The following is a 72,089-nucleotide window of genomic DNA, read 5'->3' as shown; positions in this document are numbered from 1 at the left end:
CCGCTTTGATTCAACAGGAGGCATATTCATACAGCCGCGATCGGATTCATTCAACACCTCGTCCAAGCCGAAGTTATAGTAGGTGCCTGGATGAACCGGCCATATCAAGCAATGCGCGGGGCCGTGAAGTGGCCCGTGGCAATAACCCGGCCGGTGGTGTTCACGATGCTCAGGATGTAGTAGACCGGGCCCGGGCACGAAGGGAGGCCGAGTTAGCAGCACAAAACAAGGCGGATCAGCTTACACCGGTTCGTCCAACCACCTCTGTCGCGCCAGGGGTCGCATCTAGCTTGGGAGTACCCTGTTTAGTCCCCTCTTTACGCAATGTACGCCTGCCCAAGGACTTCAAGGGCCCGCGCAAGGTGCCGAATTACACCGCTGATTTATCTCCAGAAGCATGGGTAGAGAGTTACGAGATGGCAATGGAGATGCTGGATGTGGATGAGACCGCATGTGCAAAGTACTTCACCATGATGCTTGAAGGCACAGCCCGTACTTGGTTGAGGGGCCTGCCGCCTAATTCTATCAGTTCATGGGCCCAGTTGCGGACCCGGTTTATCCAGAATTTTAAGGATACGTGTAAGCAGCCTAAATCCATAGTAGACTTGGCGGCTTGTGTTCAGGAGGATGGAGAGTCAACAACTCATTGGGTACGTCGCATTTCTGAAGTCTTGCACTCGTCGGACAGGATCAATGCTAACTCTGCGATCTTAACCCTGGAGGGCAATTGCCAGTTTAAGCCTCTAAAACAAAAGTTAGGGCGTATGAAGCGGTTCTGTAATGATATGGGAACTCTCATGGCCACTTTAGTGAAGTATGCTGATTCTGATAGTACCAAGGATCCTGAGACTGACGATGACGAAGCAGGGAAGGGAAAGAAGAATGGCAACTCTAAGGGGCATCAATACAAACCGGCGGGCCATGGAAACGGAGGCAAACATAAGGCGGATGGCAGCCTGGACTTTGTGGCTAACACTAATGCGCAGAACAAGGGTCAGCGGCGCAGAGGTGGTGGCTCAGGATCTGGTTTCCATGGGCCGGGTCATGATGGAGCTTCCGGTTCAGGTTTCAATCAGGGCGGTAATAATGACCAGGATAATCAGAACGGTCAAGGGGTTACAACCAGCAGCAGCAGCAGCAGCAGCGGTCGGGTTATCAGAGCCAGCCAAAACAGTTGAACAATGGGCAGTATCACGTTTTCACAACTAGCTCGGATAAGCGCGACCGGAAACTTCATAAGCGAGCAGTGAACTCTGTTGAACCGGCCGTACCGCGTTATTTGCGCTGGTCCGAGCAGCCTATCATGTGGAGCAGGGAGGATCACCCCCCCCCCCCCGGGTTGACAATCCGGGCCAGTTGGCATTAGTGGTAGACCCTCAGGTGGGAGGTTATAAATTCACCAAGGTACTCATGGATGGAGGGAGCAGTATTAACATCCTGTACTATGAGACATTCCGCCGCATGGGGCTAACCGACAAGGATCTCAGACCGTCTAATATGGTGTTCCATGGTGTGGTGCCTGGCAAGTCAGCATATCCGGATGGTAAGATAGCCCTGGAGGTGGCTTTTGGGGACGAGCATGATTCCCGATCCGAGACACTAACCTTTGAGGTGGTGAAGATCCGGAGCCCGTATCACGCCTTGTTTGGGCGGCTGGCTTATGCCAAGTTCATGGCACGGCCTTGTTATATCTATTTGCAGCTCAAGATGCCGGGTCACAAAGGGACAATAATGGTTCATGGGAGCCGCAAGGTTGCTTTGGAATGTGAGGAAGGTGATGCGGCCTATGCGGAGTCGGTTTGTGCCACGGAGGAGTTAAAATATTATAAGGACAATATTGATCCGACGGACATGACCCCTTTCAAGAAGCCAACGACGGAGCATGATTAAGATCTGAAGTTCAAATCAGCGGCTGAGACTAAGCTTGTTGATTTCGTGCCTGGCGATTCGTCCAAGCAGTTCACTGTTAGTGCCAACTTGGACCCTAAATAGGAAAGCGCGCTCATCGAGTTCATCCGTGAGAATCGGGACATTTTTGCATGGAAGCCTTCTGACATGCTAGGTGTACCAAGGGAACTCGCTGAGCACACTCTTAATGTGGATCCTAAGTATAAACCGGTAAAGCAATTTCTCCGCCGGTTTAACGAAGAGAGGCGCAAAGCTATTGGGGAGGAGGTAGCCAGGCTCTTAGCAGCTGGTTTTATCATTGAAGTGTTCCATCCAGAGTGGCTTGCTAATCCGGTGCTGGTTCTTAAGAAAAATGGCACTTGGCGTATGTGTGTGGATTATACGGATCTCAACAAGGCTTGTCCAGCGGATCCTTTTGCCCTCCCCCGCATTGACCAGATTATTGATGCCACGGCGGGTTGTGAGCGTTTGAGTTTTTTGGATGCGTATTCTGGGTATCATCAGTTAAGGACCAGGAGAAGACGGTATTTATTACTCCCTTTGGAGCCTTCTGCTATGTATCTATGCCTTTTGGGCTCAAGAGCGCCCAAGCCACTTATCAACGGTGTGTACAGAATTGCCTGCATAAACAGATCGGCCGCAATGTGCACGCCTATGTGGATGATATGTAGTCAAGTCAAGGCAGAAGGAGACGCTGGTTGATGATTTAAAGGAAACCTTTGACAACCTGCGGGTTTATAAGATGATGCTTAACCCTGCCAAATGTGTCTTTGGTGTTCCGGCAGGCAAGTTGCTGGGCTTTCTTGTGTCCAACAGAGGAATTGAGGCTAATCCGGAGAAGATTACGGCTATCACCTCCCTGGCTAAACCGAAGTGTATCAACGATGTTCAGCGTTTGGCGGGTCGGATCGCCGCACTGAGCCGGTTTATCAGCCGCCTCGGAGAGAAGGCCATCCCTTTATACCAGATGTTGAGAAAGACAGATCAATTCGTCTGGAGTCCAGCTGCTGATGAAGCATTGGAGGACTTGAAGCGGCAATTAGCCAATCCGCCCGTTCTTGCAGCTCCGGTCGATAAGGAGCCGTTATTGTTATATGTAGCGGCCAATGCTCGTGCAGTTAGCGTGGCTATTGTGGTAGAACGCAAGGAGGCAGGCAAGGAATATCCGGTTCAGCGGCCGGTTTATTAATATCAGCGAGGTGCTTATTGAATCCAAGCAAAGGTATCCGCATTGGCAGAAGCTGGTATATGGAGTTTTCATGGCAAGCCGGAAGCTGAAGCAATATTTCCAAGGGCACCCTATCACAGTGGTCAGTTCAGCTCCCTTGGGCGATATCATACAGAACCGGGAGGCGACCGGCCGGATTGCCAAGTGGGCTATAGAACTTGGGCCGCATGGATTGAAGTACGTACCCCGGACGGCGGTGAAGTCTCAGGCACTTGTTGATTTCATCAATGATTGGACCGAGTTGCAAGCACCAGAGGAGAAACCGGATCACACATATTGGACTATCCATTTTGATGGATCCAGGCAATTGGAAGGCTCGGGGGCTGGAGTCGTGTTAACTTCCCCACGAGGTGATAAGTTTTGTTATGTTCTCCGCTTAATGTTCCCTTGTACTAATAATGCAGCTGAGTATGAATCCTTGCTCCATGGTCTCCGGATGGCTAAGGAGATGAATCTAAGTCGGGTTAAGTGCTTCGGTGACTCGGACCTCGTAGCTCAACAGGTGTCTGGCACTTGGGATTCTAAAGACCCACTCATGGCTGCATATCGTCGTGAGGTGGATATTGTTGCAGGTCACTTCAAGGGTTATCAGGTGGATCACGTGGATCGTCGAAAAAATGAAGCGGCGGACGCTTTAAGCCGGTTGGGCTATCAGCGTAAACCGGTCCCGCCTAATGTATTTCTTGATGTGTTGCACAATCCGTCAGTCAAGCTCCTAGGTGAAGCGGATTTGGCTATTCCTGATCCGGAGGCTCAATTGGTGGCAGCCCTGCATGTTATACCGGATTCGACAGTTCCCTATCTGGCGTACATGAACCGGGGAGAGTTGCCAGAGGATGAGACTCTAGCCAGGCAGATAGTCCGACGATCCAAATCTATGACAATTATCAATGGCGAATTGCATCATTGCAGTGTATCAGGGGCGTTTCAACGCTGCGTCTCTCCTGAGTAAGGTTGTGAAATTTTACGCGAAATCCATGAAGGGGATTGTGGTCACCACACTGGTTCAAAGTCTCTGGTGGCTAAGGCATTTCGTCACGGGTTTTACTGGTTGACGGCTCATGCTGATGCGGAGGACTTGGTTAAACGGTGTGATGGCTGTCAGAAATTTTCAAGGCGTGCTCATGTGCCGGCTCAAGAATTGAGGATGATTCCAATTACTTGGCCGTTTGCGACTTGGGGGCTGGATATGGTTGGACCTTTTAAAAGGTCCAAGGATAAGAAAACCCACCTTTTGGTGGCAGTTGACAAGTTTACCAAGTGGGTTGAAGCGGAGCCTGTCAGCAAGTGTGATGCAGCTACAACGGTGCAGTTCATTAAAAAGGTGATTTTCCGGTTTGGCTTTCCACACAGTATTATTACTGACAATGGTACCAATTTATCCAAGGGTGCTATGAAGGAATTCTGTGAACGTGAGCACATCAGACTTGTTGTATCTTCAGTGGCTCACCCCCAGTCCAATGGGCAGGCAGAACGAGGTAATCAAGAGATCTTGCGAGGCATCAAACCCCGGCTTATGGTTCCATTGCAAAGAACACCGGGATGTTGGGTTGAAGAGCTACCATCTGTTCTATGGAGTATTAACACTACGCCCAACCGATCTACATGATACACACCGTTTTTTATGGTCTACGGAGCAGAGGCGGTTCTCCCTAGTGATATCCGGCATGATTCGCCTCGTGTGGCGGCTTATGTTGAAGCGGACAATGAGACAGCACGGCAAGATGCTTTGGACCTACTAGATGAGGAGCATGACATAGCGGTTGCCCGCTCGGCGATTTATCAACAAGATCTTCGTCGCTATCACAGTCGCCGGGTCAGAACCAGAACTTTTCAAGAAGGAGATTTGGTGCTTCGGCTCATCCAAGATCAGACGGATATGCACAAGTTATCCCCACCTTGGGAGGGACCTTTCGTGGTCAGCAAGAATCTGCACAACGGGTCGTACTATCTGATTGATATTCGAGAGCATAAAGACTCACGTACATCAGAGGAGGAGACCAACAGCCCGTGGAATATAGCTCATCTTCGGCCTTACTACACTTGAGCCATCGGCTCTATCTATGTACATATTATGGCAGTGTATATATTATCATTGAAATAATAAAACCGGAGCCTCAGCTAAAGCGGGGTCTTTGTCCTTTCATATCATGCGTGGTTACATGGAGTGGTTCTGTTTTAAAACGGCCTCCGGTTTACCCCTTGAAATTTGCTTTTCAAAATAGTTTTGTGATATCACTTGGGGCCTTGGTCGTGTCCGAACCAACGCAACACCTTTTGATAGGCGAAAGCCACCAGATCACTTGGGGACATGGTCAAGTCTGAACCAGTCATGCCTCTTGATCGGCCTAAGGCACAAAATCACTTGGGGGCTTGGTCGAACCCGAACCATTGCCACGCCTCTTGATCGGCATAATTGCCACGGTTTCATTTGGGGACCTGGCTGACTTGAACCATTGTCACTCCTATTGGGGGCTTGGTCCTGTCCGACCGTGGTAACACCATCTGATCGGCTCAGTAAAGCATGTTTTTGCAAACGGTTTTTATCATTGCCTTTGCTGCCATATTTCTTTTATGACTATTCTTCAATTTGTTGTTGTGTTTCCTTTGAACCAACAACACCTTTTTACCGGTTCAGCTGACGGAAATCGGTTCATTTGTATTCCGGAGAAATATGCCCGGTTTAACTTTCCTGTTAACATCATGAAGTAGCAGGGGGGCTCATAATGACCCAGCACGGTTTACAAGGGAGTTGTTTTCTCCCCTTTGATGGTAACGGTTTATAAATACTCCGTTTCAAGCCTAGCTAAGCCAACTTCATGCCCAGCGATGGCAGGTATTTGGTATCACATATTTGATTATATGTTTTAAATACATTGATATATATATATATATATCAAGGTTATAAACCGGTTGGCGGTATAACCGCCACCGCAGTTCAAGATTTTTCTGATTGCAGGAAATATAATTAAGGATTTCAAGCAAAAGTATCAGTACTTATGCACGAAGGCATATTTCGAGACAGAAGTATTGACTATCCTATTACAAGGCAACGCGGTGCCCAAATAAGATCATTGTTGTTCCGGCGGATCATAATGAAGCAATTATGTAAACCGGTTTCCGATTCAAGCTTGCTCATCAAACCGGTCTGATGGTTGTGGGTCGTCCTGCGCTGCTTCAGCTTCCTCATCTCTATCCATTGGCTGGAAATCAACAGTGGACCAGTCGATTCCCATTAAAGCTTGAAAGACAGCCTCTTCATGGATCAGAGAAGACGGTTTAATATCAGGAGCATAAGTATGCTTACGGATTGGAGGAATCAGATTTTCCGCTTCAGGAGTTGGTGCAGGCACTCGTTTGTTCTGGTCATTGTACTGAGCTTGATAATGCGACAAGTCTGCCTCTTCAGCCAATTGACAAGCCAGAGGGCGTACTACACGGTTTATCACCCTCAAATCATCTTCATTGAACTCTGAGCCATCTTCCTTCAAGCTGGGATAGCCTTGAGCTGCTTCAACAGGATCGAAATCCGGCACCCAAGCTTTTGCCCGGATCAAGGCATTAATGGCTCCGGTTCGAGCAGCAGATTTCTTTAGTTCTTCAATCCGAGCAGGAAGCATTGACAACCTATTAAGAGTGTCTTGGATTAAGGAAGGTGCCGGATTGTTATGCCATGCACTGGTGATGATCCGTTGCGCTCCGGTATACAGCTGTTCAATTAAAGTGTAGGCAGCCTTCAATTTCTTTCGAACATCTGACCCTAAGTGACCAATGCGTGTACTTGTAACAATACAAGAAAGATCACAAACCGGATTTATTATAAGCAGGCCAGAGTTGTTCAAGAAATCAAAAGGGACTTACCAAAGATAGCAGCGGTCATGGAATGTACTTGCCGCTTTACGGCGGTCAGCTCATCTACCACCGGTTTAAGAGCAGCTTCAGCGTTTTCAGCTCTTTTTATTAAATCAGCCTTCTCAGTGGCCCAATTAGTCCGCTCCTTCTCAAAGCCCTCCTTCAGCTATTCTGTGATGCTCAAAGCGCTGGTTAATTCTTCCCTTGCCTTGTCGGTTTCAGCTTGCTGGGTTTTCAAAATTTCCTGCAGATCGGTAATTCGGTCTTCTTTGATCTGCACTTCAGCCTGCATAAAGACAGTGCTTGGCTTTCAACAAACGGTACAAGAATTTGAAGTACCAACCACATAACAAGTTATATGCTTGATACTTGGGGGCTAATGCACCTTCAATTTTCATCTGTTACTAAATCGCAAAGTCCCAAGCTCAATACAGGTATTCAACTTGGCACTTGGGGGCTAATGGCTATTTGCTCAATTATGTTCTGATGTTAGAATCTTTATTGGAGTCCCGGTTTAACTATACTAAGTTGAACTGGCCCTTGGGGGCTACATTGATGGAGTTCAAAGTATTGAGGACTATATTCAAGTCCCGGTTTGAAGAAGATTACAAACCGGCCCTTGGGGGCTAGGAGGATTAATACAGTAGCAGTAATTAAGGAAAGAAGAAGCGCAAGGAAGTTACCTCAAATTTATCTCTCATTATCTTTACCAGGCCAGCTTCACAGTCACGACTATTATATAGCCGGTTCAGATAACCAGAGTGAACATCTTGGGCACTTAGAGCAGCATATGTTTCCAGATTAACATCCCATTTGCCTTTGTTCATGCCAGAAGAATCTTCTTTCACAGTATGCTTGGCCAAAGCGACGGGATTCCCTGGTTCAAAGCGACCTACGCCGGTAATTACAACGTCATCATTCTTGGGCTCGCCGGTTTGCGTTGGCGCGGTTGGTTTATCAGGAGGCTTTGAAGGACTGCGGGATCCATCGATCCGGACGGAGCTGGCAGGCTGATCAACAGGGACTGAGGTATCGATAGGCCTTTTATCAATAATAGCATCATCTTGCAAAGGAGAATCATTGGGAATATCTTCAGGAACGAACGCTTCAAGATCTGGTGTTTTTTCCTGTTCAAGGGCAGCATCTTCCTCGGCCGCTTTATTCAGGCGGGCTTTCTTGCTTGGTTTAGGTTTAGCCCTGAAAGAGAAACAAAAAGTCAAGGAACAGCATAAGTTGTAACGTGGTATACCAGAAGCATATGTTCAGTCTAGCTTACCCAAGAACCGTTTTAAGGGGTGGCAGCTGAGTGGCGATGATTCACCAGAGGAAGAATGGGAAGTAATCTGATAATCAGAGTCGGACGGATTAAGAGGTTGACGGATGAAACCCGCTTTAGGACGTAAATTAATAAAAAGGTCGGAGACCTCGGAGTGGCGTTTTCGAACCGGACTGTTCGGTAAACCGGCGGAGGTAACTACCTGGCCACTGTGCTGGGTTGTGCGGCGAGATTCATGTTGCTGAGTCTTCATAAGAAATTTGGGATCCAAATAAGCAAGGGGATGAGAAAATTTAACTTTCCGGTTTGCCTGGCGAAATTTTGGCAAAGGCAAAGGATCCGAATCGGAAGAAAGAGTAATTACCTCAGCGACATTAGCATTGCTGGCTTCAGCGTCGTCCTGACAAGTATCATCATCAATAAGGCGGGTAAAAAGTAGGCCTAATGAATCGAGTTCTACCTCAGGGTCCGAGTTACCCACATCATCATCAACAGCCGGATCAGATGAAGCAGTGGTTTTCCTCTTTTTGGCAGGCTTCTTGACGACCTTGGTCTTTGGCCGGATTGGCCGATCTGCTTTCTCCGGTTTGTCTTGTGGAAGCTTCTTACTCCAAAACAGATTATCACCCTGGGTAAGCAGCAGTTGATGTCAGACAGAGATAGCAATAACAGGTTCAGTAAAAAGTACAATCAAAATCTTACAGCTGGCGGTTTGTTAGTAGCACAGAAAGGGGGCAGGCCGGTTTGAGCGCATAGATGCTCCGGTTCATTCAGCATTTTCTTCACAGCCTCTGTGACTTCACCATCGGAGAGCTGGATGTTGGTGTGTTGGAGTGGGTCATCAATGCTGCCAGTATATTTGCACATCAAACCGGAGCGCCGGCTGAGAGGCAGTATGCTCCATGATATCCAACAGCGTGCGAGATCAACTCCTGTTAAACCGTTGGCCATGAAGGCTCGGAGCTTGGATAATTGCGGAGCGTATTTACTCCTCTCCTTGGCACTTAACCTTTGTGGGAAGGGGTGCGTATTGCTGAGCCGTTCCGGACGAAAGCCAGGCAAAGGATTTTCATCACCAGGGGAAGTATCTTTGCAGTAAAACCATGTTGCATTCCATTCCTTGGGGTGACTGTGTAGTTTGGCATGGGGATAAGTGATTTCTTTCCTCTTCTGAATTGCCATACCACCCAATTCGGTATTGGGACCGTCAGTGAATTCTGTGCGGCGATTTAAGTGGAAGCAGTCTCTGAACAATTCAACTGTGGGTTTCTCTTGAAGGTACACCTCACAGAGCACTTGGAAGTGACATAGGTTGGTAACAGAATTGGGGCCAATATCTTGCGGGCGAAGTTGAAAATTGGCTAGTACGTCCCGGTAAAATTTGGAGCCGGGCGGTTTGAAGCCCCGAGCTAAGTGATCCGCAAAGATCACAACCTCTCCCTCTTGAGGTGTGGGAGGACATTCATTACTAGGAACCCTCCAGTGGATAGTCTCTTTGCTGTCTAAAGCGCCGATCGAGACTAAATCATCCAACTGGGTTTCTGTGACACGAGAAGGAACCCAGTTGCACTCATATACTTGTTTGGCCATGGTGAGATCTACAAGAAATAGGTGATTCCGGTTCAAGAACATGTTGGATAAAAGAAGGCACTGGTATGAACAAGGCTAAACCGGGGGCAGTATACTTAAACCGGATTTTTATGAAGTGGCATCATATGGCCAAAGAGTTCTGGCGGTTCAACAAGGGGAGTAATGGTATATACCGGTTTATTAACTTTTTCTATACTAAGTTAAACCGCCTGATCTAAGCATTGAAAGCAATTGAGGCTGCGGATGGCTAAGTGTGCAGAAACAGGTTTCACAAGGTCCTATCGTAGTAATGGATCTGAAGCAAGTTCAGAAAAACAGAAAATATTCAAAAGATTAAAGCAGAGCGGAAGTGAATCAATGGGCAGGTATGTAGATGAGATCTATGGACTTGAGCGTGAAACTACAGGTGGATGCTAAAAGGCTACTGCTAATCAGAGCCGGGTTTCACAGATCTATCCAGGAATCTAGGTACGAGCATGAACAAGTGAGGAGCACAGCAAGAATATGAAACCCTAGAATAGATCTATGTTAAGAAGAGCAGAAGGCTTACCGAAATCGAGGAGGATGCGGAAAGATACCGCAGTACTCTGGAATGTTCAGGTTGATGCAGCGGCCCAAGACGAGGCAGAGGTTAATGGCGACGGCGGAGCTCCGAGGCGGGCGACGCAAGGAAGACGAAGAGAAAGAGACGAAGGGGAGAAAAGGAAATGACCCTTCGGTGCTATTTATAAGGCAAAGGACGTGTGTCAGGCGCGCGAATCCAGGAGCCACAAGATTCGGACATGGAGTTGCTGCCCTGGGTATCGCAGAAGGCGTTATAAATATTAACTTCATGATGACGTCATGCCGGTTTACAGCAACCAGAGATGATGACGACATGGCGGTTTACCAATTACCAGAAGATGTTGAAGACAAAGATTTTTGTGAAGGATTGACATGAACCAGTTCAAATCAATATGGGGCCTAATGTTGGGGATATTACCACTGGGCGTGAACCGGCCTACCTGGGTCGGGTTAGCTTCATTAGTAATGTAAAGGTGATTAAGCAGATGAAGGCCCAAGGCCTGTAGTCGGTTTAGAACCTGTAGTCGTAAACCGGCTTGATATGTAAACTTGTATTGTAAGTTAGGAATAGAGAGAGACCAACCGGGACACGAGTATGAACCGGTGTGGGACTCTGTGGACCGACGGACGTCACCCGTGTATATAAGGGGACGACCCAGCGGCGGTTCAAGGACATACAACAACAACTCGAGTCTAGGTGAAGCTTGTTTGCTCCCTAGCCATCGAAACCACATCAATTCCATCACAACTAGACGTAGGCTTTTACCTTCATTGAAGGGGCCGAACTAGTATAAACCCTTGTGTCTTTGTGTCCGCTTTAACCCCTTCAAGTTAACCCGTTGCGATGGCTCCACGACTAAGTCCTTTCATGAGGAAATCTGCCGTGACAAATCCACGACAAATATGACTCAAATGGCAGTGCTACAAGTATGTGGTACTATCATTACTATCTTATATCTTTTGGCATGAACATGTGTATCACTACGATCGAGATTCAATAAACCATTCATTTTAGGTGCAAGACCATTGAAGGTATTATTCAAATAAACAGAATAACCATTATTCTCCTTAAATGAATAACCGTATTGCGATAAACATAATCCAATCATGTATATGCTCAATGCAAACACCAAATAACAATTATTTAGGTTTAACACCGATCTCGATGGTAGAGGGAGCGTGCGATGTTTGATCACATCAACCCTGGAAACACTTCCAACAATTTATCGTCTCCTTGCCTTTAGCTAGTCTCTGTTTATTACGTAGATTTTATTTCGAGTTACTAACACTTAGTAACCGAACCGGTATCTAATACCCTGGTGCTACTAGGAGTACTAGTAAAGTACACATTAATACAATGTATATCCAATATACTTTTGTCGACCTTGCCAGCCTTCTCATCTACCAAGTATCTAGGGTAGTTCTGCTTCAGTGACCATTCCCCTCATTTCAGAAGCACTTAGTCTCGGGTTTGGGTTCAACCTTGGGTTTCTTCACTAGAGCAGCAACTGATTTGCCATTTCATGAAGTATCCCTTCTTACCCTTGCCCTTCTTGAAACTAGTGGTTTCACTAACCATCAACAATTGATGCTCCTTCTTGATTTCTACTTTAGCAGTGTCAAACATCACGAATAGCTCAAGGATCATCATATCTATCCCTGATATGTTATAGTTCATCATGAAGCTCTAGTAGCTTGGTGGCAGTGACTTTGGAGAACCATCACTATCTCATCTGGAAGATAACTCCACTCGATTCAAGCAATTGTCGTACTCAGGCAATCTGAGCACATGCTCAAAGATTGAGCTTTTCTCCCTTAGCTTGCAGGTTTAAGAAACTTGTCAGAGGTCTCACACTTCTTGACGTGGGCACGAGCCTGAAATCCCAATGTCAGCTCTTGGAACATCTCATATGTTCTGCGACGTTTCAAAAAAAACGCCTTTGGTGCCTCAATTCTAAACCGTTAGCATTACGCACTGAACTATCACGTAGTCATCAAAATGTGTATGTCAGATGTTCGCAACATCCACAGACGATGCTTGAGGTTCAGCACACCGAGCGGTGCATTAAGGACATAAGCCTTCTGCATAGTAATGAGGACGGACCCAGTCCGCATAATTGCTACTATCAACCTTCAACTAAAATTTCTCTAGGAACATATCTTAAACAGTAGAACTAAAGCGTAAGCTACGACATAATTCGCAAAGACCTTTTGACTATGTTCATGATAATTAAGTTCATCTGATTATTTAATGAACTCCCACTCAGATAGACATCCCTCTAGTCATCTAAGTGATACATGATCCGAGTCAACCAGTCCGTGTTTGATCATCACGTGAGACGGACTAGTCATCATCGGTGAACATCTTCATGTTGATCGCATCTACTATACGACTCATGTTCGACCTTTCAGTCTCTTGTGTTCCGAGGCCATGTCTGTACATGCTAGGCTCGTCAAGTCAACCTAAGTGTTTCGCGTGTGTAAATCTGGCTTACACCCCTTGTATGTGAACGTTAGAATCTATCACACCCGATCATCACGTGGTGCTTCGAAACAACGAACTTTCGCAATGGTGCACAGTTAGGGGGGGACACTTTCTTGATTTTTTATGAGGGATCATCTTATTTATGCTACCGTCGTTCTAAGCAAATAAGATGTAAACATGACAAACATCACATGCAAATCATAAAGTGACATGATATGGCCAATATCATCTTGCGCCTTTGATCTCCATCTTGAGGCACGGCATGATCACCTTTGTCACCGGCATGACACCATGATCTCCATCATCGTGTCTTCATGAAGTTGTCTCACCAACTATTACTTATACCACTATGGCTAACGATTTAGCAATAAAGTAAAGTAATTACATGGCGTTATTCAATGACACGCAGGTCATACAATAAATTAAGACAACTCCTATGGCTCCTGCTGGTTGTCATACTCATCGACATGCAAGTCGTGATTCCTATTACAAGAACATGATCAATCTCATACATCACATATCATTCATCACATTCTTTTTGGCCATATCACATCACATAGCATACCCTGCAAAAACAAGTTAGATGTCCTCTAATTGTTGTTGCATGTTTTATGTGGCTGCTATGGGTTTCTAGCAAGAACGTTGCTTACCTACGCAAAAGCCACAACAGTGATATGCCAATTGCTATTTACCCTTTATAAGGACCCTTTTCATCGAATCCGATCCGACTAAAGTGGGAGAGACTGGCACCCGCTAGCCACCTTTATGCAACAAGTGCATGTCAGTCGGTGGAACCTGTCTCAAGTAAGTGTACGTGTAAGGTCGGTCCGGGCCGCTTCATCCCACAATACCGTCGAAACAAGATAGGACTAGTAACGGTAAGCATATTGAACAAAACCAACGCCCACAACTACTTGTGTTCTACTCGTGCATAGAATCTACGCAATAGACCTAGCTCATGATGCCACTGTTGGGGAACGTAGCAGAAATTCAAAATTTTCTACGCATCACCAAGATCAATCTATGGAGATTCTAACAACAAGAGAGAGGTGAGTGTATCTTCATACCCTTGAAGATCGCGATACGGAAGCGTTACAAGAACACGGTTGGAGGAGTCGTACACGCAGCGATTCAGATCGTGGTCGATTCCGATCTAAGCGCCGAACAATGGCGCCTCCGTGTTCAACACACGTGCAGCCCGGTGACGTCTCCCGTGCCTTGATCCAGCAAGGAGGAGGGAGAGGTTGGGGAAGAGAACTCCAGCAGCAGCACAACGGCATGGTGGTGGTGGACCAGCGTGGTTTCCAGCAGGGCTTCGCCAAGCACTACGGAGGACGGGGATGTGGAGAGGTAGGGCTGCGCTGAGAGAGAGAGAGAGAGAGAGAGAGAGAGAGAGAGAGACTCGTGTGTTTGGCAGCCCCAAAAACCCCACTATGTATAGGAGGAGGGGAGGTGGCTGCGCCCCCATCTAGGGTTCCCACCCTAGGGGTGCGGTAGCCCTAGATGGGACTTGGAGGGGGCGGCCAAGAGGGGGAGAGAAGGGGGCGCGCCCTAGGGTGAGCCTTCAGACCCATCTGCGCCTAGGGTTTCCCCTCTCTCCTCCTAGCTGCGCCTTGGGCCTTGGTGGGAGGTGCACCAGCCCACTCTGGGGCTGGTCCCTTCCCACTCTTGGCCCATGCAAGCCTCCGGGGCTGGTGGCCCCTCCCGGTGGACCCCCGGAACCCTTCCGGTGGTCCCGGTACATTACCGGTGACGCCCGAAATACTTCCGGTGGCCAAAACCTCACTCCCTATATATAATGCTTTACCTCCGAACCATTCCGGAACTCCTCGTGACGTCCGGGATCTCATTCGGGACTCCGAACAACATTCATTAACCACATACAAACTTTCCCTATAACCCTAGCGTCATCGGACCTTAAGTGTGTAGACCCTACGGGTTCGGGAGGCATGTAGACATGACCGAGACATCTCTCCGGTCAATAACCAACAGCGGGATCTGGATACCCATGTTGGCTCCCACATGTTCCATGATGATCTCATCAGATGAACCACGATGTCGGGGATTCAAGCAATCCCGTATACAATTCCCTTTGTCAATCGGTATGTTACTTGCCCGAGATTCGATTGTCGATATCCCGATACCTCGTTCAATCTTGTTACCGGCAAGTCACTTTACTCGTTCCGTAATGCATGATCCTGTGACCAACTACTTAGTCACATTGAGCTCATTATGATGATGCATTACCGAGTGGGCCCAGAGATACCTCTCTGTCATACGGAGTGACAAATCCCAGTCTCGATTCGTGCCAACCCAACAGATACTTTCGGAGATATTGTAGTGCACCTTTATAGCCACCAAGTTACGTTGTGGCGTTTGGTACAACCAAAGCATTCCTACAGTATCCTGGAGTTACACAATCTCATGGTCTAAGGAAATGATACTTGACATTAGAAAAGCTCTTAGCAAACGAACTACATGATCTTGTGCTATGCTTAGGATTGGGTCTTGTCCATCACATCATTCTCCTAATGATGTGATCCCGTTATCAATGACATCCAATGTCCATGGTCAGGAAACCATAACCATCTATTGATCAACGAGCTAGTCAACTAGAGGCTCACTAGGGACATGTTGTGGTCTGTGAATTCACACATGTATTACGGTTTCCAGTTAATACAATTATAGCATGAACAATAGAAAATTATCATGAATAATGAAATACAATAATAACCATTTTATTATTGCCTCTAGGGCATATTTCCAACACCTACCTCCGATCTTTGAGTCGTTGAAGTAGATATTTGGCCTCCGCAAAAACATCCCTACGAAGCTGGCTTCCACGAGCGGATCTCCCACAAGGCGTTTTGAATCTTGATGAAGGGGACATTGGCCCGAGATCACATCGAACCTGGTAGTTGGTTGAGCTAGACTACTTTATATTGACTGCCAATCAATGCAGAGAACATGAGGGGTCCTAATCCCCACCTAGGTCACGTCCCATCGGTTAGCACACGGTGATGCCCCATGTACTAGTGTAACTAATGCGATGCCTAGATTCTCATGCATAGTGGGGATGTGGCATGATTTCACGGCCGTTGTCATGACAATAGTGGCGCCATTTCATTTCATCCAGGGGCTTATAAGGAACCCATGCTAAGGCAAATGAAACTTCCTTCATTTCCATCGCCCATGTCTTCTTCCTCCTGGTGCAATTGTTGTTCCTCGAACTCCAAGCTCTCTTCTTTACTCCACTACACCATGCTAGGTCCTGCAACCAATGGCCCCGAAATTGATGGAGGTGACGCACAGGTGGCTCCTCGGGCAAGGCCACTGCCGCTAGCAAGGGCAACATCAGGGGTAAGGGCAAGATCATTGTCCCCTCAACACAAAGGGGGAGTGGAAGGCATCGTCGATGTCCACTGCTCAGCTAAACAGCCTCACCGGGCTAGTCTACTTTTTGTCATGGGAGCATGATGACCCACAAGTATAGGGGACCAATCATAGTCCTTTCGATAAGTAAGAGTGTCGAACCCAACGAGGAGCAGAAGGAAATGACAAGCGGTTTTCAGCAAGGTATTCTGTGCAAGCATTGAAATTATCGATAACAGAGTTTGATGGCAAGGTAATTTGTAACAAGTAACAAGTAGCAATAGTAACAAAGGTGCAGCAAGGTATCACAATCCTTTTTATAGAAAAGGACAAGCAGGAACTTCCTCTTATAATAAGCAAAGCATTCTTGAGGACACATGGGAATTATCATCTACTTACTTTCATCAAGTTTATTTGATTCACGTTCGCTACTTTGATAATTTGATATGTGGGTGGATTGGTGCTTGGGTGTTGTTCTTACTTGAACAAGCCTCCCACTTATGATTACCCCCTCTTGTAAGCATCCGCAACTACGAAAGAAGAATTAAGATAAATCTAACCATAGCATGAAATAGATGGATCCAAATTTGCCCCTTATGGAATAATGCATAAACTAGGGTTTAAGCTTCTGTCACTTTAGCAACCCATCATCTACTTACTACTCCACAATGTCTTCCCTTAGGCCCAAGTATGGTGAAGTGTCATGTAGTCGACGTTCACATGACACTACTAAAGGAAGCAACAACATACATATCATCAAAATATCGAACGAATACCAAATTCACATGATTACTTATAACAAAACTTCTCCCATGTCCTCAAGAACAAAAGTAACTACTCACAAATCATATTCATGTTCAAGATCAGAGGGGTATTGAATATCATTAAGGATCTTAATATACAATCTTCCACCAAATAAACCAAGTAGCATCAACTACAAGATGTAATCAACACTACTAACAACCCACAGGTACCAATCTGAGGTTTTGAGACAAACATTGAATACAAGAGATGAACTAGGGTTTGAGGTGAGATGGTGCTGGTGAAGATGTTGATGAAGATTGGTCCTCCCATGATGAGAGAATCATTGGTGATGTCGATGGCTCCGATTTCCCCCTCCTAGAGGGAGGTCTCCCTCCTGGAATCGCTCCGCCGAATAGCAAAAGTGATCCTGCCCAGGTTCCGCCTTGAGACGGCGGCGCTTCGTCCTGAAAGTCTTCTTATGATTTACTTTTCCTTAGGAAAATGGCTTCATATAGCAGAAGATGGGCATTGGAGGCCTGCTAGGGGGCCCACAAGCTCATAGGGCATGCCCCCGAAGCTTGTCACTCTCTGGTGGCCCCCCTCCTGGTATTTCTTCCGCCAGTATTTTTATATATTACAAAATAATTCTCTATAAATTTTCAGGTCATTTAGAGTCATGCAGAATAGCTATCTCTGTTGTAGCCCTTTCCAGTCCAAAATTCCAGCTACCGGCAATCTCACTCTTCATGTGAAACTTGCAAAATAAAAGAGAAAAGGCATAAGAATTGTATCATAAAGTGAAATAACGACCCAAAACATAATAAATAATAGTAGGAAAACATGATGCAAAGTGGACGTATCGGAGCACGTTGGCTACCAGGCCTGATATATCATTTGCAGTGACTTTATTGGCTAGATATCGTGCATCACCAAGAGGCATTGAGTTGGTGTGAAGAATCTTATTAGATATCTTCAAGGAACCAAAGATCTTAGAGCATCTACAGCTGGACTTGGCAAATCCAGCCCCCTATACGCCCGCGGGCGCGTTCGCGGACAGCGCCCGCCGGCCCCTCACATCTTATGCCCGGCATCCACATATCTCAAACCCGGACTCTCAAATCCATGCAAATCCATGCATGTCAATCATACACGCCAATGTCGCACGTAAATAACAAATGTTGGTACCAAAAATACATAGGTCTTGTTACATAAAGTTTATTGAAGTGCACAATTAAAACAATAGCTCTTTTGTTTCCATTGTGGGTCCACATATGCTCCACGGGATCATTGAGTAGCCGCGCGTGCACCTGATGATCTCGAAGATTTTGATGCATCTGTAGAAAGTTCATAAGCTGAGTTGCATCTTGATCTTCCGGGATTTGAACTTGTTCTTAATGTGCTTCAAAATCATTGGTTTGGGCTACACCATCATCCTCATCCTCGACAATCATATTGTGCAAAACAACACAACATGTCATGAGCTGCCAAAAAGTTTATGATTCCCACGTCATTGCAACTCCATGAACAATTTCCCAACGAGCTTGAAGCACTCTGAATGCCCTCTCCACATCCTTCCTAGCTACTTCCTTCTTCCTTGCAAGTTGGCTTTGTTTGTTGCCCTGTGGTTTGGATATGGTCTACACAAACGCCGCCCACTGAGGATAGATGTCGTCCGCAATATAGTATCCCATGTTGTACTCACGGTTGTTGACAGTGTAGTTGCACGGCGGTGATTCCCCATTGCAAAGACTGCTGAACATCGGAGATCGTTGAAGCATGTTGATGTCATTGTGAGATCCCGTCATTCCAAAGAATGCATGCCAAATCCATAAGTCATGTGATGCCACCGCTTCAAGTATGATGGTGGCCTCTTTGGAGTGACCTTGATACATTCCCCGCAAACCTTTGGGGCAGTTCTTCTGGTTTCAATGCATGCAATCAATTGATCTGAGAATTCCTAGCAACCCTCTGGCCTCTCCAATAGCCAACAACTTTTTTGTTTCCTATGCATTTGGTTCTCGCAGATACTCTGCGCCAAACACCTGCACCAAGGCGCGGGCAAACCTGACAGTAGTCTTCAGGCATGTGCTCTCCCCCTTCCTGACCATCTCACCAACGGCATCTGCGGCATTACCAAGTGCAAGTCGTGCACTTATGCTTAGCATATAAAGAAAGTTGGATGCATCAATCCCTCTTGAGCTTGAAGTAGTCATCATGTGCCTCCACTCCCTCCACAATGCGCAAGAACAATGGTTTCCACATGGGGAAACGGCAACGAAACCATGGATCATCTGGGAAAGTTAGGTTCGGAGCAAAGTAGTCCTTCTATAATAGCCATGCTCTAGACACCCTATCCCGATTGATCACTCTTCTCCCTTTGATTGAGCCCTTGAAGTTGAGAATATGCTCCACCTGCCGATCCATTTCCTCTTGCATGCTCATAAGCATGATCATGTCCACTTCTTTGTCCGAATCCAAGGAATCGAAGTAGTCATCTTGAATCATTTAATCAAGCTCCATCGGTCGATACTCCTCGTCCGGCGAAGCATCGTAATTCATCATTTTCCCTACAAAATCAAGAAAATCGGTCAGACAATGTATCAAACACATAGAACGCAAGCCAGAGCTAGAGAGTTGATGGACATATTGCGGTGGGGTCTGGGCCGGCGACGACGTCCCCGGCGGCGAGGACGAGAGAGAGGACTGCTTTGCCGGAGGTGGCAGCGCAGAGGCTATGGACGGCTACAAGGCGCGCACGGCGGCGGGGCGGCGAGATGGAAGGGGAGGAGTAGGAAGAAGAGAGGAGAGAGCAAATCGATGCGATAGGTCGATTTGGTGGATTCGGTGCAATTTGCGATGAGGTTGGGCTGTCGGGTCTGACGTGGCGGACGCGCTCGAGTGCCCCGATATCCACCCCATATTTGGGCTGGATCTGAAGGGTGTCGGTTAGCCCGGGCGTTTGAGGCACCCGTCTGGGTCAAAATTTCGTGACCGGGCAGCCCGCCCCGGCATATGAGGCAGGTTTGGGGCGCCCGGCTGTAGATGCTCATAGTTTGTTCTATCAGAGGAATCAAGACATGACTATGGTGGGATATTGTGATGCTGGATATCCACCCGGTCCCCATAATGCTAGATCACATACTTGTTTTGTCTTTTCGCATGGGGGTACAACCTTCTCTTGGAAATCAACAAAACAAACTTTGGTGGCTACATCCACAAATCATTCTGAAATCATTATTCTGTATGAAGCATCACGTGAGTATGTATGGCTTCGCGGAATGATGAATTTTATTGGAAGTTCAAGTGGGATTGGTTCATTTGAATCACCCACCATTATCTATGAAGATAATGTTGCATGCATTACGCAGATGCAAACATGTTATATAAAGAATAATATTGCAAAGCATGTTGCTCCTAAATTATTTTATCCCTATGAGTTGCAGAAAAATGGGAGATAAATACTTTGCAAACGAAGTCATGTGATAATGTTGTTGATTTATGTACAAAGTCCTTACCATGTTTTTATTTGAGAACTGTATTAATGGAATTGATATGAGACGACTTCGAGACTTGCAAAGTTCGGTGGGTGTATCCATGTATGATAATATATTTGTGGTCCTCGGATCTTTGATATTGCATTCTTTTTATTTATGAGTTTTTTTCCGAATGGTTTCTCTTGGAAGGTTTTTAATGAGGTAATAGTAATACGGGTATTATGATATGTCAGTTTCTCCTTTTGCTCCCACGTTTTCTTCGAGAGTTTTTGATGTCATATTGCACATATCTTCTCATATTTTTCCTAGAGGGTTTAGGAGACTTAACAAGATGATGATGATGTTATAACGATAGTTTCGCTCATGCACCTTATCCAACCAACATGCAAGGCATCCCTTCGGCGACATAGCATTCGTTCAGAAACTACTGCCTTCGTTCCAAAATATTAAGTGAATTAGTTTTCTTAAAGTCAAACATGTATATGTTTGACCAAGTTTTTAGAAGAAAAAATACCAATATCTACAGTACCAAATCTGTATCATTAGATCTATCACAAAAATTATTTTCATATTTTTATTTTGTATTGTATATGTCAATATTTCATTCAATAATCATGGTCAAACATACACAAATTTGACTTGCATGAAAATCGATACATCTTATATTCCGAAACAGAAGTGTGATCCCAACCAACGATAAATAATGGGAAATTTTACGATGCATTGTGATACACCAAAGTATGTGTATTATACGGGCGATCCAACAGATAAGACTAACTGGGCCTTATTAAAGCCGAAGGTATTTTTGACTAAAAAATAGTTAAGTTTAATTGGCCCAATTAAGCCCTTTCATTTGTCTTTACACTGTTCCTTTACAAATGTAAACATCATCGAGGAACGAACTCGGCTACTGTTCATTTGTCATTTGTCTCTCTTACATTAACACTCTCTAAACCGGGAATCAAGTGAATGATCGAGCTGCATGTTATTGTTAGCAAGTCGATCGTCATGCTCTCAACATCACATATATAGAGCTATAGAACTCCATCGCCGCACCTGCTCACGTCTACTACATGTACGTAAATACATGCCCGCATGCTTAAATACGCACACTAAACCATGCACGACATGTACGGCGCTCAGCTAGCTACTGATGACCTCTTCCAAGAGCTTGTACCTCCGAACCCTCGGTCTTCCCCGGGCGACGCCGGGAGAGGGCGGCCCGGCGCCGCGGTTGGCACGGACGCCACTGCTCAGGTCAGACGCCGACCGCTGCAGCAGGAGCCGCCGCCGGTGTTGCTGCTTCTTGATAGGCTTGTTCAACTCCGCGGCGAAGTCGCCGCGAGCCGCGACCTTCCCCGGCATCGATCTGCTGCCACCGCTGCAAGCCGGGACATCCATGCGGTCAGCGGCCGGCACAGGCCGGCCGGGCACTTTGAAGGTGGATATCACCGGGCTAGGATCGGCGCCGCCGCCGTCGCCGCTTCCTTGCCCTGCCCTCAGGCACCAGTTGCATGTGCCATACGCCTCCGCCTTGGGGTACCGATCCGTGCAGTACCTAAAGTGACACATGACCATGTGTACACATTTAGTTGCTAGGTAGTACGTACATACGGAGTACATGCAGATACATGGAGTGCATGTACTGCGTTATTGCATGCACTGTCGCACACATTTGCAGATGGTAGACACGTGAAATATCAAAGAACTGAACAATGGCGACCGATCGATTCAGCTGTGGCTGAACTAGCTGGATGTCTATACAGGGTACAGCGACCGTACAGCTTTATATCAACATCGATCGGATGTGTGTATATATCTCTTGGGTCTTTGGCCGGCCCCATTTTGTTGACGAATTCTCGTGGAATCGTGCAAAAAGTCGGAACAAATTAATTGGCTGGATGTAGGGGCGGGCCGGGCACAGGGTGGCGCGCGAAAATGATATATCGGAGATAGATATGTGTATGCCAAACGTGTCACCAAATATACCAATGCAAACTCAAAAGGGGATTGCCATTGAACAGTTCTTGTTCAGATGAATCCAAGCACGAAACTAATCCATTATATAACTGCTGGCATTGTATGGTACTTCGTACGCCAAGCTAGATGATGATGCAGAATTAATGATGAATAGCCATATGCGAATCAATGCTTGCGTATGTTGGTGTGTTAGCTAATTCCATGTGCGCATGTTTGTGATATGCTGTGTCGTCGTTCGGTTAGAACCATTTCACACACACACAAAAATCCTCCTATTTCACGAACCTGCCGTCGTTGCTAATTAACCTAGCTATCCCCGTATCCAAGAATATCCATGCAAATAAATCCAAAATTAGCTCTTCTAATCACACATATGCGCCAACGGAAAAGAGGTAGGATACATACGTGTGCTGGGAGCGGAAGGAGCAGGCGGCGCAGCGGAACAGCTCCGGCAGGAGGCCATGGTCGCCGCACATGCAGCAGACGGCGGCCTCGGCGGCACCCAACTTGCCGTCGCCTCCCATGGAAATTAACGGGTATACACACCTGGCGATCGATCAATCGATCTCAGATGGATGGGCAGAGCTGCCACATGAGATCGATTCCGATCGATCGATCGATCGATCGATAGGCTTTGCTTGCCTTGTTCTTGGCAAGGCAAACTACCTGCAGCAGGGTTAGGGAGAAGAATGAACTGGAGGATGGTGGGGGCGCTGCTGGCTGTGGTAGTGCTAATAAGCTGATGCGCTGTCTGCGGTAGTCTTCACACATCTCAAGATCTTGCGGGAGCTGCCCTCTTTTGTCCTCCTCCACCTCGTCCCCCATGGCGGACATGTAACGCTGTCCTGATTTATTTTTTCAGTTAGCTTTTGCCTTTTGGACCTTCAAGTTTATACTTTTTTGTGTGAAGCTCTTCACTGAACTGAAGAAAAAATGGCTTCAACTACTTTCTTTGTTTTGATATCTCAATCGATTCTCGTTAAAATAAGTTACCTCTATTATCTCCAAAGTTTTCTTCCATGGACATAACATTTTGAAATGGATTCCTCCGAAACCGGTGATGGTTATAGCGAAGTGGAGAGAGAAAGCGTATTACCACACGACGTGCAACTTTTCTCCTAAATAGGGCATGGCATTATTGATAAAGTTTATAAACTATAAATGAGTATCAGAACGACATTACTAATACATTCTTATTTCTTAGGCTGGTTGTAATGGGAGTATCATAACTAGTATCATGCATGCCAACTAGGCAACTTTGATGAGGTGGCATAGAATTAAATGAAGTAAAAGAGGGTTGAGTATCATATCATGATACCGTATCATAATAAATGCTACACTAGTATGTGTCATGCATGACAATAAATAAAGTCATCTATGATACTACCATATGATACTATGCATTAGGGAGGTAGTATCATACACTAGTATCATATGCATGATACTAACTTATGATACTGCCCATTACAACCAACCTTAGTTGGGCTATCATGTGCGCAACTGGCACACATTAAGTTGTTTACAAATTTATTTATTTTAGCACATTCCACGTCTTTCACAATGGATTATTCTATTTCTATAGCATGCAAGATGTTATGACTTACGCAATTAGACCATTGGGCGAAGTAGATGGAGAAACGATATTTATTAACAAGGTTTTGTGATTCAACACCTACATTCCTTGGGCATGAGTGCGGACGCTCCTTCACATGTACTAAATCGATCGACACAATAAAATCAAAGACAAAGCTTGTTGAGGCCATCGGATGCATCTCAACGATCGCAACGTGCCATGGTCCAGTCACACCGCCACCCTTGTCATGGCATGCAAGTATCTGGTGTCACATTTTATTTGCTTGTGCATGTAATGTACTTCCCCCATCCTATAATATAAGATGCTTTTGCAAGCTAAAACAGCTTGCAAAAACGTCTTATATTGTGGGACGGAGGGGTAATTTTCTTGTTTCGGAAATAGGGTGAAGTCTGGGCTTACATGAATACGTACACGATGTAGGAAAGTCACACTTGCGTTGGCATTCCTTGATCAAAGGGGAAAAAACTAGAGTACTTGCGTTGTAAAAAAAAACAAGAACAATACACGCACAGCACGATAGAATGTCTCCGCTGGTCCAGTAAATATCAGATCTTACAAGGGCGAGTACACAAAACAACCTGAGTAATAATAATGATAACAAAGACAAAAACAAATAGCGTGTCGTTTTCCAGTGGCAAAGCCGTGAAAAGGAGGGCATCGAGGGGGCAAGCCAGACCCCGGCCCGTGGAAGGAATAATTGCGTTTGGGTGGACGGTCCTCGTTGGGCGGCGGGGCAAGCCTGGGCCTACCGAAACGCGACGCGCATCCGTACTTGGCTTCACTGACAGGAGCGGCCCACGGGGCCAGCGGGCGACCTGTCAGTCACACGCGACGGTCTCTTGCCCAGTAGACCTAGAGAGTCAAGCGATGGCAGCCTTTGTAAAATAGCTGAAAAACAGGGGGCCGATGGGCGACGGCGGGGGGTCGGTGTGTTTTGTTTGACTAGGCATGCATGCGGCGACAGCCAATCGGATACCAGGTGATGCGTGGGCCCCACTGCGACCTAGTGGCAGGTACTACTAGTTGTACTTTGTGGCGTGCGCGCGTGTGGTGTGCGTAGGAAGGAATACCACCGGCCAGCCACCAGAGGGGAAGGGAGAGGCCGGACCTGACCGGACCGACGGGCAAGTGCTTCACGGCGAGGCGAGACAAGGATTTTTTTTTTCTCGTTTTGGCGTGATCCGTTGCGTGCGCGCCTGGTCTATACGTGAAGCTATGGCCTTTGACTTTCTTTTTCCCTCGGTGTATGTACTGTAAACCACGACGAGCCTTGGTGAAGACTGCAGCATGCTGAGACGTGGACTCGAGGGCTCCTTCTTAGCTAGTGCGTGCGGACGTGGGATTAGCAATTTGGGTCTTTGCTTTTCTTCTTCGTGTATAATAAACATAATAAAAGTTGTTGGTAGAAAGAAAGATGTACGTCTGCTGTACAGCGTAGGACATCATGATCTGGACAGGGGCAAATTCAACAGAGTCGACGCGATTACCACGAGGGTATTTTCATTTCTCACGATGGGTCTCTTTGTCTTGGATGAGATCGGAGAACACGAGCTGGATGGGGATGGCGCGATTGAGACGTCAGCAAAGCAACACCTCTGGATTCCAGGCTTCCAGGCACTAGTGATAGGGCGCTGATTTGGTTTGTTTTGCTTTGCTTGGCCCTGCTCTAGATAAAAGTACTACTACTAGTACTAGTGATTTGTTCAAAAAAAAATACTACTAGTACTAGTGACGTACTGTTGGCTACCAAGTGATAGGTTCGGACATTCTACATACTTCCAGCTGGAACATATACTCGCAACGCCAGCCGACAGATGAAACCGGAGCGGAAAAACATACCAGAGGGCCCCCGCACCCGGAGAAACTGGCATTATCAAAACGCCCGCAGCCTTGCCGCGGACAACAGAAACGTTTATAAAACAAGCCGAGACAGCCTTAGCGTCGCTAGGGTTCCGTCACTTCCTTGCAAGGGTGAGCGAAACGCTCTTGCATCTAAAGAGAAACACGTCCACTTCGCCCTTTGCGTGTTCGATAGTGTTGCCTGCCCACTTCGCCCGTCAACCTACGACGTAGGCTGAACTATCGATGGTGATGTCTCTACTGCATCACGGCACTTACACTGAACTAAAAACGATCATGTAAGCATTCATTTGGACCAAATGGGGACCCAAAACCATAAGTCGGCACCAAGCAACATACAGTATGTCTCTACTGCAGCTTCTCTACCCGAGGTCTCACCTGCATTTACCAGTAGACTTGCCCGACGACGTAGCATCCAAGTCGCCGACCTTTCGCCCCAGAAAAACGTCACAGCAGACGGCTCTATTATGGAAGCATGTACAGATGATTTACTTATTACAAGACTTCGCTTTTCTACAATCTGTACAAGTGAATGCACCAACAAACAGCCTTTACTGTCTATTCTCATCTCAAGCAACAACTTAATACCAGCGCCCCTGCAATATTATCTAAGCAAGGTGTGCAAAACACTGGCTACGATTGCAACACAACCTTGCAATCTCATGTTTACCTAGACACTGGCTGCTTGTATCTTGGATTAAATGTCCTCCCTTTTCCTGAAAAGTGAAAGAAAGAACAAATCAAAAGGCCGAAATCAGAGAGCAAAAGTGAGGTTTCACATTATTCCCGAGTAACATGTTGGGAATGCCCTAAAATCTCCAGCAAACAGCAGTACCTCAGCAACCCAAGCAATAGTATATCAAGTCTGCGCACACTCTAAAGGATGCAAGCTTCCTTCAGCAAATTCATGCGCCCCAAATCGTTCCAAAAACTCAAAAGGCCTGCACATAGATACGTAACATAGGAAAATCATTACTAGCTAGTTTCTATATATAACTTGGTACACAGATCAAAAGAAACAGCATGGTACCACATGATAGATGTGGTAATTTCATTGCAAGCCAAAATAGCATATGGCTAAACTCCTAAGGAAGTTTTGACAGCTTACAACAAAGTTTCACGGTTGCGGCATAACTTCTTCTGGTTGTTCTCTATGGCACTTAACACATCAATTTCTGGTCCATCAACCATAGAAGTACCTTCTGCATCCGGTGTCCATAACTAGCAATAAACAAAGACAAAGTGAATAGTGAGGGCAAATTATTCAAGTACTTCAAGAAAAGAAAAGGATCAGATCAAATACCTTTATTGTATTGTCAATTCCACTCGTTGCAACAGCACAATCATAGGGATGAGACTGTATACAGTTCACAACTAAACAAGATATAGGGGCACATGAGAAGCAGTACTCAAGGATAGCCACAGTAAGAAATGAAATTGCAATTACCAGCTCCATCCCCTGCAAGCATTTTAACAAGCCTTCCTGTTCTTTTCTCCCATATGAACCATCTACCATCATCACTTCCGCTGGCAATAAATTCCCCTATCGTAAGAGCAATACAGCATTAGGCACATTTAGTACATATGAATTACATTAAATTTAACTGTCTACACATACTTTGAGTAAACTATCATCAAATTAAGCTTTAAGAATTACTTTCCACAAAACTACACTCTTATGCGGGTTTGTTCCATAAAACTACAGGTCCGCTCTGACATATCTGTCGCAAAAATACACCCTAATGAGTTCCCGTCCAACTTTGACCAACGAGCCTACCTTTAACTGACACATGGTAATTTTAGCGCTGCTGGGACTCTACATCAGTCTGTACCTCTTGGTTGATGTTAGCAGGGTGAGAATCACGGAGGAGTATCAGAGCAATAAGGCAGACCTGGCCAGCTGGCCAACGTATCAGCTCTGCCTCAATCGTCGTATAACACGCAGAAATTAACGTGGCCTTCACAAGTGGGTCTGGTTCGTAATAGCAGTGGCTAGAACAGGAACTCATTAAACATGTTATTTGAGATATGCATGCCAAATAATGCCTGCTCGAGTGATAACTTTTCTTTGGAGTGTACTTTTGTGATAATTTGGTAAATTTGCATAAATTCAAATCAAAGCAAGTGATTCTGTAGAACCTAATTATATGCCACACCACAATCTAGGATAATTTAACCTCTAATTGGTTCATGAGTTGTTTTCTGAACATCTAAGGGTATTTGATAACATAGTTTTTAGAGAATGTGCAAGAGCTCTGCACTTCTTATTTTAATCCGAAAGCATTACCGACGATAAGAAACCGACCAAGAAGGGATCTTTCACTTAGAAAGGTAAGGAAAAGCCCACGCCAAACCTAGCAACAGGTGCATGAAAGGTGCACAGCTGTACGCCTTCTATAAAAGGTCGATGTCTTCTGTTATCCGTCATGCAAACGGCTGGTAGCTGGACTATCGACTTAAATAAAAATTAAACATGCATGCAAGAAGAAACAGCTTAATAGCCTAACCTTGTTCACCAAGAAAGCTAGCTTGCTTTATATCTGTCCCCACATTGCAGTGCCCAACATATCTTTGTTTCATATCAATGGCAACATCCGGCTACATTGCACAACAGGATGGTATTAAAGCCATGCAATGTCAGCATACAAATATAGGACACCGAAAAAGAGAATCCCGTACTAGGGACTTTAACATTCAGATAAAAGAGTAGGATGAAAAAGTAAGAACCTCGTAGGCAGAATCGCCATTACAAGTGGACTCAGCTGATCCATTCCGAACAGACTGTTCATTAGTTTGATCCTCTCTTCGGTTCAATTTTAAACGTAAGCTACCTCGAACAGCACCTGGATCACTATCATGGCTTTCGTCACCTGATACTGATGTATCAAAGTCTAACTCCATCTCATCATTGTAATCTGAATCTTCTCGGCCCTCCTGTGATGATGACCCACTAACATCTGATCTGAACAATAGATCACTCAATGACCGTAACCGTCCATGCCGTGCATCAGTGTTAGTATTTCCTTGTTGATCTTTTTTATTTTTCTCAAGTTCAGCTGTTTGAACAACATAAATCCATCAGATCTTTCAAAAAAAATAACAGAAACATATCACATATTGTGGATACAAGCAACAATAAAATTTTGAATCCATTGGCATCATAGAATTCTCAATCCGAATATATCCTCGAGTTCAATACCAGAAGCTATAAAATAAATACAATGGATCTACGAACAGCTGTGGCAGCAGAAATTACATGGAAAATGAATATGGAATATTATATATAGAGAAGTACTGGTACATTTGCATGTACATGTTTCTTGTGATCACTAACATTTTCAGATTAACAGGTTACTGAGCTATGTGCACTGGAGAGGCCATCTTTTAGCATGTGAAGCTGTGACTACATAACAATCTCCAAATATTAAATTCACATGGTGTAGCTATGCGGGACAAAACAATTGTTTCTATGTACTCACCAGCAGCAAGTCGCTTCTTTATATTTTCCACCTGTTCCGCAGACACCGAATTTGGTAGAACAAGACTATGTGCAGCTTCTGCATATTCACATGCCTCCTTCAGTCTTCCTAACTACAGAAGGCAAAGCACATATTTGTAAGAGATGGAGAATGTACCGAGTTTCCATCTCTTCATTTATCACTCCAGACTAAAGGAGGAGGATTTAGGAGATAAAGAATTTTAGTGAGATAACAAGACGCATCAATTGGTAGGCATGTGGTTGTGGATAAGTCTACACATCAATTATAGAACTACAAGGAGCCGATCATAGCAGACACGATTAAACAAAGGGGTGATCGAGTCGGTATGATCTAAGCATCCACCTAATTAGAATTGCTTTAGAATATGCTCATTTTCATCTGACAAAGAATAGGTAGCACAAATTTAGAATTTCCTAACAAAGGCAAAACAACTCGAGATACCATGCACAAAGCAACTCAAAGTACCAGGTTTAGACCGATTTTGTATGATGGTACAGCATTATTTGCTGTATAAGCATATATAACCTTAGACACAATTACACATTTTTACCTGTAGCAGTGCATCAGCCATGAACAAGTGTGCCTGGAATGATGCGAAGTCAATACTCCTTGCTTCATTGCAATCCCGAATAGCCATGTAAACATCATTTTTCCACCTCCGCTGTAAATCATAAGTTCAATATTTTTTATGGAACAGAGATTTGATAACCGATAAACAAATGATAGCAAACCTTTAGGTACAATCCTGCGCGGGTACACAAACAATCATGCCTCGTGCTATCATCAATATCAGATTCCATGGCCTCGAGTATTTCACAGCATGCTTCAATGCCATGCATTAGGTTTGTGCCAGTCTCCAGAGATTTTATCACGACTTGCATAAGTTTCTTCAACATATCTACCTGAAACAGGTGCCATGAAAGGCAGAGAAGTTCAACATGTCTCGCAGACCAGGCAACATATGTGATCTAAAAAGCACGGATACGGGGACACGGACACGGCGACACGCATACGGGGGCACGGGATACGGCATTTTCCAGAAACAGCCCATCAGGGACACGGCAAGTATATATAAAAATAAATAAAAATATGCCATGTAATATAGAGTTAAAGACGAAAAAATAACGAGAAAGAGATTGCCCCATTCAGCAGTAACTGGGCCACAAAGAAGATGATCCATTAGTAGTTGGGCCGGCCCAGCTAGTGCCATTTCAAGAGCAACTGAATGCTACAGATTAATCTGCACCGTCAAAACTCAAACCCTATCTCTCTCTGCTCTAACGCTTTGACCAAGCCGCCACTCTCCTCCCAGCGATGGATCTCTCATCTACCCTGCAGCAGGCCAGCAGCTCTCGCCACCGCCCTCCTCCCAGCGTGCTCCTCTTGCCGCAACAGCGGCGGCGGCCAGCGCTGCAGCGGGGGATGCAGCAGCAGCAACGGCGGCGGCGCGGGCACAGCAGCAACAGCACCGCAGTGGCGTGGGCGCAGCATCAGCACGGCGGCGAGGGTGCTCCAGATCCAGCGTTGCCTCGTGTCCCTTCCGTATCCCAGCCGTGTCCCTCCCTTTTCTTTCTTTCTTTTAATTCTTAATTCAGGAAATACGGCGGGATACGCGTATCCCCGCATGTCCGAGCGTGTCCCCGTGTCCCGCCGTGTCAGCACGGGGATTCGGCAACTTTTGTCGTGTCCATGCTTTGTAGTATGTGATAGTGTGATACGAAGAGGCCATGTTTATGAAAGCGAGAAGCGCAAGCGCACCCAAGCAAGTGCAGAGAGAGAAGATTGCTCACCCTACACAAATTTCTCTTAGCTGGAAACTTGTCTCGTTTTGACTTTTGTTTTCTTGGTTCCTTGTGAAAAGGCAGTAAACATAACTGATCGCGTACGTCATCTGCTGTGTATCTCACTGGACTCGTATTGTCTGAAAATATAGAGATAAATTGACCAGTAAAGTATTAAAGATATCAACACTGGCAGTGGGCAGAAAACAAGCAGAAGTGTGATAACAAAAATGAGGATACATACACAAAGGGAGCTGAACAACCATACCTGGGTCGACATCAAATAGATATACATGTTCACCACTGTAACTCAAAAGAACCTCATTCCCATTCGGGCTGAACGCAACATGGGTAAGGTGCAAATTTGACTTCCTCTGATTACAATGCAGAGGCCAAATGTCAACGAATGTAACAGAAAAGTCACTTTGAAAGCAACAGGTAACAGAATTCTGAACTCAAACTAAACAAAGTTGCCAATTCTACGCCAAATACTGTAGCATGATTTCTGGGAGAAAACTGAACTCCTCAGAAAAGTATTTTCTCAAATAATCAAGTTAAAGCAACCCCATAGCTCTAAAATATAAGAGCAGTCCATGTGATACCAGCAAGCAGTAACTACTGCCACCTTTACCATGCACAATCTGGAACACCACAACAAGGAGAAAAACTCACATTCTCAGCAAGGTGCAATGGACAGAACATTTTTATACAAGGCGGTGGCTTCCTTCTTGTTTGACATGAGCTCAATGGTGGAAGCATTCTCCTATCATACAGCCGGGCAAACGCATCACTGCATAAACATCAAGTTGTGAGGTGATGTTTTTTAAGTTGAAGGGCAAGGCCCGTCATGCACTGACTAATTTATGACAACAAATTACCTCCCACCAACAAGGAGCTGATGGGGACGAACTGAGCTAATATCACAAGACTTAAACGACAGCGGTTGTCTGGGGGGATCAGCTAAAGACTTCTTTCCTCCAGATCGTAGATCTAGCTGTCAAAAACACATGTAATGTAGAAACTGGAATCAAAACCAAATCCACACCCAGCTAAGCTAACTTTACAACCAGCATTTATCCTATGGATATATTTATCATGGCATTTCCAAAAGGACTCATAATAACATCAGAGATCATACCAATCCTGAGAGGAAGTGACTGAAAGCAACAACATGCTGGTTGCAAAGTTAAACTAATTATATTACCATAGTGAAGCATTACAGGTCCATTCATCTGGTAAATAGCAAAGCAATGCAAAAGCATAAAACAACATAGGCTCATTTAGTTATGTCTGTTCTTGTTCAAGGGTTCGTGGAACAAAAAAGAGAGCCACCTCAAAATTCAAACAGAGAAACATTTAAAAGTAACACAAGATGTGCTACCATAGTAAAACTGGCCACTTGTATTTGGCTCTCAAGGACAAAAGCTAAATTCAGGTGGAATCAGATGCTCAACGAGAACCACAATAGAAGCGGAACCCAACAGATAGAATACTCACAAGCACGTTACGGCATTCCTGATTAACCAATCCTGCACGAGGACAGGAACTGCATTCCCTAAAATCATGCTGTCTTACAGTACCATCCTCACTTGCACTCCACACTACATTAGGGTTGCCACCTTCGACCTACATATTGCAGATAAACATAATTATGAATGTTGAACCAGGCAGTGTGAAATCTTAATGCATCAGTAAGTAGAACACATCTCAAGTGGTGCAAAGATGTGAAAATAAGGCATCGTTCTTTCTTCTCGAATAGATACTACTCCCTCCGTCCCATAATATAAGAGCGGTTTTGACACTAGTGTAAAATCTAGAAGGGCGTACATTTAGGAACAACCTCAAAGCTTTGTCAAACTTAGATGCAATTCAAAGACAAATTTTCTTCATGCTATACGGTTCCACATTCCAATCATATGGCGTTCAGCATAAGACTAGGATCTTACAGCTAGTTTCTTGACCCTCCTTGAGTGACATTGGTAAACTGCAGCTGGCTCCATGGAAACCTCCCTAGGCCTTATGCCACTTAAACGAGACAAATTGAAAACACGAACCTGGAAAAGAATCAATAAACTTCTCCTGAAAAGGATGCCTCAGAATAATAGGGAAAGATAAAAGTGAAAACATAAAAAGGTTGTACCTCAGCATCTCCTGCTCCTGAAACTACTACTTCATCACATGTTTCCGGTACAAATTTTGTGCAAAATACATTTGCTGAATGTCCAGTATCAATTTCATGCAACAGCTCTTGATTAGCATAATTCCAGATGTTGACCTGCAGAACAAGTATTGATACAGAAGTACACTGAATCAACCATCAAACTCTCCGGCCTTTTCCAGTCCAAGGATATACACCATTGGAAACAAAATCATATACATAGAAAATGTTCAACTTCAAGATTGTGTCATCTCTAACTCTGAGCAACATCTATTTTGCAAGAAAATGGTGTTATATCATTCAGATTGCTTTCACTTAAGGTTGTAACAAAAAGTTAAATCTCAGTCAACAAAGAAGTACAGGAAAAAAATTACTGTGTTGCAAGACAAGTAAAGAGTTCATGCAACTCTACCAGCTACAGATAGCATGAGAATAATGGATGAGAAATTGGCATCCAGAAACTTACTCTAGTGTCATCTGATCCTGATATCAGAAGTGAGCCACTTGAGTTCCATGCAATAGCATTCACGCAACCTACGTGACCCTGTTAGATATCACAGGAAACCAAAAGGCAATCCAGTAAAAATCAAGGATACAGCAAGGAACTTCGCTATTTCAGCTTCCTTCTAAGCAAATAAAAATTCCAACGCAGGAAACAAACAAACCTCCCTGTTCTTGTGAGGAAGCTAGCATATATGATAAGATAAACAACAAAAGAAGTCAAATACCTCAATCTCCTTTTCTAAAGCAAGCCTTTGTACTAGAGAAGAATGGAACTGCATTCTCTTTCCAATGTCCTGGAAAAGAAAATTTTGTTAATTGTGCCTAGTTTATCAGTGTTTACTCTATGACAATGTCCAAGAATCCAACACAAGGTTTTGAACAAAAATCCTAGTTCCCATAAATTCACCTCACGCTTAGTTTCCATTCTTCCCGCAAAAATAATAATAGTATTATTAGTTAGTTCCCATTTAAGGAGACCATATACGAACACAAGGTCAAAGTGATAAGAAGTTGGCTCAAGAGCATAGCACAAAGATCATGACTTCCCAAACTCATATCACAGTCCCACTTCTAATACAGTAGACATTAGTATCCAATAGCATAGCCCAAGTAATGGAACAACCCATTGGCTACAGCCCATACCGTTCTCCTACAACCTAAAAAGCACCCCCGCCATAAAAATGCATTAGGAGGGTTGTTAATTCGTTCGCCTGCATTCTAAATAACTCACCTGCACATAACAGTAGTATAAAACAGGCGATACTGGAGTCAATTCCAATTTCTCGAGAAGCATCTACCCACGGAACCAAAAAAATCACCTCACGAGCTGTGAACCAACATTACTTCTGATATCTGCGAGGTTACGCAACCGATACATACATCAACAAGGAACTGCGTCACTGTCAGACTCCACGCAGTCGAGCTATTGGCAGCATTAACCAACATTCACCGGACGTTCATAAACCCTTCCAAATGTCAGCTCGATCGAGAAACCCCGCCCGAGAAATGCAACACGAGCCCCCAACCCCCGCGGGTCACGAGCCAACCAGCGATTGGCCCACCGCCCACGCGAACCCCTCCCGCCGAATCGGGCAATTCGGGCCAGAAACTTCGCCCCAAAGCTAAGAACGCACAGATGCACCACGCCTGGAACGCGGAAAGGACAGAAGGGGTCGGCCATTCCGAGGGCGCTTACGGGGGAACCGTGGAGGCTGCGGGCGTCGAGCAGATCGGTGAGGCCGCCGTCCGAGAAGCGCCACCGCAGCCTCTCCGTCGCGTCCATCTCCATCTCCGGCGCCGGCGAGCGCGACCCCAGCAGCGGCGACACTCCCCGATCGCGCGCCGCCGATTCGGTGGGTGCTTCCGGAAGCTCTCGCGCCTTCCAGCCGAGGGGGTCGGAACGGAACCGGGGAATGGATGGGTGCGGTGCGGTGCGGGGGTTTGCTTCGGGTTCCAGGGAGCCGGGTTGGAGTGGGGGAAGAAAAGCGGCTGGTGGGACCAGGGACGCGTGGGGTCTGCCGCCGATGAAGCGGGATCTGACTGACAGGTGGGTCCAGCTTTTAGTCTCTTTTCGTCGATGGGAGGCGCGCTCGTGGCCGTCTGATCCGGGGGCAGCTAGTGTAGGATCTGCTTTTATGTGAGAATCAATGAGATTTATTTTTTTTATGGCCCGAGAATCAATGAGATTAATTTTTCTAGAAATATTAAACATGTTTAAAAATTCTGAAAAAAATTGTAGACACACATCAATGTTTGATGTACAAACTTAAGAAGTTTCAGCTACTAATTCAATCTACTTGTAAAAAAATCGGATGTGAATGTTGTCAAACACTATTCGCCCAAAGCTGACACTACTCACAATTGAATTTGCTATTTTTTATCTCTAATTGTAGATCTCACTGAGCAAACATCGCAGAAAGTCAGTGCTAGTGCCAAGTATAGAATTTGAACCCTGGTGGGTTAGAAATAACACTCACTAGTAGAAAACAGGGCCTTTGGTTCAGGCCAGATAAGTCCATTAGTCCTGGTTCAGTCACGAACCGGGACCCATGGGGGCATTGGTCCCGGTTCGTGAGCCCAGGGGGGCGGGCGGGCCTCGTGAGGGCATTGGTCCCGGTTCGTCTGGCCCCTTTGGTCCCGGTTGGTGGGACAAACCGAGACCAATGTGCCTGCTCCTGGCCCATCATCATTGGTCCCGGGTGGTGGCATGAACCGGGACCAAAGGGTGTCCTTTAGTCCCGGTTCCAGCCACGAATCGGGACCAATGAGTTGCCTATATATACCCCCTCGCCGGCGAGCAGAGCACTCCATACTGCTCTGTTTTTTCTGGCCGGCAAGGGGAGGGCTTTGTGGTGCTCTAGCTCACCTCCTGTGCACATAAGGTGTTCGATGGAATGTCCGAGCCACACTACTTAAGCTTTCTCCTCTCCAAACTCGATCTCGAAACTCCATTTTCCTTAATATTTGTCTAGGTTTAGCGGTCTGTCACGTCCCGTCCCCGTCTTCAACGCCGTCAATCGCCCGCGCCGATCTCGTCGCCGGCACCACCGTGGTGAGCCTTTTGTTCTTATCTTCTTTTTGAAAGGAAAAAATTTCTTACTTGTATGTTTAGATAGATACTTGTATAATTTTCTTACTTTTATTATTGCTTCTTATTATGTAGTGTGATGGTTTTGGTATCCGGCCCCGTCGGTCCTCGTCCTGTCTATGATTCGGATGTGGTATATATTATCTTTTATAACTAGTTGGTTCATTTATTGTTTATGACAACTATGTCGACCAACGTGACATAGATTTTATTTATCTAGGAGGTATGTGAACCGGAAATTCCAACCGACCCTATTGTCGAGAGGTTAAATTTAGTTGAAGAAGAAAACAATTTCTTGAAGTAAAAAATAAAAAAATTGAGGTGGAGAAGATAATATTGAAGTTGCGTGTTGCGGATGTCGTCGATGATCACAAGATCAAAATGGATGCAATTCGCTTGAAGATTGGTAGAAAATGTGCCATTCATACCGAGGCTTGATATCATTATATCGTTGGATCAATTATTACCTTGGTTGCGATTATGATCGGATTTGTTTTCGCATTGAAATGTTTTACATAGTTTCAGTGAGAACTATGTATGTACTTTGGTTTTAATGTGATGATGAACTTCTATTAATTTGGTCACTTAATTATCTATTCATGATGTTCTATAATGGTTTTTGACACACTAAATTATATATAATGGACGCAGATGAACCGGCAATGTATGTACGGTGACAGACACACCTCCGGGTACATTAAGGGTGTGCATAGTTTTCTCGAAGTGGTTGAGGCAAACAAGCAGAATTGTTTTATGTATTGTCCATGCCCTATATGTGGGAATACGAAGTCTTACTCTGACTCAAAAACCCTTTACACCAAACTGCTTTATAAGGGTTTCATGCCACACTATAATGTTTGGACCAAGCACGAAGAAATAGGGGTTATGATGGAAGACAACGAAGAAGAAGAGGACGATGACAACTATGTGCCCCCTGAATACGGTGATGCTGCAACGGGGGAAGCTGTTCAAGATCAAGAGGAACCAGACGATGTGCCCGGTGATGATCTTCGCCAGGTCATTGTTGATGTAAGGATACGGTGCGAAAGTGAAAAGGAGAAGCTGAAGTTCGATTGCAGAGGATCACAAAAGAGGTTTGTACCCCAATTGCGAAGATGGCAACACAAAGCTTGGTACCATACTGGAATTGTTGCAGTGGAAGGCAGAGAATGGTATGCCTGACGAAGGATTTGAGAAGCTACTGAAAATATTAAAGAAGAAGCTTCAAAAGGATAACGAATTGCCCGACAGTACGTATGCAACAAAGAAGGTTGTATGCCCTCTAGGATTGGAGGTGCAGAAGATACATGCATGCCCTAATTACTACATCCTGTACTGCAGTGTGTACGAGGATTTGAACGCGTGCCCAGTATGCGGTGCATTGCGGTATAAGATCCGACGAGATGACCCTGGTGATGTTGATGGCGAGCGCCCCAAGAAGAGGGTTCCTACCAAGATGATGCGGTATGCTCCTATAATACCATGGTTGAAACGCCTGTTCAGAAACAAAGAGCATGCCAAGTTGATGCGATGGCACAAAGAGGATCGTAAGAAAGACGGGAAGTTGAGAGCACCCGCTGATGGGTCGTAGTGGAGAAAAATCGAGAGAAAGTACTGGAAGGAGTTTGCAGGTGACGCAAGGAACGTATGGTTTGGTTTAAGTGCGGATGGCATTAATCCTTTTGGGGAGCAGAGAAGCAATCACAACACCTGACCCGTGACTCTATGTATCTATAACCTTCCTCCTTGGTTGTGCATGAAGCGGAAGTTCATTATGATGTCAGTTCTCTTCCATGGCCCTAAGCAACCCGGCAACGACATTGATGTGTACCTAAGGCCATTAGTTTCAGAACTTTTACAATTGTGGATTGGAAACGGTGTACGTGTGTGGGATGAGCACAAACAAGAGGAATTTGACCTGCATGCGTTGCTGTTTGTAACCATCAATGATTGGCCTGCTCTCAGTAACCTTTCAGGGCAAACAAACAAGGGATACCACGCATGCACGCATTGTTTAGATGACACCGAAAGTATATACCTGGACAAATGCAGGAAGAATGTGTACGTGGCGCATCGTCAATTCCTTCCGACCAACCATCAATATCAAAAGAAAAGCAAGCATTTCAAAGGCGAGGCAGATCACCGGAAGAAGCCCGCCATGCATACCGGTGATCACGTACTTGCTATGGTCAATGATTTAAAAGTAATCTTCGGAAAGAGTCACAGTGGACTATCTGTTCCGAATGACGCAGAGGGACGTGCACCCATGTGGAAGAAGAAATCTATATTTTGGGACCTACTGAAAGTGCAATCATGCCCTTACATCATGTTTTGATGTTGATGACAATATACATGTAGGGGACTAACAATGGCTGTTAAGTAAATCTCAGGTGTTAGTCCCCGGCTCATTGAAGTGTGTGGATCAAGGGCATACAAGTGATTTTACTCAAGGATGAAGCATAAAAATTGATTTCATATTTGGTTTCTTGAGTATAGGATCCTGCACTATTAAGAGGGGATCGGTAGGGTTAGTTAAAGACTTGCTCAAGTTACAATAATTCCTTGCTTCAATAAAAACTTGGGGTCACACAAAAATACTCTATGCACATGTTCTGTTTGCTCCCATGCCGGATGTCCGGGCTGCTAGCCGGATGTCCGGGTCACTGATGTTTAGACACCAGTAAGTCTGCATGCTCACACCAGATGTCCGGGCTGCACCCCGGATGTCTGGTATTTCCCCGGATGTCCGGCTCCCTGTCATCCCGACTCCAGTAGGTTTGCACGTTGCTGCCGGATGTCCGGGCTTCGCTCGGATGTCCGGTCCTTGCTCCGGATGTCTGGCCCCTCTGTTTTTCTCCTGGCTTCTCCTGTGTTCTTCTAGTGCCTCGCTGAAGGAAATATGCCCTAGAGGCAATAATAAAGTTATTATTTATTTCCTCATATAATGATAAATGTTTATTATTCATGCTAGAATTGTATTAACCGAAAACATGATACATGTGTGAATACATAGACAAACATATAGTCACTAGTATGCCTCTACTTGACTAGCTCATTAATCAAAGATGGTTATGTTTCCTAACCATAGACATGTGTTGTCATTTGATTAATGGGATCACATCATTAGAAGAATGATGTGATTGACATGACCCATTCCGTTAGCCTAGCACTTGATCGTTTAGTAGGTTGCTATTGCTTTCTTCATGACTTATACAAAGTTCCTGCAACTATGAGATTGTGCAACTCACGTTTACCGGAAGAACACTTTGTGTGCTACCAAATGTCACAACGTAACTGGGTGATTATAAAGGTGCTCTACAGGTGTTTCCGAAGGTACATGTTGGGTTGGCATAATTCGAGATTAGGTTTTGTCACTCCGATTGTCGGAGAGGTATCTCTGGGCCCTCTCGGTAATACTCATCACCTAAGCCTTGCAAGCATTGTAACTAATGAGTTAGTTATAAGATGATGTATTACAGAACGAGTAAAGAGACTTGCCTGTAACAATATTGAACTAGGTATTGGATACCGACGATCAAATCTCGGGCAAGTAACATACCGATGACAAAGGGAACAACGTATGTTGTTATGCGGTTTGACCGATAAAGATCTTCGTAGAATATGTAGGAACCAATATGGGCATCCAGGTTCCGCTATTGGTTATTGACCGAGAATGGTTCTAGGTCATGTCTACATAGTTCTCGAACCCGTAGGGTCCGCACGCTTAACGTTACGATGACTGTTTTATTATGAGTTTATAAGTTTTGATGTACCGAAGTTTGTTCGGAGTCTCGGATGTGATCACGAACATGACGAGGAGTCTTGAAATGGTCGAGACATAAAGATTGATATATTGGAAGCCTATGTTTGGACATCGGAAAGGTTCCAGGTGAAATCGGGATTTTACCGGAACACCGGGGGGTTACCGGAACCCTCCCGGGGGTTAATGGGCCTTAGTGGGTCATGAGGGAGAAGAGGAGGGCCGGCCAGGGCAGGCCGCGTGCCCCCTCCCCCCTATTCCGAATAGGACAAGGAAGGGGGGGGGGGGCGGTGCCCCCCTTTCCTCTTTCCCCTCCCCCCTTTCCTTCTCCACCAAGGCAAGAGGGGGGAGTCCTACTCCCGGTGGGAGTAGGACTCCTCCAGGCGCACCCCAAGGGGGCCGGCCGCACCTCCCCCTCCCTCCTTTATATACGGGGGCAGGGGGGCACCCCAGAAGACAAAAAGTTGATCTACGGATCGTTCCTTAGCCGTGTGCGGTGCCCCCCTCCACCATATTCCACCTCGGTCATATCGTCGCGGAGTTTAGGCGAAGCCCTGCACCGGTAGAACATCATCATCGTCACCACGCCGTCGTGCTGACGGAACTCATCCCCGAAGTTTTGCTGGATCGGAGCCCGGGGATCATCATCGAGCTGAACGTGTGCTGAACTCGGAGGTGTCGTACGTTCGGTGCTTGGATCGGTCGGATCGTGAAGACGTACGACTACATCAACCGCGTTGTCATAACGCTTCCGCTTACGGTCTACGAGGGTACGTGGACGAACACTCTCCCCTCTCGTTGCTATGCCATCACCATGATCTTGCGTGTGCGTAGGAAATTTTTTGAAATTACTACGTTCTCCAACAGTGGCATCCGAGCCAGGTTTTATGCGTAGATGTCATATGCACGAGTAGAACACAAGTGAGTTGTGGGCGATATAAGTCATACTGCTTACCAGCATGTCATACTTTGGTTCGGCAGTATTGTGAGATGAAGCGGCCCGGACCGACATTACGCGTACACTTACGCGAGACTGGTTTCACCGCTACGAGCACTCGTTGCTTAAAGGTGACCGGCGGGTGTCTGTCTCTCTCACTTTAGCTGAATCGAGTGTGGCTACGCCCGGTCCTTGCAAAGGTTAAAACAGCACCAACTTGACAAACTATCGTTGTGGTTATTGATGCGTAGGTAAGAACGGTTCTTGCTAAGCCCATAGCAGCCACGTAAAACTTGCAACAACAAAGTAGAGGACGTCTAACTTGTTTTTGCAGGGCATGTTGTGATGTGATATGGTCAAGACGTGATGCTATATTTTATTATATGAGATGATCATGTTTTGTAACCGAAGTTATCGGCAACTGGCAGGAGCCATATGGTTGTCGCTTTATTGTATGAAATGCAAACGCCCTGTAATTGCTTTACTTTATCACTAAGCGGGAGCGATGGTCGTAGAAGCAATAGTTGGCGAGACGACAACGATGCTACGATGAAGATCAAGGTGTCGCGCCGGTGACGATGGTGATCATGATGGTGCTTCGGAGATGGAGATCACAAGCACAAGATGATGATGGCCATATCATATCACTTATATTGATTGCATGTGATGTTTATCCTTTATGCATCTTATCTTGCTTTGATTGACGGTAGAATTTTAAGATGATCTCTCACTAAAATTATCAAGAAGTGTTCTCCCTGAGTATGCACCGTTGCCAAAGTTCGTCGTGCCTAGACACCACGTGATGATCGGGTGTGATAAGCTCTACGTCCATATACAACGGGTGCAAGACAGTTTTGCACACGCGGAATACTCAGGTTAAACTCGACGAGCCTAGCATATGCAGATATGGCCTCGGAACACGGAGACCGAAAGGTCGAGCGTGAATCATATAGTAGATATGATCAACATAATGATGTTCACCATTGAAAACTACTCCATCTCACGTGATGATCGGTTATGGTTTAGTTGATTTGGATCACGTGATCACTTAGATGACTAGAGAGATGTCTGTCTAAGTGGGAGTTCTTAAGTAATATGATTAATTGAACCTAAATTTATCATGAACTTAGTACCTGATAGTATTTTGCTTGTCTATGTTTGTTTGTAGATAGATGGCTCGTGCTGTTGTTCCGTTGAATTTTAATGCGTTCCTTGAGAAAGCAAAGTTGAAAGATGATGGTAGCAATTACACGGACTGGGTCCGTAACCTGAGGATTATCCTCATTGCTGCACAGAAAAGTTACGTCCTGGAAGCACCGCTGGGTGCCAGGCCTGCTGCTGATGCAACTAACAACGTTAAGAACGTCTGGCAGAGCAAAGCTGATGACTACTCTATAGTTCAGTGTGCCATGCTTTACGGCTTAGAACCGGGTCTTCAATGACGTTTTGAACGTCATGGAGCATATGAGATGTTCCAGGAGTTGAAGTTAATATTTCAAGCAAATGCCCGGATTGAGAGATATGAAGTCTCCAATAAGTTCTACAGCTGCAAGATGGAGGAGAATAGTTCTGTTAGTGAGCATATACTCAAAATGTCTGGGTATAATAATCACTTGATTCAACTGGGAGTTAATCTTCCGGATGATAGCGTCATTGACAGAATTCTCCAATCACTGCCACCAAGCTACAAGAGCTTTGTGATGAACTATAATATGCAAGGGATGAACAAGACTATTCCCGAGCTCTTCGCAATGCTAAAAGCTACGGAGGTAGAAATCAAGAAGGAGCATCAAGTGTTGATGGTCAACAAGACCACTAGTTTCAAGAAAAAGGGCAAAGGGAAGAAGAAGGGGAACTTCAAGAAGAACAGCAAGCAAGTTGCTGCTCAAGAGAAGAAACCCAAGTCTGGACCTAAGCCTGAAACTGAGTGCTTCTACTGCAAGCAGACTGGTCACTAGAAGCGGAACTGCCCCAAGTATTTGGCGGATTGGAAGGATGGCAAAGTGAACAAAGGTATATGTGATATACATGTTATTGATGTGTACCTAACTAGAGCTCGTAGTAGCACCTGGGTATTTGATACTGGTTCTGTTGCTAATATTTGCAACTCGAAACAGGGACTACGGAATAAGCGAGCACTGGCCAAGGACGAGGTGACGATGCGCGTGGGAAACGGTTCCAAAGTCGATGTGATCGCGGTCGGCACGCTACCTCTACATCTACCTTCGGGATTAGTTTTAGACCTGAATAATTGTTATTTGGTGCCAGCGTTGAGCATGAACATTATATCTGGATCTTGTTTGATGCGAGACGGTTATTCATTTAAATCAGAGAATAATGGTTGTTCTATTTATATGAGTAATATCTTTTATGGTCATGCACCCTTGAAGAGTGGTCTATTTTTATTAAATCTCGATAGTAGTGATACACATATTCATAGTGTTGAAACCAAAAGATGCAGAGTTAATAATGATAGTGCAACTTATTTGTGGCACTGCTGTTTGGGTCATATCGGTGTAAAGCGCATGAAGAAACTCCATACTGATGGACTTTTGGAATCACTTGATTATGAATCACTTGGTACTTGTGAACCGTGCCTTATGGGCAAGATGACTAAAACGCCGTTCTCCAGAACTATGGAGGGAGCAACTGATTTATTGGAAATCATACATACTGATGTTTGTGGCCCAATGAATGTTGAGGCTCGCGGCGGGTATCGTTATTTTCTCACCTTCACAGATGATTTGAGCAGATATGGGTATATCTACTTGATGAAACACAAGTCTGAAACATTTGAAAAGTTCAAAGAATTTCAGAGTGAAGTGGAAAATCATCGTAACAAGAAAATAAAATTTCTACGATATGATCGTGGAGGAGAATATTTGAGTTATGAGTTTGGCCTACACTTGAAACAATGTGGAATAGTTTCGCAACTCACGCCACCTGGAACACGACAACGAAATGGTGTGTCCGAACGTCGTAATCGTACTTTACTGGATATGGTGCGATCTATGATGTCTCTTACTGATTTACCACTATCATTTTGGGGTTATGCTTTAGAGACGGCCGCATTCACGTTAAATAGGGCACCATCAAAATCCGTTGAGACGACGCCTTATGAACTGTGGTTTGGCAAGAAACCAAAGTTGTCGTTCCTTAAAGTTTGGGGCTGCGATGCTTATGTGAAGAAACTTCAACCAGATAAGCTCGAAACTAAATCGGAGAAATGTGTCTTCATAGGATACCCAAAAGAGACTATTGGGTACACCTTCTATCACAGATCCGAAGGCAAGACATTCGTTGCTAAGAATGGATCCTTTCTAGAGAAGGAGATTCTCTCGAAAGAAGTGAGTGGGAGGAAAGTAGAACTTGATGAGATAACTGTATCTACTCCCTTATTGGAAAGTAGTTCATCACGAGAACCGGTTCCTGTGATAACTACACCAATTAGTGAGGAAGCTAATGATAATGATCATGAAACTTCAGATCAAATTTCTACTGAACCTCGTAGGTCTACCAGAGTAAGATCCGCACCAGAGTGGTACGGTAATCCTATTCTGGAAGTCATGTTACTTGACCATGATGAACCTACGAACTATGAGGAAGCGATGATGAGCCCGGATTCCGCAAAATGGCTAGAAGCCATGAAATCTGAGATGGGATCCATGTATGAAAACAAAGTATGGACTTTGGTTGACTTGCCCGATGATCGGCAAGCCATTGAGAATAAATGGATCTTTAAGAAGAAGACTGCCGTTGATGGTAATATAACTGTCTATAAAGCTCGACTTGTTGCAAAAGGTTTTCGACAAGTTCAAGGGGTTGACTACGATGAGACTTTCTCACCCGTAGCGATGCTTAAGTCCGTCCGAATCATGTTAGCTATTGCTGCATTTCATGATTATGAAATTTGGCAAATGGATGTCAAGACTGCATTCTTGAATGGATTTCTAGAAGAAGAGTTGTATATGATGCAGCCGGAAGGTTTTGTTGATCCAAAAGGTGCTGACAAAGTGTGCAAGCTCCAGCGTTCCATTTATGGACTGGTGCAAGCATCTCGGAGTTGGAATAAACGCTTTGATAGTGTGATCAAAGCATATGGTTTTATACAGACTTTTGGAGAAGCCTGTATTTACAAGAAAATGAGTGGGAGCTCTGTAGCATTTCTAATTTTATATGTAGATGACATATTATTAATTGGAAATGATATAGAATTTCTGGATAGCATAAAAGGATACTTGAATAAAAGGCTTTCAATGAAAGACCTCGGTGAAGCTGCTTACATATTGGGCATCAAGATCTATAGAGATAGATCAAGACGCTTAATAGGACTTTCACAAAGCACATACCTTGACAAAATTTTGAAAAAGTTCAAAATGGATCAGGCAAAGAAAGGATTATTGCCTGTGCTACAAGGTATGAAGTTGAGTCAAACTCAATGCCCGACCATAGCAGAAGATAGAGAGAAAATGAAAAATGTTCCCTATGCTTCAGCCATAGGCTCTATCATGTGTGCAATGCTGTGTACCAGACCTGACGTATGCTTAGCAATAAGCTTGGCAGGAAGGTACCAAAGTAATCCAGGAGTGGATCACTGGACATCGGTCAAGAACATCCTGAAATACCTGAAAAGGACTAAGGATATGTTTCTCGTATATGGAGGTGACAAAGAGCTAGTCGTAAACGGTTACGTCGATGCAAGCTTTGACACTGATCCGGATGATTCTAAATCGCAAACCGGATACGTGTTTTTATTAAACGGTGGAGCTGTAAGTTGGTGCAGTTCTAAACAAAGCGTCGTAGCGGGATCTACATGTGAAGCGGAGTACATAGCTGCTTCAGAAGCAGCAAATGAAGGAGTCTGGATGAAGGAGTTCATTTCCGATCTAGGTGTCATACCTAGTGCATTGGGACCAATGAAGATCTTCTATGACAATACTGGTGCAATTGCCTTGGCAAAGGAATCCAGATTTCACAAGAGGACCAAGCACATCAAGAGACGCTTCAATTCCATTCGGGACCAAGTCCAAGTGGGAGACATAGAGATTTGCAAAATCTGAATGTTGCAGACCCGTTGACTAAGCCTCTCTCACGAGCAAAACATGATCAACACCAAGACTCCATGGGTGTTAGAATCATTACAATGTAATCTAGATTATTGACTCTAGTGCAAGTGGGAGACTGAAGGAAATATGCCCTAGAGGCAATAATAAAGTTATTATTTATTTCCTCATATCATGATAAATGTTTATTATTCATGCTAGAATTGTATTAACCGGAAACATGATACATGTGTGAATACATAGACAAACATATAGTCACTAGTATGCCTCTACTTGACTAGCTCATTAATCAAAGATGGTTATGTTTCCTAACTATAGACATGTGTTGTCATTTGATTAATGGGATCACATCATTAGAAGAATGATGTGATTGACATGACCCATTCCGTTAGCCTAGCACTTGATCGTTTAGTATGTTGCTATTGCTTTCTTCATGACTTATACAAAGTTCCTGTAACTATGAGATTGTGCAACTCACGTTTACCGGAAGAACACTTTGTGTGCTACCAAACATCACAACGTAACTGGGTGATTATAAAGGTGCTCTACAGGTGTTTCCGAAGGTACATGTTGGGTTGGCATAATTCGAGATTAGGTTTTGTCACTCCGATTGTCGGAGAGGTATCTCTGGGCCCTCTCGGTAATACTCATCACCTAAGCCTTGCAAGCATTGTAACTAATGAGTTAGTTATAAGATGATGTATTATAGAACGAGTAAAGAGACTTGCCGGTAACGAGATTGAACTAGGTATTGGATACCGACGATCAAATCTCGGGCAAGTAACATACCGATGACAAAGGGAAAAACATATGTTGTTATGCGGTTTGACCGATAAAGATCTTCGTAGAATATGTAGGAACCAATATGGGCATCCAGGTTCCGCTATTGGTCATTGACCGAGAATGGTTCTAGGTCATGTCTACATAGTTCTCGAACCCATAGGGTCCGCACGCTTAACGTTACGATGACAGTTTTATTATGAGTTTATAAGTTTTGATGTACCGAAGTTTGTTCGGAGTCCCGGATGTGATCACGAACATGACGAGGAGTCTCAAAATGGTCGATACATAAAGATTGATATATTGGAAGCCTATGTTTGGACATCGGAAAGGTTCCGGGTGAAATCGGGATTTTACCGGAACACCGGGGGGTTACCGGAACTCTCCCGGGGGTTAATGGGCCTTAGTGGGCCATGAGGGAGAAGAGGAGGGTCGGCCAGGGCAGGCCACGCGCCCCCTCCCCCCTAGTTCGAATAGGACAAGGAAGGGGGGGGGGCGGCGCCCCCCTTTCCTCTTTCCCCTCCCCTCTTTCCTTCTCCACCAAGGCAAGAGGGGGGAGTCCTACTCCCGGTGGGAGTAGGACTCCTCCAGGCGCACCCCAAGGGGGCCGGCCGCACCTCCCCCTCCCTCCTTTATATACGGGGGCAGGGGGGCACCCCAGAAGACAAAAAGTTGATCTACAGATCGTTCCTTAGCCGTGTGCGGTGCCCCCCTCCACCATATTCCACCTCGGTCATATCGTCGCGGAGTTTAGGCGAAGCCCTGCGCCGGTAGAACATCATCATCGTCACCACGCCGCCGTGCTGACGAAACTCATCCCTGAAGCTTTGCTGGATCAGAGCCCGGGGATCGTCATCGAGCTGAACGTGTGCTGAACTCGGAGGTGCCGTAGTTCGGTGCTTGGATCGGTCGAATCGTGAAGACGTACGACTACATCAACCGCGTTGTCATAACGCTTCCGCTTACGGTCTATGAGGGTACATGGACGAACACTCTCCCCTCTCATTGCTATGCCATCACCATGATCTTGCGTGTGCGTAGGATTTTTTTTGAAATTACTACGTTCTCCAACACTCGCCAGCCCGGATGTCCGGCCTGCCCATTCACTTATGCTATAACAATCACATTTGTGCTCACACTATATATAGCCCTTCTTCCCCATGGGAGAGGACCGACCACTCACTTTGAACAAACCCTAGAACACATTTCTTACTCTCTCTCACTCCTCCACACCAAATCTTAGATCCCCAAGGGATTTGAGAGCATTTGAGAGAAGTTGTCCAATCAAGTGATAGATCCACTCCTTCTCCTTCTTTGCACCGAAGGAATTCGTGCTTTGAGCAAGTCTTGATCTTTCCCCCATCGTTCTTGTTACTCTTGGAGGTTGGAGACTCCTAGGCGATAGGAGTCTTTTGGAGAGGAATCGACCTTTGTGATTACCCCCGGAAAAGTTTGTGAGGGTTTGGAGACCATCCCAAGGTCTACCACTAGTGGTTGAGAAACGCCTCCATGGTGTTGTATCAAAGGGAGAATAGGGTGAGCCTTCGTGGCATTGGTGTGCCTTCGTGGTAACATCCACCTCTCTAACGGTGACTAGCTTCCCTCCAAGGAAGTGAACATCGGTATACATCCTCGTCTCCCGGAGTTGCGGTTATTCCTAACCCTAACTCTCTACTTGTGGTTACTTGTCTCTTTGCACTTACGTACATCATATTGTGCTTGCTTACTTATGTTCTTGTGTTACTTGCTTAGTACTTAGTACTCACTTGCAATTGTTAGGCTCATCTTCATATTCCGCATTATTGCCTAAAATTGCTAAGTAATAATTAAAATTTGTAATTGTACCTATTCACCCCCCTCTAGGTCCATCTCGATCCTTTCAATTGGTATCAGAGCCTCGTGCTCTATTCTTGTGGCTTAACCGCCCTAGAGCGAGATGAACCCGGATGGGACTCCACTTGTTGCAGATCCGAAGGATAAAGGCGAGGCTTCCTCTGAAGTCAAGTCCTTTACGTCTGAGGATATGGAACGGGCCCTTGCTAAGCAAAAAGAGGAGCATGATGCTTCTCTTTAGGCCTTGGTCCAAATGAGATTAGCCACGTTGTCCACGGTGCTTGCACCACTCTCGGGTGGTGCGGCTTCGAGGCCAACTGTGCATGCTTCGTCACTTGGTCAACAACCTCCTAGTAATGAACACGCTAGTGTTCCTTGGCTTTATGCAAGACCTCAGGTTGAGAAACCAAGATATAATCCTCAAGGCAAACCTCCTTTACTTAGTGCCACTTTCGATTTTGCTTTGGGGAGAGTTGCTATGCAGGATCATCTTCGACATGGAAACGATGAGATGCTGGAGATCATGGAGTATGGTTATCATGTGGTTGATCCAAAGAACCCTACACCAAGAGAAATTTATGACAAGAATCTCAATGACACTGCAATCATGTGTATAAGGAGAGGCATGGATGAAAAGCAAAGGAAACCGTTCATACACATCACAAGTGCCAAGGAACTATGGGAAAGTATTATAAGATCCAAGACTGGCACCTCTACCCTCCGGAGTGCTCAATATGAAATTGCCAAGGGGCAATTGCAAAACTTTTGTATGTAGAAAGGTGAAACCCCCAATCAACTCCATGAGCGTCTCATGACTCTCACTGCCGACATTGAGTCATGTGAGTGTGACAAGACACAAGATGGATTCAACATGACTAAGCGATTCCTTGTGGATGAGTTGCTTCATGCTCTTGCCCCATATCACCATCAAATGGTGTGGGACATAAGACAACACCATACCTTCAAGGAAATGACTACAGATGACATCATATCCACCTTCCAACTATTTGAAGAGTCAAAGGTTAATGCCACAAAACAGCTTGCCATGCATGGTACCCCATTGTCGGTGTCAAAACCGGCGGATCTCGGGTAGGGGGTCCTGAACTGTGCGTCTAGGCGGATGGTAACAGGAGACAAGGGACATGATGTTTTTACCCAGGTTCGGGCCCTCTCGATGGAGGTAAAACCCTACTCATGCTTGATTAATATTGATGATATGGGTAGTACAAGAGTAGATCTACCACAAGATCGGAGTGGCTAAACCCTAGAATCTAGCCTATGGTATGATTGTTGTTCGTCCTACGGACTAAAACTCTCCGGTTTATATAGACACCGGAGAGGGCTAGGGTTACACAGAGTTGGTTACAATGGGAGGAGATCTTCATATCGTATCGCCAAGCTTGCCTTCCACGCCAAGGAAAGTCCCATCCGGACACGGGACGGAGTCTTCAATCTTGCATCTTCGTAGTCCAGGAGTCCGGCCGAAGGTCATAGTCCGGCCATCCGGACACCCCCTAATCCAGGACTCCCTCAGTAGCCCCTGAACCAGGCTTCAATGATGACGAGTCCGGCGCACAAGTTGTCTTCGGCATTGCAAGGCGGGTTCCACCTCCGAATATTTCATAGAAGATGTTGAACACCAGGGTAATATCCGGCTCTGAAAAATAGGTTCCACATTCCCTTGTAGAGAGAATAATATTTGTATTAATCGGATCTGCTGACGTATTCCGTGGCGTGACATCATGCCACAGCCAGGCTCTTTATTTATTTCATTATTCCACCTCAGCGCGTTTTAGCGAGGCAGTTTCCTTGGCACGTCTTATCAAAGCAGAGATTGTGTCCCCTTATTCCGGGATTCTCATCAATACGGGTGTGGGTAACCCAACCGTGCCTTTGGTATGACTCCCTAATTGAAAGCGAGTCTCAAACGGTTATGGGGAGGGCTCTTGGTATTCAACTCCTTTATAAAGGGACCAAGGCTCGGCTCCCTTCTTTTCAATCCAATCGAATCCGCCCCTTGCTTCGAGTTCCAACACCCAAAGCTCTAGTTTTAGGCGCTTCAGACCTTCGACGATGTCCGGCTCTGACCTTGAAGGCCGGTGGATGCCTTCCTCCGTTATGGAAGAAGATGTGCGAAAGCTGAGAGATGCCAGGTATCTAACCGGCGAAATCTCGCATAGGCTGCCTGCTCAAGGGCAGGCCATTCCCACTCCCCAGCCCGGTGAGAGCATGGTGTTCGCATCTCACTTCCTTCGGGGGCTAAGCTTCCCGATTGATCCCTTCGTGAGGGGGCTCATGTTTTATTACGGGCTGGAGTTCCACGACTTAGCTCCGGAGTCCATCCTCCAAATCTCATCATTCATTGTCGTGTGTGAGGCCTTCCTCCATATCACTCCTCACTTCGGATTGTGGCTAAAAACCTTCAAGGTGGAACCGAAGATGATCGAGGGGCAGCATGTTGAGTGTGGAGGAGCTATAATAAGCAAGATGGCCGACGCTCCATGGCCTGAAGGCTCTTTTCAAGAGGAGCTCGGCTTATGGCAACGGGACTGGTTTTACATCACAGCCCCTAGGGGCACCACATGGGTGGCACCGCCTGCTTTTCGCTCAGGTCCCCCACCACGGCTGGCATCATGGGTTAATGAAGGACTTATCTGGGGGCCGTCAAAAGACGTGCCCTTGCTGCAGGGCCGTACTCGAGATCTCCTAGAAAGAGATATCAATCTGACCGTGGTGGCGCAAGTCATGGTGATTCGCCGCACACTGCCCTACAAATGTCGACCTCTCCGCCTGTGGGAATTCAATCCTGAGGGACCACGGGTCCTACAACACTTCATGGGATGACGCCCATGGAGATGTACAAATTGTTCTTCGGATCACAAGCAAGGTGTCCGGATCTGTCCGAGGACGCTGGTCTGAGCTGAAACCGCCCAGATGCTAAAGTAAGTAGCTCCATATTTGCACATACCATCCATATTTTTATCAAATCTACCCTTTAGCAGAGTTGCCCTTTGAACAGGAGTGGATAGCAAAGGCTAAGCTTATCAGGTGTCCAGCCCCCTTGCCCGAGATCGTGCCGAATCCTATGCTGACCAGGATGCTGGAGGCTGCGCCGTTGGTGGAGGAAAAGGGGGGGGGGGGCAAGGAGCTACCGCCTCCACAAAGGAGGCCGTCAGGAAGGGAAGAATCGAAAATTCTCCCGACCAAGGAAAGAAAAGGACTGCCTCTGAAGACCCGGAGGTGATAACCTCAAAACGGGGAAAGAAATCTTCATCAGAGGGTTCGGCACCGGTGGACGCTTCAGCCGAACCGCCCCCTAAAGGGGACCCGCTCTCCCCCGAGGCGTAAGTGAGGGGAGGGGTTCCATAATGAATCACATTCATGTTTTATTCCTGAGGAAAATAACCGAAGCATTATCTTGCAGTTCGGATCTCAACCCTTCTCAGCAGAGCTCATCTTTAGGGGATCTTCGTCCAGAGATGATAGAGAGCGAAACACCTCCCCTTGCTCCCCCGTCCTACGAGGCTGGCGACCCTGAGGTATCGTCCCGGAGGGCTTTTTCAAGTCCGGACCCTCGGAAAGGTCGTCAGACTAGTCCGGCACCCTCTTGCACGCCGGCGGAGGTGGTGAAGGATCTGCTTGGTAGGGCGTCCATCTCAGAAGAACATCGTATGTTGATGGATACGGTGATTGGAAGGATTTCATCCGCAGAAAGCGGATTGTACGAAGCTGCCAGGAGTTTACTAACAGGCTTTGAGGTATGTAGAAAGGTGTACCTTTTGGTAGAGCCGCATATTAAATGTGCCCTGTATGAATGGTAGCCCCTGAGACTCTGTGTGTCGTCATGAATGACGGCGCACAGAGGATCATAATCCCAGGTATAATATGTCGCTTATTCCATGAAGGTGGCGAGGCGCTCGGTGGCTAGCCGGACTGGTGAATCTGCCGAACTAAAGCGGCAACTTGACATGGCCGATGCCGACATCGCGCTTGTAAATAAGCGTCTAGACGAGGCTCAAGGTATGTTCAAAAAGCACCCAGTAATAGGAGCTTGATGCTCGGGCCTTATATATATATATATATTTGATGTAGATGGTGTTGCTGCCGTGGAGAACCTTCGAGCGGAACTTGCCAGAGCCAAGGAGCAAGCAAGGAAAAGTGATGCGGCTGCCGTTAAAGCGGCTGAAGAGCTAAAAGCCGAACAGGCTGCTCACTGCCAGAGCAAGAAGGAAATGGCCGAGATGGCCATAGAATTGAGGGATGCTGCCGACCGCTGTATATTGCTTGAGCAAGAAGATAGGGCGGCTCAGAAAGATCTGAAAAAGATCACGGCCGAAGCCAAGGATACTCGCTCTGCCATGAGAGCGATGAAGGAGGAGCTGCGTCAGGCCGGAGATATCATGGCTGGAAAGCCTTATATGCTGCGGATGAAGTTCGGAGAGCCTAAGTATGCTCCATTAGACCGGCAGTGGAGTTCAGACAACGCTTATCTGGATTTGGCCGCAAGTGCGGCGGACGCGACCGAACACTTCCGCAGCCGAGGTGACCATAAATTGGAAGAGCTTTTTTGGTCGCAGTACCACAATCCAGAGCGTCCACTGTCAGTCTCCGACCGTTTAGCCGCCTGGGCGGAGCTGAACAGATTATTCGGACTCGCCATGAAATTTGTTGCGAGTCGTCTGTGGCCGGAGAAGCCGGAGCCGAAGAGCTATTTTGGCTTGGTGCTGCAATTTCTTGGTTCGGTGCCGCGTGCTGATGCAATGAAGAGGTCGGCGTGCATAGAGGGCGCACAAATGGCTCTTGCCCGTGTCAAGACATACTGGGCAGATATGAAGGCCAGTATTGTTGCATCCCAAGATTCAGACAAAAGCCGAGTACCTGCCAAGCACTATTTTGAGGAAGTTCTTCCTGGTGCTCGTATAATAGAGTCGCAGTGCTCGAAGGTTGCTGTGTTCGAATAGCTTATACTATTTGTAAGACGAATTGTGTTTTTATGAAAAAAGCTTTTTTATACTTGTGCTTGCAACAATCATGATACCTCCTGTGCAGCCGTTTAATGTATATATTTGTACGTAAACTGAAAGATGGCAGTCGTTGGCTTCAGCCCCCACGCATAGAATGCGGGGGTGTTCACAAAAAGGCGTTTGTTCACACTTAATCCAACGTCTTGGTCCTATAAAGGAGGTGGTAGCGCGACGAACTAGGCAACCGGACTATAATGCATTATCACTTTCACTTAGCCATAGGAGTTTGACAGTGGGACTACTGAATAGCCCCTAGGGGCACCGGGCTCGCCCAAATTCGGGGCGCGAGTGTGCCTGACCGGGAAGCGGCCCTTCATTAATGCGGGGGAATCCTAAAGATTCCGAAAGTCATCGAGTGGTTGACCAGTCTCTCGCTATATCATGACAGTCAGTTTTCGGCTTTCTCTACTGAGGTGCTCACCCGGCCGAACCGGGGCACAATCGCAGTAGTTCTCCTGGTGCCGCGTTAGTCGATATAACGGAACGTAAGGCAGCAAAACACAGGAGCCGGGCAAACCCAACATTTAACCAAAGACATGATTCGGAGCTGGTGCATATAGGGCCAAACTCGCGACACCGAACACTCCCTAAGGTGTTCGGTCTTTATGAAGACGGGCCGAAATAGAGCCCTTAGTAAAAAAGCCCAAGTGTCCAGGTACGTGCAAAAAAATTCTGACGTGGCCACATGCCAAGACGCCAGCCTCCTCCTCGGCTATAGAGAAAACCGGGGTATGTTATCAACAAGAGACAGTAAAAAAGGTTTATGCAGGGTCTTAATCTGAAGAGAATCCTTGGAACGGGTCCCTGCTGCACGTCTGCGCCTGTGTCTTCGTCGTGCCATATCCTGGACGGGCGTAGCACGATGCTCGTCTGCGAAAGAGAGGAACTTAGTAAAAACAGCGTGCGAGAAATCTATATCGAAATAAACAAAATATAGTTGGAGCAAGAGTTGGGCCTTATTGTCTCCGGGCGTGAGCACACGGAGCCCCTTGCACTAGGGTATGCGGTAATTTAAGCATGTTGACGCCGGACTCGTCGAGGCGTGTTCGGGATAGTAGGGCTGGATTTGTGAGCGGCTGTCTAGGCAACCGCACCCCTGCCCGTACTTTGGGGGTCATTTTGTGTTCCCTTGTAATGAGATGATACTCTTTGGACCGGGCATTTTAAGTGTAAGGGATGCGTAGTGCGGTATTGCGTTAAAGCGGGCGAAAGCTTCGCGTCCCAGTAGCGCTTGATAGTGACTTACGAATGGGGCGATGTGGAATGTTAGCTTTTCGCTTCGGAAGTTGTCGGGTGATCCGAACGTGACTTCTAACGTAGGGAACCCATACTTGGGGTATCCGAACCTGGCGTTACTCCTTGAAAGGAAGTGTTGCCGAGGTGGATTGCGACTGGGTGTACCCCGAGTTTGCGGACTGTGTCCTGGTACAACAGGTTCAAGTCGCTGCCGCCGTCCAAAAGGACGTTTGTAAATTGGAGTCCGTTAATTATTGGATTTAAGACCAAGGCAGTCCAGCTTGCGTTCTGGTCTCCTCTAGAGCAATCCAGATGATCAAAGGTGATTGGTTGTAACAACCAGTGGGGTTGCTCCTCCGGGGCTGGCTATACGGCGCGTGTCGTTGTAGGTGCCGTTCTATTCTTGTTTGTCGCATGAAGTAGATTTACTGTCTTGACTTCTTGTGGGAACTTCTTTTGTTCTCCGGTGATCTTCTCGTGGGGTGCATTGTCATCTTCGCTTGGTGTGTTGAGCCCCTTGTGTTCGGCGTTGAGATTGCCGGACTGCTTAAAAACCCAACAATCTCGGTGGGTATGGTTTGCAGGTCTCCCCGGAGTGCTGTGGATTTGACATATTTTGTCCAAAATTTTGTTGAGGTTGGATAGCTCGTCCCTATCTTCTTTGGGGGGCATCTTTTTCTGATTTTGCCGAGGACTTTTGAATCTGGCGTTTACTGCCGTGCTCATCGGGCTTTTGTCCTTTATCCGGCGCGGTTCGTTGTTACAGCACGGCTTCCCGTTCCCATCTCTGAGTTCGGACGTATTTGGGTCGCTGGTGCTGCTTCTTGCCAGCCAGCTATCCTCTCCTGCATAGAAGCGGGTCATGAGGCTTGTTAACGCGGCCATTGTTCGCGGCTTTTCTTGGCCGAGGTGTCTGGCGAGCCATTCGTCTCGAATGCTATGTTTGAAGGCTGCTAGGGCCTCTGCATCCGGACAGTCGACTATCTGATTCTTTTTGATAAGGAATCTGTTCAAGAGCTTCCTCGCTGACTCTCCGTGCTGCTGAGTTATATGGCTCAGATCGTCTGCATCCGGGGGCCGGACATAGGTCCCTTGAAAATTTGCCCGGAATGAAGGAAATATGCCCTAGAGGCAATAATAAAGTTATTATTTATTTCCTCATATCATGATAAATGTTTATTATTCATGCTAGAATTGTATTAACCGGAAACATGATACATGTGTGAATACATAGACAAACATATAGTCACTAGTATGCCTCTACTTGACTAGCTCATTAATCAAAGATGGTTATGTTTCCTAACCATAGACATGTGTTGTCATTTGATTAATGGGATCACATCATTAGGAGAATGATGTGATTGACATGAGCCATTCCATTAGCCTAGCACTTGATCGTTTAGTATATTGCTATTGCTTTCTTCATGACTTATACATGTTCCTGTAACTATGAGATTATGCAACTTCCGTTTACCGGAGGAACACTTTGGGTACTACCAAACGTCACAACGTAACTGGGTGATTATAAAGGAGTACTACAGGTGTCTCCGAAGGTGCATGTTGAGTTGGCGTATTTCGAGATTAGGTTTTGTCACTCCGATTGTCGGAGAGGTATCTCTGGGCCCTCTCGGTAATGCACATCACTATAAGCCTTGCAAGCAATGTGACCAATGAGTTGGTTACGGGATGATGCATTACGTAACGAGTAAAGAGACTTGCCGGTAACGAGATTGAACTAGGTATTGGATACCGACGATCAAATCTCGGGCAAGTAACATACCGATGACAAAGGGAACAACGTATGTTGTTATGCGGTTTGACCGATAAAGATCTTCGTAGAATATGTAGGAACCAATATGGGCATCCAGGTTCCGCTATTGGTTATTGACCGAGAATAGTTCTAGGTCATGTCTACATAGTTCTCGAACCCGTAGGGTCCGCACACTTAACGTTACGATGCCAGTTTTATTATGAGTTTATAAGTTTTGATGTACCGAAGTTTGTTCGGAGTCCCGGATGTGATCACGGACATGACGAGGAGTCTCGAAATGGTCGAGACATAAAGATTGATATATTGGACGACTATATTCGGACACGGAAGTGTTCCGGACGTTGTCGGAGAAAACCGGAGTGCCGGAGGGTTACCGGAACCCCCCAGGGAGAGATAATGGGCCACATGGGCCTTGGTGGAAAGAGAGAGGGGCGGCCAGGGTGGGCCGCGTGCCCTCTCTCCCTTTGCTCCGAATTGGACTAGGAGGGGGGGCGGCCCCCTCTTTCCTTCCCCCCTCTTCCCCTTCCTTCCCCCTCCTAGTAGGAGTAGGAAAGGGGGAGTCCTACTCCTACTAGGAGGAGGACTCCTCCTTGGCGCACCCACAAGGGCCGGCCGGCCTCCCCCCTCCCTCCTTTATATACGGGGGCAGGGGGCACCCTAGGACACTCAAGTTGATCTACGGATCGTTCCTTAGCCGTGTGCGGTGCCCCCCTCCACCATATTCCACCTCGGTCATATCGTCGCGGAGTTTAGGCGAAGCCCTACGCCGGTAGAACATCATCATCGTCACCACGCCGTCGTGCTGACGGAACTCATCCCCGAAGCTTTGCTGGATCGGAGCCCGGGGATCGTCATCGAGCTGAACGTGTGCTGAACTCGGAGGTGTCGTACGTTCGGTGCTTGGATCGGTCGGATCGTGAAGACGTACGACTACATCAACCGCGTTGTCATAACGCTTCCGCTTACGGTCTACAAGGGTACGTGAACAACACTCTCCCCTCTCGTTGCTATGTCATCACCATGATCTTGCGTGTACGTAGGAATTTTTTTGAAATTACTACGTTCCCCAACAGTGGCATCCGAGCCTGGTTTTATGCGTAGATGTCATATGCACGAGTAGAACACAAGTGAGTTGTGGGCGATACAAGTCATACTGCTTACCAACATGTCATACTTTGGTTCGGCGGTATTGTGAGATGAAGCGGCCCGGACCGACATTACGCGTACGCTTACGCGAGATTGGTTTCACCGTTACGAGCACTCGTGCTTAAAGGTGACTGGCGGGTGTCTGTCTCTCTCACTTTAGATGAATCGAGTGTGGCTACGCCCGGTCCTTGCGAAGGTTAAAACAGCACTAACTTGACGAACTATCATTGTGGTTTTGATGCGTAGGTAAGAACGGTTCTTGCTAAGCCCGTAGCAGCCACGTAAAACTTGCAACAACAAAGTAGAGGACGTCTAACTTGTTTTTGCAGGGCATGTTGTGATGTGATATGGTCAAGACATGATGCTATATTTTATTGTATGAGATGATCATGTTTTGTAACCAAAGTTATCGGCAACTGGCAGGAGCCATATGGTTGTCGCTTTATTGTATGAAATGCAAACACCCTGTAATTGCTTTACTTTATCACTAAGCGGTAGCGATGGTCGTATAAGCAATAGTTGGCGAGACGACAACGATGCTACGATGAAGATCAAGGTGTCGCGCCGGTGACGATGGTGATCATGGCGGTGCTTCGGAGATGGAGATCACAAGCACAACATCATGATGGCCATATCATATCACTTATATTGATTGCATGTGATGTTTATCCTTTATGCATCTTATCTTGCTTTGATTGACGGTAGCATTTTAGGATGATCTCTCACTAAAATTATCAAGAAGTGTTCTCCCTGAGTATGCACCGTTGCCAAAGTTCGTCGTGCCCAGACACCACGTGATGATCGGGTGTGATAAGCTCTACGTCCATCTACAATGGGTGCAAGCCAATTTTGCACACGCAGAATACTCAGGTTAAACTTGACGAGCCTAGCATATGCAGATATGGCCTCGGAACACGGAGACCGAAAGGTCGAGCGTGAATCATATAGTAGATATGATCAACATAGTGATGTTCACCATTGAAAACTACTCCATCTCACGTGATGATCGGTTATGGTTTAGTTGATTTGGATCACGTGATCACTTAGATGACTAGAGAGATGTCTGTCTAAGTGAGAGTTCTTAAGTAATATGATTAATTGAACTTAAATTTATCATGAACTTAGTACCTGATAGTATTTTGCTTCTCTATGTTTGTTGTAGATAGATGGCTCGTGCTGTTGTTCTGTTGAATTTTAATGCGTTCCTTGAGAAAGCAAAGTTGAAAGATGATGGTAGCAATTACACGGACTGGGTCCGTAACTTGAGGATTATCCTCATTGCTGCACAGAAGAATTACGTCCTGGAAGCACCGCTGGGTGCCAGGCCTGCTGCTGATGCAACTGATGACGTTAAGAACGTCTGGCAGAGCAAAGCTGATGACTACTCGATAGTTCACTGTGCCATGCTTTACGGCTTAGAACCGGGTCTTCAACGATGTTTTGAACGTCATGGAGCATATGAGATGTTCCAGGAGTTGAAGTTAATATTTCAAGCAAATGCTCGGATTGAGAGATTTGAAGTCTCCAATAAGTTCTATAGCTGCAAGATGGAGGAGAATAGTTCTGCCAGTGAAAACATACTCAAAATGTCTGGGTATAATAATCACTTGATTCAATTGGGAGTTAATCTTCCTGATGATAGTGTCATTGACAGAATTCTCCAATCACTGCCACCAAGCTACAAGAGCTTCGTGATGAACTATAATATGCAAGGGATGAACAAGACAATTCCCGAGCTCTTCGCAATGCTAAAAGCTGCGGAAGTAGAAATCAAGAAGGAGCATCAAGTGTTGATGGTTAACAAGACCACTAGTTTAAAAAAAAGGGCAAAGGGAAGAAGAAGGGGAACTTCAAGAAGAACAGCAAGCAAGTTGCTGCTCAAGAGAAGAAACCCAAGTCTGGACCTAAGCCTGAAACTGAGTGCTTCTACTCCAAGCAGACTGGACACTGGAAGCGGAACTGCCCCAAGTATTTGGCGGATAAGAAGGATGGCAAGGTGAACAAAGGTATATGTGATATACATGTTATTGATGTGTACCTTACTAGAGCTCGCAGTAGCACCTGGGTATTTGATACTGGTTCTGTTGCTAACATTTGCAACTCTAAACAGGGACTACGGAATAAGCGAGCCCTGGCCAAGGATGAGGTGACGATGCGCGTGGGAAACGGTTACAAAGTCGATGTGATCGCGGTCGGCACGCTACCTCTACATCTACCTTCGGGATTAGTTTTAGACCTGAATAATTGTTATTTGGTGCCAGCGTTGAGCATGAACATTATATCTGGATCTTGTTTGATGCGAGACGGTTATTCATTTAAATCAGAGAATAATGGTTGTTCTATTTATATGAGTAATATCTTTTATGGTCATGCACCCTTGAAGAGTGGTCTATTTTTGTTGAATCTCGATAGTAGTGATACACATATTCATAATGTCGAAGCCAAAAGATGCAGAGTTAATAATGATAGTGCAACTTATTTGTGGCACTGCCGTTTAGGTCATATCGGTGTAAAGCGCATGAAGAAACTCCATACTGATGGAATTTTGGAATCACTTGATTATGAATCACTTGGTACTTGCGAACCGTGCCTCATGGGCAAGATGACTAAAACACCGTTCTCCGGTACTATGGAGAGAGCAATAGATTTGTTGGAAATCATACATACAGATGTATGCGGTCCGATGAAATGTTGAAGCTCGTGGTGGATATCGTTATTTTCTCACCTTCACAAATGATTTAAGCAGATATGGGTATACCTACTTAATGGAACACAAGTCTGAAACATTTGAAAAGTTCAACGAATTTCAGAGTGAAGTGGAAAATCATCATAACAAGAAAATAAAATTCCTACGATCTGATCGTGGAGGAGAATATTTGAGTTACGAGTTTGGTTTACATTTGAAACAATGCGGAATAGTTTCGCAGCTCACGCCACCCGGAACACCACAACGAAATGGTGTGTCCGAACGTCGTAATCGTACTCTACTAGATATGGTGCGATCTATGATGTCTCTTACTGATTTACCGCTATCGTTCTGGGGTTATGCTTTAGAGACGGCTGCATTCACGTTAAATAGGGCACCATCAAAATCCGTTGAGACGACGCCCTATGAACTGTGGTTTGGCAAGAAACCAAAGTTGTCGTTTCTTAAAGTTTGGGGCTGCGATGCTTATGTGAAGAAACTTCAACCAGATAAGCTCGAACCTAAATCGGAGAAATGTGTCTTCATAGGATACCCAAAAGAAACCGTTGGGTATACCTTCTATCACATATCAGAAGGCAAGGCATTCGTTGCTAAGAATGGATCCTTTCTAGAGAAGGAGTTTCTCTCGAAAGAAGTGAGTGGGAGGAAAGTAGAACTTGATGAGGTAACTGTACCTGCTCCCTTATTGGAAAGTAGTTCATCACATGAATCGGTTCCTGTGACACCTACACCAATTAGTGAGGAAGCTAATGATATTGATCATGAAACTTCAGATCAAGTTTCTACTGAACTTCGAAGGTCTACCAGAGTAAGATCCGCACCAGAGTGGTACGGTAATCCTATTCTGGAAATCATGTTACTTGACCATGATGAACCTACGAACTATGAGGAAGCGATGATGAGCCCAGATTCCGCAAAATGGCTAGAGGCCATGAAATATGAGATGGGATCCATGTATGAGAACAAAGTATGGACTTTGGTTGACTTGCCCGATGATTAGCAGGCCATTGAGAACAAATGGATCTTTAAGAAGAAGACTGACACTGATGGTAATGTAACTTTCTATAAAGCTCGACTTGTCGCAAAAGGTTTTCGACAAGTTCAAGGGGTTGACTACGATGAGACTTTCTCACCCGTAGCGATGCTTAAGTCTGTCCGAATCATGTTAGCCATTGCTGCATTTCATGATTATGAAATCTGGCAAATGGATGTCAAAACTGCATTCTTGAATGGATTTCTGGAAGAAGAGTTGTATAAGATGCAGCCAGAAGGTTTTTTTGATCCAAAAGGTGCTAACAAAGTATGCAAGCTCCAGCGATCCATTTATGGACTGGTGCAAGCATCTCAGAGTTGGAATAAACGCTTTGATAGTGTGATCAAAGCATATGGTTTTATACAGACTTTTGGAGAAGCCTGTATTTACAAGAAAGTGAGTGGGAGCTCTGTAGCATTTCTGATATTATATGTAGATGACATATTATTAATTGGAAATGATATAGAATTTCTGGATAGCATAAAGGGATACTTGAATAAAAGTTTTTCAATGAAAGATCTAGGTGAAGCTGCTTACATATTGGGCATCAAGATCTATAGAGATAGATCAAGACGCTTAATAGGACTTTGACAAAGCACATACCTTGATAAAATTTTGAAAAAGTTCAAAATGGATCAGGCAAAGAAAGGGTTCTTGCCCGTGCTTCAAGGTGTGAAGTTGAGTCAAACTCAATGCCCGACCACAGCAGAAGATAGAGAGAAAATGAAAGATGTTCCCTATGCTTCAGCCATAGGCTCTATCATGTATGCAATGCTGTGTACCAGACCTGACGTATGCTTAGCAATAAGTTTGGCATGGAGGTACCAAAGTAATCCAGGAGTGGATCACTGGACAGCGGTCAAGAACATCCTGAAATACCTGAAAAGGACTAAGGATATGTTTCTCGTATATGGAGGTGACAAAGAGCTAGTCGTAAATGGTTACGTTGATGCAAGCTTTGACACTGATCCGGACGATTCTAAATCGCAAACCGGATACGTGTTTTTATTAAACGGTGGAGCTGTAAGTTGGTGCAGTTCTAGACAAAGCGTCGTGGAGGGATCTACATGTGAAGCTGAGTACATAGTTGCTTCGGAAGCAGCAAATGAAGGAGTCTGCATGAAGGAGTTCATTACCGATCTAGGTGTCATACCTAGTGCATCGGGACCAATGAAGATCTTCTGTGACAATACTGGTGCAATTACTTTGGCAAAGGAATCCAGATTTCACAAGAGGACCAAGCACATCAAGAGATGCTTCAATTCCATCCGGGACCAAGTCCAAGTGGGAGACATAGAAATTTGCAAGATACATACGGATCTGAATGTTGCAGACCCATTGACTAAGCCTCTCTCACGAGCAAAACATGATCAGCACCAAGACTCCATGGGTGTTAGAATCATTACTATGTAGTCTAGATTATTGACTCTAGTGCAAGTGGGAGACTGAAGGAAATATGCCCTAGAGGCAATAATAAAGTTATTATTTATTTCCTCATATCATGATAAATGTTTATTATTCATGCTAGAATTGTATTAATCGGAAACATGATACATGTGTGAATACATAGACAAACATATAGTCACTAGTATGCCTCTACTTGACTAGCTCATTAATCAAAGATGGTTATGTTTCCTAACCATAGACATGTGTTGTCATTTGATTAATGGGATCACATCATTAGGAGAATGATGTGATTGACATGACCCATTCCGTTAGCCTAGCACTTGATCGTTTAGTATATTGCTATTGCTTTCTTCATGACTTATACATGTTCCTGTAACTATGAGATTATGCAACTCCCGTTTACCGGAGGAACACTTTGGGTACTACCAAATGTCACAACGTAACTGGGTGATTATAAAGGAGTACTACTGGTGTCTCCGAAGGTACATGTTGAGTTGGCGTATTTCGAGATTAGGTTTTGTCACTCCGATTGTCGGAGAGGTATCTCTGGGCCCTCTCGGTAATGCACATCACTATAAGCCTTGCAAGCAATGTGACCAATGAGTTGGTTACGGGATGATGCATTACGTAACGAGTAAAGAGACTTGCCGGTAACGAGATTGAACTTGGTATTGGATACCGACGATCAAATCTCGGGCAAGTAACATACCGATGACAAAGGGAACAAGGTATGTTGTTATGCGGTTTGATCGATAAAGATCTTCGTAGAATATGTAGGAACCAATATGGGCATCCAGGTTCCTCTATTGGTTATTGACCGAGAATAGTTCTAGGTCATGTCTACATAGTTCTCGAACCCGTAGGGTCCGCACGCTTAACGTTACGATGACAGTTTTATTATGAGTTTATAAGTTTTGATGTACCAAAGTTTGTTCGGAGTCCCGGATGTGATCACGGACATGACGAGGAGTCTCGAAATGATCGAGACATAAAGATTGATATATTGGATGACTATATTCGGACATCGGAAGTGTTCCGGACGTTGTCGGAGAAAACCGGAGTGCCGGAGGGTTACCGGAACCCCCCGGGGAGAGATAATGGGCCACATGGGCCTTGGTGGAAAGAGAGAGGGGCGGCCAGGGTGGGCCGCGTGCCCCCTCTCCCTCTGGTCTGAATTGGACTAGGAGGGGGGGGGGGCGGCGCCCCCCTCTTCCCCTTCCTTCCCCCTCCTAGTAGGAGTAGGAAAGGGGGAGTCCTACTCCTACTAGGAGGAGGACTCCTCCTCCTTGGCGCGCCCACAAGGGCCGGCCGGCCTCCCCCCTCCCTCCTTTATATACGGGGGCAGGGGGGCACCCCAGGACACTCAAGTTGATCTACGGATCATTCCTTAGCCGTGTGCGGTGCCCCCCTCCACCATATTCCACCTCGGTCATATCGTCGCGGAGTTTAGGCGAAGCCCTGCGTCGGTAGAACATCATCATCGTCACCACGCCGTCGTGCTGACGGAACTCATCCCCGAAGCTTTGCTGGATCGGAGCCCGGGGATCGTCATCGAGCTGAACGTGTGCTGAACTCGGAGGTGCCGTATGTTCGGTGCTTGGATCGGTCGGATCGTGAAGACGTACGACTACATCAACCGCGTTGTCATAACGCTTCCGCTTACGGTCTATGAGGGTACGTGAACAACACTCTCCCCTCTCGTTGCTATGTCATCACCATGATCTTGCGTGTACGTAGGAATTTTTTTGAAATTACTACGTTCCCCAACACGGAAAGCATCCTCAAGCACTGCCCAACTTCCCATGGTGTTCTCGGGAAGGCTTTTAAGCCAATGCCGGGTTGTCCCTTTGAGCTTAAGGGGTAAGTATTTTATGGCGTGGAGGTCGTCTCCTCTGGCCATGTGTATGTGGAGGATGTAGTCCTCGATCCAGACTCCAGGGTCTGTTGTTCCGTCGTATGGTTCTATGTTCACTGGCTTGAATCCGACTAGGAATTCATGATCCAGCACCTCATCAGTAAAGCATAGGGGGTGTGCGGCGCCCCTATATTTAGGCGTGCCGCGATTTTCGGGTATTTTTTGCGTTGCATCACTCATTGGAGCTTGCTTTCTTGGCCTATAAATGGATCTGGTAGGGCCAGTTTTCTGATGCGGATTCTTGGACGGATCGCGCGCTATATTGAGTGCAGCGTCCTTTGACGCGTGAGATTGATCGTAGGGTCGTCTATCCGACCTTGTAGCGTCCTTATTTTTTGACTGTGGGGGCTTTATGGCCTCTTCGTCAAATTCCGGTAGTAGTTTCCGCTTCGGATAGCTCTGTGTGTGGCGACTGCTACCGTACTTGTGTGCGGTATTGAGTACCTTGCCCCATCTGATCCTGAATGCATCCTCAGCTGTCTTGAGCCTCCGCTTCTATTTTTCAGGCTACGTGCAGTGGCGACGAGCCTTTGGTGGAGGTTCTTATGTTCCAGCAATTTTTCTGGTGTGAGGTCGTCCGGGCTATTATCCTTCCCGGGGATTGGTTGTTCGGATTGTCCGCCCTGCTTGGACGGATGCTCGACGGCATGTTTATCGTCCGTTGAGTCACCCTGCTCTATGGCTGGGTTTTTGTCGAGGTGGGGCTTGGCCTTGCGCTTACGCCACCGCTTTGATTGTTTCTCGGGGGAGCGATCTCTGGCCACATCCTTTTGGTCCTCGTAGTCGCTTCTGTTGCGTGTGTCCACCATGTATGCATCGTATGATGAGGTGTTTTTTCGAGCGCTATAGGTGCTGGTTCTTGATCGTCTCCTTTACCGGCGTTCATACCGTTGGTATCTTCGGAGTCGAAGTCTAGCATGTCGGTTAAATCGTCGACAGTGGCTACGTAGTGGGTGGTGGGTGGACTACAAATTTCTTCGTCATCCGCATCCCAACCGTGTTGGCCATAGTCCGGCCTAGGCTCTCCTGACAAAGAGAGAGACTTTAACGAATTCAGGATGTTGCCGAAAGGTGAGTGCTGAAAGACATCCACGGCGGTGAACTCCATGACCGGAGCCCAATCGGGCTTAATCGGAAGAGGTGCGGGATTTACGGAGTCCAGATCGGAGTCCGGCACCTTGGAGTCACGGGCCTTGCGAGGGACTAAGCTGGTATCCGGCTCTATCGCTGTAGAGATTGCAGTTTCCAGGGTGGCGTCTAACCGTCCGTCCCCGACTGGTGTAGTGGGCTTCGAGTTAATGGTCGGAACGGACACCGAAGCGACGCTCTAGGCATTGTCCGATGACAGAGCTAAATCGTGCCCATCATGACAGTGCGGTGCGCCCGGTTGCGGCTCGAATCCGTCGAAGATCAAATCCCCGAATACAAAGATCTGTCCGGGGAGAAAAGTCTCATCCCGGACCGCATCGCGATTGATGAGCGAAGAAGCCATCGGGCCTAAAAGGCGACGACACAGAGGAACTCTCAATGAAAGCACCAATGTCGGTGTCAAAACCGGCGGATCTCGGGTAGAGGGTCCCGAACTGTGCGTCTAGGCGGATGGTAACAAGAGACAAGGGACACGATTGTTTTACCCAGGTTCGGGCCCTCTCGATGGAGGTAAAACCCTACTCCTGCTTGATTAATATTGATGATATGGGTAGTACAAGAGTAGATCTACCACGAGATCGGAGTGGCTAAACCCAAGAATCTAGCCTATGGTATGATTGTTGTTCGTCCTACGGACTAAAACTCTCCGGTTTATATAGACACCGGAGAGGGCTAGGGTTACACAGAGTCGGTTACAATGGGAGGAGATCTTCATATCGTATCGCCAAGCTTGCCTTCCACGCCAAGGAAAGTCCCATCCGGACACGGGACGGAGTCTTCAATCTTGCATCTTCGTAGTCCAGGAGTCCGGCCATCCGGACACCCCCTAATCCAGGACTCCCTCACCCATCATCAAAGATCAATCTTGCATTGAAGGCCAAGCATGTATGTGAAGATGAGAAAAATGAAGAAGAAGAAGATGATGATGATGATGAAGATGGTGATGAGATTGAATCCGATGAGGGCCCTTCATGTGAAGACATGGCTCTCTTTGTCAAGAAGTTTAGCGCGGGAAAATTCGAGGGAAGATTTCAAAAGAAGAAAGTAAGAAAATGCTACAACTGTGAAGAAACCAACCACTTCTCCAACGAGTGCCCTTATGAGAAGAGAGAAGATAAACCAAGGTTTCCCAAGACCTTTCCCAAGAAGAAGTTGCCAAATCCTTTGAACTCCAAGCTCAAGAAGAAAGATGGGAAAGCAATGGTTGCTCAAGAAGAATCCGAACCGGATGATGTTAGTGGTGTTACCGGAGTTGCTCAAGACTCTCAAAACACTTTGAGGTTAGTAAAAAAGAGTGGTGACGTTGTCACCTACAACTACATGAAAGACTACAAGGGCAACGCCCACAAGTGCCTAATGGCAAAGGCCGTGGTAGAAGATGGAGAGGACCAAAGCTCTCCTGACAAGGTCAAGGTAACTCCACGATCAAATCCTCCTCTTTTCACTCCTTCTACTCCTAGTGATGAGTATCTTGATGCGGAGGATAGTTATGAGGATGATGATCTAGATGATCCTATGATTGCTAAACTTAATAAGTTCATGTGCTCCCTCAAAGGAAAGAAGCTCACTATGTTTCGTATGCTTATGGAGATGGTGAGTAAGCACACCATCACCATTAAGGAACTCAAAACCCTCGTCACCGAGGAAAAGGAAAAATGTGAAATCCTTGAGCGGAAAGTCCAATATGAGGAAGCACGAAATGATGAACTATGCTTAAAAATTGGTGCAAATATTGATGTTCATACTAATGATCTTGCATCCTTGAAAAAGGCTATTGACTCTTGCGAAGAGTTGATGAATGATAAAAGTAAGCTTGTGAAGTCTCATGCTTCTCTCTCTAAGGATTGTGAGCTTCTATCCGTGTCTCTCAAGACTAAGGAAGGAGAGCTCACCGTTCTTACAAAGAGTTTTGAGACGCTCAAACTTACTTATCTTGAAACTCTAGCCAAGGCTTACTCTTCTCCTATTATCAATGTTGATGCTTGTACTACTAACTCTAGTAGTGATCTAGCATCTATTCTTGAGGAAAATCACTTTCTCAAGGCTCAAATCAAGAAAGGTCTCATGACATGTGCTCAAGGGCAAAAGAACCTTGATGAGATATTGAGCCAACACAATGAAGTGTTTGCCAAAGAGGGACTTGGGTTTGACCCAAGCACAAGCAAGAAGAAGACGTCCTCTCAAAAGTGCACAACCCCTCTAAAGGAAACATTTGTATGAGAAGGGCACAAGGAGAAAGGTAAGCTTGTTAGTGGGAAGGCCACAAGGGGCATGCCCACTCTCAACAAGCCAAAAGAGTTCATGCCTCCATCCTATGTACTTCGTAAGAATGAGGATGGAGAAGTTTATGCAAAATTTGTTGATCCTCAAAATGCATCCCGATTCTATGCTATTTGGGTCCCTAAGACCCTTGTGACTAACTTGAGAGGTCCCATTGCAAAATGGGTGCCTCTAACCAAGTCTTAATTGTGTGTAGGTTGACTTCTCCGGTGGAGTGAAATGGGCGATTGATAGTGGATGTACAAATCATATGACCGGAGATAGCAAATTGCTCTACGATTTCATGGAAGCTATTCAACCATTCATGAGCATTATGTTTGGTGGAGGTTCAAAAGGACAGGTACTCGGGTTGGGCAAGGTGGCTATCACAAATGACATGTCTCTTGCAAATGTCATGCTTGTCCAATCCCTTAAATACCATTTGCTTTCTGTTCGCCAATTGGCTTCTGTTGGTTATGATACACTCTTTGGACTAACGGATGTGAAAGTCTTTAAGAGAGATACTCTTGAAGTTGCCTTTGTTGGAGAGTTGGATGGCAACCTTTACACGGTTGATTTCTCGAAAGAGAGCACATTCCATGCAACTTGTCTAATGGCCAAGGCCAACAAGGGGTGGCTATGGCATCGCCGGCTAGCCCATGTCGGCATGAGAAACCTTCAAGATCTCTTAAAAGGGGATCACATCCTTGGACTAACCAATGTCTCCTCTGAGAAAGACCGTGTGTGTAGTGCATGCATAGCCGGGAAGCAACATCAATCAAAGCACCCACCCAAGAACATTGTGTCTACTTCAAGGCCCTGGAGCTCCTTCATGTGGATCTTTTTGGGCCTCCTTCATGGGATAGTCTTGGTGGGAAAAAGTATGGTCTTGTCATTGTTGATGATTACTCAAGATATACATGGGTGTTTTTCCTCAAGTCCAAGGACGAGACGAAGATCACTTTCATTGATTTTGCCAAACAAGCACAACGCAAGTTTGACAAATAGATCTTGGCAATAAGAAGTGACAATGGCTCTGAGTTCAAGAACTATACCTTGGAAGAATTCCTTAGTGATGAAGGGATTGAGCATCAATATTCAGCTCCATACACTCCTCAGCAGAATGGTGTAGCCGAAAGGAAGAACTGTACACTTGTAGAGATGGCAAGGTTCATGTTGGATGAATACAAGTCACCACATAGTTTTTGGGCCGAAGCTGTTAACACTGCATGTCATGCATCAAACCGACTCTTCCTCCGTACTATATTGGAAAAGACTCCATATGAGCTCCTAACTGGGAACAAGCCAAATGTCAAGTACTTTCGTGTATTTGGGTGCAAATGTTTCATCCTCAACAAAAGAGAACGGTTAGGAAAATTTCAATCCAAAACAATTGAGGGCATATTTGTTGGCTATGGATCAAACTCTCACGCCTATAGAGTCTACAACAAATCCAATGGATGTGTTGTAGAAACTTGTGATGTGGTGTTTGATGAATTTAATGGCTCCCGTGGGGAGCAAGTTGATCTAAGTGATGTAGGTGAAGAAGATTCTTCTCAAGACATTTTGACCATGAGTGTTGGTGCACTTCTTCCTATGGAACAAGAACCTCATGATGATGAAGAAGAAGATAGAAGCTTCACACGTCATCAAACTGAAGGAAATATGCCCTAGAGGCAATAATAAAGTTATTATTTATTTCCTCATACCATGATAAATGTTTATTATTCATGCTATAATTGTATTAACCGAAAACATGATACATGTGTGAATACATAGACAAACTTAATGTCACTAGTATGCCTCTACTTGACTAGCTCATTAACCGAAGATGGTTATGTTTCCTAACCATAGACATGTGTTGTCATTTGATTAATGGGATCACATCATTAGGAGAACGATGTGATTGACTTGACCCATTCCGTTAGCTTAGCACTTGATCGTTTAGTATGTTGCTATTGCTTTCTTCATAACTTATACAAAGTTCCTGTAACTATGAGATTATGCAACTCCCGTTTATCGGAGGAACACTTTGTGTGCTACCAAATGTCACAACGTAACTGGGTGATTATAAAGGAGCTCTACAGGTGTCTCCAAAGGTACATGTTGAGTTGGCGTATTTCAAGATTAGGTTTTTTCACTCCGATTGTCGGAGAGGTATCTTTGGGCCCTCTCGGTAATGCACATCACTATAAGCCTTGCAAGCAATGTAACTAATGAGTTAGTTACGGAATGATGCATTACGTAACGAGTTAAGGGACTTGCCGGTAACGAGATTGAACTAGGTATTGGATACTGACGATCGAATCTCGAGCAAGTAACATACCGATGACAAAGGGAATAACGTATGTTGTTATGCGGTTTGACCGATAAAGATCTTCGTAGAATATGTAGGAGCCAATATGAGCATCCAGGTTCCGCTATTGGTTATTGACCGAAAACTGTTCTAGGTCATGTCTACATAGTTCTCGAACCCGTAGGGTCCGCACGCTTAACGTTACGATGACAGTTATATTATGAGTTTATAGTTTTTGATGTACCTAAGGTTGTTCGGAGTCCCAGATGTGATCACGGACATGACGAGGAGTCTCGAAATGGTCAAGACATAAAGATTGATATATTGGAAGCCTATATTTGAATATCCGAATCGTTCCGGGTGAAATCGAGATTTTACCGGAGTACCGGGGGGTTACGGGACCCCCCCCCCCGGGAGTTAATGGGCCTACATGGGCCCTAAGGGAGAAGAGGAGGGCCGGCTAGGGCAGATCGTGCGCCCCCTCCCCCCCTAGTCCGAATAGGACAAGGAAGGGGGGGGGGCGCCCCCCTTTTCCTCTTTCCTCCTTTCCCCTTCCTTCTCCAACAAGGCAAGAGGGGGGAGTCCTACTTCCGGTGGGAGTAGGACTCCTCCAGGCGCACCCCTAGGGGCCGGCCGCACTTCCCCCCTCCCTCCTTTATATACGGGGGCAGGGGGGCACCTCATAGCACACAAGTTGATCTTCGTGATCGTTCCTTAGCCGTGTGCGGTGCCCCTCTCCACCATATTCCACCTCGGTCATATCGTAGCGGTGCTTAGGCGAAGCCCTGCGTCAGTAGAACATCATCATCGTCACCACGTCGTCGTGCTGACGGAACTCTTCCCCGACACCCTGCTGGATCGGAGTCCGGGGATCGTCATCGAGCTGAACGTGTGCTGAACTCGGAGGTACCGTACGTTCGGTACTTGGATCGGTCGGATCGTGAAGACGCACGACTACATCAACCGCGTTGTTATAACGCTTCCGCTTTCGGTCTACGAGGGTATGTGGACAAGACTCTCCCTTCTCGTTGCTATGCATCACCATGATCTTGCGTGTGCGTAGGAATTTTTTTGAAATTACTACGTTCCCCAACAGTGGCATCCGAGCCAGGTTTTATGCGTAGATGTTATATGCACGAGTAGAACACAAGTGAGTTGTGGGCGATACAAGTCATACTGCTTACCAGCATGTCATACTTTGGTTCGACGATATTGTTGGATGAAGCGACCCGGACCGACATTACGCGTACGCTTACGCGAGACTGGTTTTACCAACGTGCTTTGCACACAGGTGGC

General features: G+C 45.9%; 2 protein-coding genes across 2 annotated transcripts; both read right to left on the bottom strand.

Moving 5' to 3' along the window:
- Positions 1 to 21,333: 21,333 nt before the first annotated feature.
- LOC119291706 lies at positions 21,334 to 23,291 on the bottom strand. Its single transcript, XM_037570516.1, has 2 exons — positions 22,899 to 23,291; positions 21,334 to 22,071 (listed from the first exon to the last, which is right to left on the bottom strand). Exons 1-2 carry the CDS (start codon positions 23,015 to 23,017, stop codon positions 21,657 to 21,659), a joined length of 534 nt encoding a protein of 177 aa, XP_037426413.1. The 5' UTR covers positions 23,018 to 23,291; the 3' UTR covers positions 21,334 to 21,656.
- A 3,085-nt stretch (positions 23,292 to 26,376) lies between these two features.
- On the bottom strand, positions 26,377 to 35,318 carry LOC119291704 (WD and tetratricopeptide repeats protein 1-like). Its single transcript, XM_037570515.1, has 20 exons — positions 35,086 to 35,318; positions 34,115 to 34,183; positions 33,853 to 33,930; positions 33,369 to 33,503; positions 33,175 to 33,282; positions 32,726 to 32,854; positions 32,107 to 32,222; positions 31,901 to 32,018; positions 31,497 to 31,602; positions 31,238 to 31,368; positions 30,179 to 30,349; positions 29,998 to 30,108; positions 29,427 to 29,538; positions 28,675 to 29,003; positions 28,455 to 28,545; positions 27,395 to 27,490; positions 27,251 to 27,321; positions 27,056 to 27,168; positions 26,783 to 26,888; positions 26,377 to 26,663 (listed from the first exon to the last, which is right to left on the bottom strand). Exons 1-19 carry the CDS (start codon positions 35,176 to 35,178, stop codon positions 26,807 to 26,809), a joined length of 2,259 nt encoding a protein of 752 aa, XP_037426412.1. The 5' UTR covers positions 35,179 to 35,318; the 3' UTR covers positions 26,377 to 26,663; positions 26,783 to 26,806.
- Between the last annotated feature and the right edge of the window lie 36,771 nt (positions 35,319 to 72,089).

Source organism: Triticum dicoccoides, chromosome 4B (genome assembly GCF_002162155.2).
Source record: "Triticum dicoccoides isolate Atlit2015 ecotype Zavitan chromosome 4B, WEW_v2.0, whole genome shotgun sequence".
In the NCBI taxonomy this organism is placed as follows: Eukaryota; Viridiplantae; Streptophyta; class Magnoliopsida; order Poales; family Poaceae; genus Triticum; species Triticum dicoccoides.
The sequence above is the reverse complement of the archived record's forward strand: the minus strand, read 5'-3'. Positions and strand labels throughout refer to the sequence as shown.

Excerpts from the sequence above, each read along its gene's own strand:
- LOC119291706 (XM_037570516.1), bottom strand. The coding sequence starts at position 23,017 with ATGGGAGGCGACGGCAAGTTGGGTGCCGCCGAGGCCGCCGTCTGCTGC. Across the intron at positions 22,072-22,898 it reads TCCTTCCGCTCCCAGCACAC|GTACTGCACGGATCGGTACC; the intron begins GTATGTATCCTA and ends GTGTCACTTTAG.
- LOC119291704 (XM_037570515.1), bottom strand. The coding sequence starts at position 35,178 with ATGGAGATGGACGCGACGGAGAGGCTGCGGTGGCGCTTCTCGGACGGC. Across the intron at positions 32,019-32,106 it reads CAGCTCCTTGTTGGTGGGAG|TGATGCGTTTGCCCGGCTGT; the intron begins GTAATTTGTTGT and ends ATGTTTATGCAG. Across the intron at positions 28,546-28,674 it reads ATGGCGATTCTGCCTACGAG|CCGGATGTTGCCATTGATAT; the intron begins GTTCTTACTTTT and ends TGTGCAATGTAG.